Below are 53799 nucleotides of genomic sequence, written 5' to 3'. Positions count from 1 at the left end.
CATGAGCCATGGCATTAAGGGGTAGGCTGGGTCACCAAGGATAACTATAGACATTTCAACATCCCAATGATTATTTTCTGGTCCGGGAAGAAAGTCCCTTCCTCCAGCTTTTGAAACAGACCAGAGTTCCTGAAGACGCGAGCATCATGTACCTTCCCCGGCCATCCCACGTTGATGTTAGTGAAACGTCCAGTGTGATCCACCAGGGCTTGCAGCAGCACTGAAAAGTACCCTTTTCGGTTTATGTACTCGATGGCTTGGTGCTCCGGTGACAAGATAGGGATACGGGTTCCGTCTATCGCCCCACCACAGTTAGGGAATCCCATTGCAGCAAAGCCATCCACTATGACCTGCACGTTTCCCAGAGTCACTACCCTTGATATCAGCAGGTCTTTGATTGCATTGGCTACTTGGATCACAGCAGCCCCCACAGTAGATTTGCCCATTCCAAATTGATTCCTGACTGACCGGTAGTTGTCTGGCGTTGTAAGCTTCCACAGGGCTATCATCACTCGCTTCTCAACTGTGAGGGCTGCTCTCATCCTGGTATTCTGGCGCTTCAGGGCAGGGGAAAGCAAGTCACAAAGTTCCATGAAAGTGCCCTTACGCATGCGAAAGTTTTGCAGCCACTGGGAATCATCCCACACCTGCAACACGATGCAGTCCCACCAGTCTGTGCTTGTTTTCCGGGCTCAGAATCGGTGTTCCACAGCATGAATCTGCCCCAGTAACACCATGATTTGCACATTGCTGGGGCCCGTACTTTGGGAGAGGTCTATGTCCATGTAAATTTCTTCATCACTCTCGTCGCCACGTTGCAATCACCTCCTCGCCTGTTTTTGCTTTGGCATGTTCTGGCTCTGCATGTACTCCAGGACAATGCGCGTGGTGTTCACAGTGCTCATAATTGCTGCGGTCATCTGAGTGGGCTCCATGATCCCAGTGCTATGGGGTCTGGGCTGAAAAAAGGCGCGAAACTATTGTCTGATGGAGGGAGGGAGGGGCAAGTGACGATATGGCTTACAGGGAATTAAAATCAACAAAGGTGGCTGTGCATCAGGGAGAAACACAAACACTGTCACAGAGAATGCCCCCCCCCCACCAAAGATTGAACTCAAAACCCTGGGTTTAGCAGGCCGTTGATTTCACGGAGGGAGGGGGGAAGCAAATGAATACAGAACAAATCTGGTCCATCTATCTTTTACATCTTAGGCTGGCAGCAGACGGTCCAGCATGACTGATAGCCATCAGCATCTTCTGGGTGCTTGGCAGAAAATGGTGCATTACGACTGCTAGCCATCATCGTCAAGATGGTGCAATAGGACTGCCGGCAGGACTGAGTCTCCAGGAGACAAAATATGTCTGCCCAGGCGTCTCTGACCGAACTTACTGAGGAGTACGACGATGATGAATACCAGTCGTAATACAGCATCTGCTGCTAAAAGGCAAGGAGCTGCTGCTGTATAGCAATGCAGTCCCACGTCTGCCAGCACCCAGATAGCCGATGATGGCTACCAGTCATACTGCACCGTCTACTGCCAAAAGGCAATTAGCTGCTGCTGTGTAACAATGCGTCTGCCGGAACCCAGATGACATATGGTGACGGTGAGCTGAGCGGGCTCCATGCTTGGCGTGGTATGTCGTCTGCACAGGTAACCCAGGAAAAAAGGTGCGAAATGATTGTCTGCTGATGCTCTATTGGGGGGTGGGGGGGGACAGGGGCCTGACGACATGTACCCAGAATCCCCCGCGACACTGTTTTTGCCTCATCAGGCATTGGGATCTCAACCCAGAATTCCAATGGGTGGCGGAGACTGCGGGAGCTGTGGGATAGCTATCCACAGTGCAAAGCTCCAGAAGTCGACGCTAGCCTCAGTACCGTGGACGCGGTCCGCCGACTTAATGCACTTAGAGCATTTTATGGTGGGGGGACACACAATTGACTGTATAAAAACGATTTCTATAAAACCGGCTTCTATAAATTTGACCTAATTTCGTAGTGTAGACATACCCCCAGAGACAAAGGGTAAGCTGATGCCTCAGCCAGGTGTAAACAAGGCTGATGGTACATTACCTGCAAAGTGGCCATCCTTTGGGTAGGTCTTTTCTTACCTCCGGGTCCGGCGGTAAGCAATCTATCTTCTGGGATCGATTTATCGCGTCTTGTCTAGACGCGATAAATCGATCCCAGTTCGATCCCGGAAGTGCTCGCTGTCGTCGCTGGTACTCCTGCTCCGCGAGAGGAATACGCGGAGTCGACGGGGGAGCCTGCCTACCACGTCTGGACCCGCGGTAAGTTCGAACTAAGGTACTTCGACTTCAGCTACGTTATTCACGTAGCTGAAGTTGCGTATCTTAGTTCGAAGTGGGGGGTTAGTGTGGACCAGGCCTCTGGCAGGAAAAAGGGCAGAGGCAAAAATTTTATTGAGATGTTTAAAAAAAAAAAAGTGAATGGTACAGAGCTTAAGCGTAGAAGTTTCTGAATCTACAGCTTAGAAAAGAAACAGAATGCAGTTCTCTTTCACATAGACTGTCTGTCATCTTGCTCTCAGCTAGAAATGCAGTGGCCCTGGAGCTCCCAGACCCAGAGTTCCCAGCCACCATGGGGCTCGGGCTCTCTCATCTCCCCCATCCCTCCCAACCCCGGCTCAGGCAACAGTCGTCCTTCTGTCAGCCCTCTTCCTCCTACCCCCCATTATTTTTAGTAAAAGTCACAGATAAGTTAAGGGCTTCAGTGAATTTTTGTTTATTGCCCGTGACCTGTCCCTTAGCCTTAAGTATAACCAAGGCTGGTGAAAGCCAGAGTGTAACCCAAGTATGGCTGGGCTGGCAGGCTGCATTACACATGGACACTCCGGGTGTGGCTTGCATGCTGGAAAGCTGTTTGAGCAGCCCAGGTGGGAGCTACTTCAGCAAGGCATTGTGAGACACCCAAGGCTGCAGGGCAGGGGTGACACAGCTGTTTATTGGATTCTAGTCTGGTATGTCACAGGCCCAGGCCTGCAGAGAGCTAAACAATTAATAACTTGACTCACATGAACAGAGTCATTGAAGTCAATAGTAGATAATGTTTTCACCCCTCAGCTCCCAGAGAGCCAGAAGTAAAGCGAATGCAAAGAAAGCAGTGGGGCCTCGAGTTCAGTGAAACTCAGCAGGACTTGGGTTCTGTTCCCAGCTCTGCCACTAGTCTGTTGAGTGACCTTGGGCAAGTCACTTCATCTCTCTCTGCCTATGTCACCAACTGTAAAATGGTACTCAGCTCCTTTGTAAAACACTTTGAGATCCATGGATGATGATATTCTCACTGAATTTACTTAAGTGTTTGCAAAATTATGGCCTAAAAGCAAAGCTAACTAGTCAAATTTTCAATGTGCTAGGTGAAAGAACGGCAAAACTCAGCAAACAGCAAATTAGAATTTGGATCCTGTAAACAATTAATACTGAGTGTAGTAGTTGCTCCAGTGAACACCATTAAAGTCCTAAAGTTTGCACAATCAAGCCATAGACCTTTTAATTCTTTCAGTTTTGATAAGTTAAATAATTATCAGACATTTTAAACCAGGGGTAAGCAACCTATGGCAGGTATGCCGAAGGCGGCACACAAGCTGATTTTCAGTGGCACTCACACTGCTCGGGTCTGGCCACTGGTCCAGGGGGCTCTGCATTTTAATTTAATTTTAAATGAAGCTTCTTAAACATTTTAAAAACCTTATTTACTTTACATACAACAATAGTTTAGTTATATATTATGGACTTATAGAAAGAGATCTTCTAAAAACGTTAAAATGTATTACTGGCACGCGAAACCTTAAATTAGAGTGATAAATGAAGACTTGGCACACCACTTCTGAAAGGTTGCCAACCCCTGTTTTAAACCATTATTTTAATTCAGATGTATATGCTAGCTTTCCTCAGTTTGACGCTTTAAGCAAATTTATCACCATTCAATCAATTTATCAACAGGGGTAAATGCATGAACTTACTTTCTCCCTAAATTGTCCTTATTAATGGCTTTTTAAATGTTGTGACCTTATAGGACTTTTATGTCCCCTCAATCTATATGCATAGCACCTACTGCTGAGGATGTTGCACACAAAATGCAGTATAAGATGCTAATTATGTACACAGGAGTCTGCTACCTATAGATAATTGTTGTTGTGCAAAAGGCACCAGTTTCCACACTATGGGTCACTGATTGCTCCCTGTCTATGTAACTCCAAGTGCTGTTCTTCTCCATAAAATGATTGGGTTATGACTTTTCAGACAATTTTTTAAAAACTGACCGTCTGATATATCTCTAAGGTCTTTACAATAATTGATGTAAGAGTTATTGCATTTCATTTTTCCCTTTTATATTTGTAATATCAACACAGCTATATGTTTATTATGTGGCTGACATGGTCATACACGGGGATCCAGAAATCCATCTGCTCTGCCTGATCACAGACAGGGAAAATAAAAGACCTTGTCCAGACTAGGAAAAAAAGTTAGCTATATGGCCTAGGCTAAAATGGAGTAAAAGGAGTTAAACTGTGTTTAGATTTGTGGTAAGTGGGGTTTTCAGTCCAATTAAACTAGCTTGACTGAGATAACTCAATTGAAAAAAGCATCTCTTTTCTTACATTACACAAGACCAAAGAGACATCACAAAAGGGCATGGATATCAACAAATACACTAGACAACTCTACTCCTGGGGGAATTTTTGTGTGTGTCTGTATTGTTCCAGGTATTGTATTTCACTTGCTGACAGGTATTTTGAAATAAATTACCAAAATAATTGAAACTAGCGTGATTATGTAGTGTTATTTTGACATATAAAATTTGCAGAATTTTAGAATATTGTGTGCAGAATTTTTAATTTTTGGCACCGAATTTTTAAATTTTTGGTGCAGAATGCTGCCAGGAGTAATTCCACTGAGGGTGATTAACAAGCAGTACCTACGTCAGAGGAGGGTGCGAGGATGAAGATGAAATGGTCATGCAGAGAACTGCTACACCAAAAGAGGCACCTTTTTTTGCTAAGTCTTATGCTAAGGCGTAGTGCATTGCAAAGGTGTGTACAGAACTCCACGTGGCTGCTCTACATCTGTCCAGGAGCAGCACATACTGAAGGGAGGCCGTGGTTGAAGCCTGGGCCTGGAGTCTCAGTAGGGGAGGCAGGCCTGATAGTTGATAGCAAAGTTTAATGCAAACCGAAGTCCATTTATAGATTCTCTTGGTGGAGATGGCCTGTCCCCCAAATCTTTCTGCTACTGCAACAAACAGTCTGGGGGACTTTCTGATGGGTCGCATTCGCTGCAGGTACAAGGCTAAAGCTCGTCAGACATGTAGGGAGTGGAGTCGGTGTTCCTCTGCAGATGCATGTGGTTTTGGGAAGAAAACAGGTAACTGAATGGATTGATGTGAAAATGGGAGATTACCCTTGGTAAGAATTTGAGATGCAGGCACAGGGAAACTCTGTCTTTGTGGAAAATTGTAAAAGGCAGGTCTGCCATCATAGCTCCAAGTTCACTAATCCTTCTCGTGGAAGTGATAACAAGGACGGTGACTTTCATGGAAAGGAGGGAAGAGAGCGCGATGCCAGCAGTTCAAAGGGTGGTTTTGTTAGCATGGATAGAACTAGGTTCAGTCCCATTGGGGAGCGATGTGTTGGATGGGTAGGAAGATTCTGATAACACCCTTCCAAAACCTAGCAGTTAGTGGGTGTATAAAAAAACAGAGTGACCTTCCATGGAAGGGAAGGGGAATGTACCAATTGCCACCAGGTAGACTTTCAGAGAGTTGATGGTGAGACCCGATAACTTCAAGGACAAAAGGTAGTCTGGGGGGGAAGGGAGGGTGAATCCCTGCTGATTCTGGTGAAACTCCCTTTTGTTGGACCCAGGAAGCGAAGCATTTCCACTTTTCCTGGTAACAGTGTCTAGTCGATTCTTTCCTGCTGCTGGAGAAGATGTCTTGTACGGCTGAAGAATAGGTCCATTCCAAAGCAGATGCCCATCCTAATACCATGCTCTGAGATGGAGCACCTGTGGATTGGGATGTCTGATGTCGCAGTTGCACTGTGTCAGCAGATCGGGGAAGGTGGTGATAGGAATTGGTGGGCAGGTTGTCATACAAAGGAGATTGGGAAACCAGAATTGTCTGGGTCAGCAGGGGGTGATCAGAATGACTGTCACTCTGTCCCATCGGATCTTGTGGAGTACCCAAAGCAGGAATGATAGAATAGGGAAAGCGTAGTTGATTTGGTCTGACCAGGAGAGAGGGAGAGTGTCACTCTGAGAGTGGTAGCTGAGACCTTCCCTGGAGCAGTATGTGGTGCATTTGCTGTTTATATGGGAGGTGACTGGTCAGAATCCCCCATCAGGTGAAGATGTCATGAACTGCTGAATTATCGACAATTATATCCTGGTTGATCACAAAATGTCTGCTGAGCGGAAGATAGGCTGTGGACAAGAAGATCCAGTGAGTGATGCACCAATTCCAGAGACTGACTGCTTCTGAACATAAAGCGGTCGATCTCGTGCCCCTCTGTTTGTTAATGTAGAAGACAGTGGTGGTGTTGTCCAACATGATGGGAACGGATGAAGGGGAGAAAGGATTGACATATTTTCCTTACAGCTCGAAGATTCAGGATATTGATGTGCATCCTGGATTCTCGAGGAGACCACATTCCCTGTGTCACATAATTGTGCATGTGCGCTCCCCAGCCAACGAGGGATGCATCGGTGATGATCCTCTTGTCCAGAGAGGAGAGGAGGAAGGGAACCTCTCCACATACGTGACATGGGTCTATCCACCACTGCAGGTAGAATTGGGGGGCGCTATAGCATTGTGTGGGTCATGGGCAGTGGAACTTACACTTTGGACTATAGACAACTTGTGCCTCTCCGTCCTGGGGGGCACAATATAAAAGGGAGCATATATGACCGCCCCACGTGTCTCCTCTGCCCAGTGACCTCCCATCTGTGCCCAGCCGGGAGCTGCCGTGCTCTCCCCGCCCCACATTACCTGCACAGGGGCGGGGGGCTCTGTCCTTATCCCAACGCACCACACCCCGCAACATTCAGCCACTCTCCCTGGCAGTTGGGCGGGGAGCAGGAGGGAGCTGCTTCTCATGCGGCTAAGCTGGCCCCCCTGGGTCGCTACTCTGTGCAGTGCAACAGCTGCATGAGAGAGCCTGGCCGGGGAGTGGTGGTGGTGGCAGCGGGCCGCCCCCATCTGGGCCCGCCTGCTGGAGACCGTGGCCGGGCGAGCTGGAAACATACCCGGGGGAAAAGAGAGGAGGCTCCAGAGCCTGGCCAGGGGGCCAGGGCAGGGGATGGCCACCCACCGCCACCTCCCCAGCCAGGTTCTGCACAGAGCAGCGACCCAGAGTGGCTGGTGTGAGAGTGAGAAGTGGCTGGTCCTGCCCTCTCCACTCCCTGCCCAGGCATGGCTGCCAGGGACAGGGGCTGAGCGTGCTGGGGGACAGATGCAGTGGGAGGACAGAGCCCCTCTCCCTCCCCACCCACAACAGGCCAATCTAGGGGGAGGGCACTTGACCCCACATGTCCCCCCTATGATTCGGGGAAGTGAGTAAAGGGTGGCTCTAAAGTTCTTGAGGGTATGCAGGGAATCATCCATCTTTTGATTAAAAAGATGGGATTCATCGAAGGGGAGGTCTTCAATAGCATTTTTCACCCCCTGAGGGAAACCGAAAGAGTGGAGCCAACATTCCCTATGTGTAACTATGGCCGTAGCCGTAGCCCTGGAAGAGGTGTCTACTGTGTCCACCGCTGATTGGAGTGCTGTTCTGGCTATCAGCTTCCCTCCGCAATGAGCATCTAAAAATGAGTCCAGTCCCGCGATGGGAGTCTATCAGCAAATTCCTCACATGTGCTGTAATTCAGGAAGTCGTATTTGGCTAGTAATGCCTGATCATTCAAAATCCTGAATTGGAGACTGGCTGAGGAAAAGACCCAAAAGGTTCAAACGCTTGCTCTTCTTGCCAGATGGGTTGGAGTGAGGGTGCTGTTGTCTGACTCGTTCAGTCATTGCTTGGACAACCAGGAAGTTCGGGGGAGGGGGTATGAAAAGAGAAACTCAGACCTCTTAGCCGGAATGTAGTAGCATTTTTCTGCCCATTTGGGGGTAAGCATGCATGTGGCTGGGGTGTGCCATACTACCCTGGCAGGCTCAAGAATGGCATCATTAAATTAGCCAGTGCAACTCTAGTTGGTGCTTGAGGAGTAGAGGATAACCAGGAGTTTATGCTGGGCATCATGGTTTTCCTCTAGGGGAATGTGTTGTTCCCCCACAACTCTGCACAGTTGCTCTTGGAACTGCCTAAAATCATCCGGAGGTGAAGGGGACACTGTAGTTGCTGCCTCATCAGGGGAAAAGGAGGGAAATCTGCCTGTCCGGCAGCACTGTCAGAGCTAAGGGGTTCCCTCCTCCATCAACGGATCCGAGTGCTGGCTAGAAGAAGCCCTTAATGGGGAGGTAGGTGAAGGTTCCCTCATGGATCAGGGCTGGTTCTGAGGGAGGGTATTGGGACCACGGTCCCCAGTACAGCCAATAGTTTGGATCTGGAGAATGTTGAGGCAGTTCCCATGGCATGGGGTACCAGAGGGTCCATGGTGGTTGGAGCAGAGGATGTTGCCGAGACTGGGATGGTCTCCGTGAGGGCACATACAGGTGGTACAACATCAATGGACCCTCTCTGGCATCCAATTCGTTGAAGGATAAGAAAACGGACTCCAGTTCCATTGGTTGTACTGTCGGGGCTGGAGGAAGGGTATAGACAGCTGGAATGGGAGGCAAGAGGTCCCACAGTGGTGGCAGATCACAAGGGGGAGAAATAGCCTCCCTAGAGATAGAAAGGCCCTGACAGATGGAGTGATCCTGGCTCTGTTAAGGCGAATACATCCTGGGCTCAAACATAGTTCTGGATCTCCCTGGTGTCAGCGGTACCTTCTCTTTACTTGGTGTCAGTGGTGGTGCCAAGGTGAACTTCCCCGGAGTCAGTGGATCCTGCATCTTATGGGGCACCAATGTTGACAGTATCAGTGGGTCGGCGCTTGGAACCACTGGCTCCCCCTGCTTGTGGGACTTTTTGTGTCTGAGATTTTGTGCATGCCCCATTTCCATGGTTCGAATGCATGGAAGGGGCGTGCACTTCTTCGCTTTTGAGGAAGACTTATTTCCATGCTTATGGGTATACTTCCTTACCTCCCGACTAGGCCCTGGCATGGGGTCCATAGTAGTGATACTGCCAGTGCTGGATTTGGACTCAGTAGCAGGAAGTGTACTCCTTGCCATTTATGGCCGATGTACAAGGGGGTCCTCTGGTCTGGGTCCGAGTGAGGCCTCATGGCGACTTCCATGAGGTGCTTCTGGAGGCAGAGAGCCTGGACTTCTCGGGTAGGGCTGGGGAAGGACTGGCAGATACTGTAGTGCACCTGGATGCAATGTGAGCTTCCCCCAAGCAGTAGAGGCAGCATTGGAGTTCATCGCTGGCCGAGAAGGAGCATGGGCAGGAGGAGACACAGAGTTTAAAGCCCAGGTCCTGAGCATAGTCCGGTACCTGCACGTGGATACGAGGACTGGGGGGGGAGGAACCCCCAATCTATCTACACTAATCACTAAAAACTACGATAATCTACAACAAAACTCTAATATTCTAAATATTAGAAACATATATGTTTACATTACATATATTAAATACATACATGTTTAGAAGTATGTATTTAAAGGTGCATCAGAAACAAGGACACTGGAAGTTCCGATCCGGACCATGTGGCGGTAAGAAAGAACTGGAGACGTAGTCAGTCTACCCCGACCTTTATCACCTTGGATGGAAGCAAGAGGTGAACCAGGGCACGTATGCAAGCCGAAGGACACTACTTTTAAATTTTCTAACTCCAGATGCCTGGTGCGCATGCATAAGCCCTCAGTGGAATACAATAGGGACCATCACTGGAAGAAGTAGAAATAACCCCAATCAATGTGGTCCTCTGTCTCCCTCTAGTGGTAACTGGGCCACATCTAGAAGTTGATGAGCCTCCTACAGGCTTGGCTAACAGAGATGAATCTCTTAGTTCAGATTAGTACTGGCTCATGCTTTAAAATCCAGAAGTTCCAGGTTTGATTACTGGAAACCTACCCAGGGGAGCAATATTACATGCATAGTACAGAACTCCACAGGATTATTCAGGGGAGAAAGGACTACTTTTGTGATGAAGGGACAGGATCAGACCCCTCATTTTTTGGTAGGTACAATACAAGGCATGCATTAAAATGTATCCCAGCTCAGGTAATGGAGTATCTTATTGCAATTATAAAACATTGGTTTTAAAGAATATTAAAATAGTCAAAATAGAGTTTCCTACATTCTGATCTGTTTGTAATAACCAGAACAATTCAAAATTCAAGGCAGTAGATGGATTTTATTGATGACAATAATAGTTCAGAATTCTTACACTCCATCAGATCACTCAGTTCCTCTGTCTGTTTTATAATTAAGCAATCCAATACTCCATGGTGTATTTTCTGGGGCCATTAATGCACATTTCACACACTGTCTGAGGTTTAGGCCACAGGCTAAGTTCATTCAAAGGCCCGAGGTGTGTATTAATTGACTCTGTCATGTCTTGGTGGGGGATGTATTGTATTTGGGGAAACTGGCATAAACATGCTCATATTCAAGGATATTAAACAAGGGTAAGTGTGGTGATTGTATCAGGTCAGTAAACATGCCACCCCCCAGAAAGTCCTATTGTGTCCAACAGGCCAGAAACATTAACTATTATAGCATAGTTGATGTGTCTAGACTGCCCAGATATCAAAGGGCAATAAAATAATCTTAAATTCAGACAACCAAATACACAGTGGAGACACATCAGTTGGTGTTACCCCCATCTAAACTTGTCTAGGATGCACTTTTCAAATAACCAATAAGGATCTAGCCAGAAGGTCAATTAAACTTTATCTTTTTGCTATAAAGGGGATGGATCAGAAAGTAGCCAGATTTTTTAAATTGTTAAAGAGGTTTATGATTAAAAACTTCCCATCAGAGGAGAGAGAAAGAAAAAAAAGAGGGCAGAGCAGAGGGGCCTTCTAAGCATGAAGGATAAGCTTGAGATGAATTATCTGTGCTTTTCTTATTGCCTCAGATCGGCTCTTTATTTCACATTTCAAAATATTACTAAAACTAATGATGCCATATATCTTTCCACCATGTAACACAGTTGTTTATGGAAGGCCAAGAGAGAAAGATAGAAAACTTATGTTCGGGATGAGGCTGTCGATTTGTGTGCTGTGGATGGGGGAACCAAAGCAGTGGAGGCAGAGAAAGAGAACTAAATAGTATGGTTTAGATCGGAGATTATTTCATTTCTTTTTAGGATTTGTGTTGGTGAGTTATACAGTCTAGCAACTTTAACTCACAGTTAAGCTAATTTACTGCTTCTTGAAGTTCTCTATCCAGCCTCAGACCAGCTTTAGCAAAAGGGAGGAGTGCAAGCTCCCCTGCTACCTCATCTTAAACCTGGTCTAGTAGGACCACTGGTAGGGATGAGAGAGCAGGTTAATCTCTGCTTATTCAAACCTTGGCCTCTCTCCTGCCAGTGTCAGTTCTAATAGTGATTTCTGTGATGTTGAAGGCTATTCACTAGGAACTGAACTGAGACCATCGGTTCATTTCATCTAAACTGCTAAAGAGTCAATAAATGGTAATGACTTTCAATCCCTACCTCAGGTAGATATGCCCTACAGACATAAGGCTCTCAATACAGTACTATTACCAATCCTTGAAATTATCCAGTTTCACAGACTTTTGGCTACCATACACCTGTCTACAGGGCCAGCTCTAGCTTTTTTGCCACCTCAAGCGGCGAAGAGGGGAAAAAAAAATCTGTGATCGGCGGCACTTCAGCGGCTGCTCTCCCGCGCTGCTTCAGTCTTCAGCGGCAATTCGGCGGTCAGTCCTTCCCTCCGAGAGGGACTGAGGGATCCGCCGCTGAATTGCTGCCGATTACCCAGACATGCCACACCCTTCCATGGGCCGCCCCAAGCACCAGCTTGCTGTGCTGGTGCCTGGAGCCGGCCCTGCCTGTCTAAGTATTCTGTTTTCTTTCCTTAATCAATAATTATACAGTAGACTCTCTCTCAGCGATACAGAGGTCATACTCCCATGTTTTTAAGCTTCCCAGATCTTCCCTTAATCCCTTTTTAAACAGGAGCGTCAAAGATAACTTCTCTGAAATCCCAAGATATACCTCTTCGCTCTGCTCTCTAATGAGAACTGAAAACTATCTCCTTCTGCTCCTCCTTTTGTGTTTGCTGTCTCTTTCAGAATTCTGGCATTTCTCAAACCTCCAGTCCTGCAGCATCTATTTTCAATTGCTCTGTTGGTTTTTTAACATGGTGAGATCTAGAGCTGGCAGAAACTCAGAATGTCTGTTCCACAGGAAATTCTGATGTTTTGAATTTTGTTTTCATATCAAATTGGAAGAAAATCAACAAATTTCAAAATGTTCCATGAAATGAAATTTTCTGAAATGTTGTGTTTGGGGTCTGCTGGAAAATTTTTGACCAGCTTTAGTGAAATTCTTTGTTGCAGCAAGACTTGATTTATACCAAGATTTTGTGTGGTAGAACTATGTCAGGTAGGGTGGTGATTTGTACCAAAATAGTTATACTGGTACAACCCCTAGCATAGGATGCAGTTATACCAATATAAATATGTTTATACTGGAGTAGCTTTTCCCCCTTTTGTGAATAGCTGTATATAAGCATTTTCATATGGATATAACTGTCCACACCAGGGGAGTTGTATTTCTTTAACTATACTACTATAGTTAAACCACAATTTCTTTTGTGTGTAGTTGAAGCCAAAGTTTTACTTCCTCTAGAAACCTTTCAGTAGCATGTTCCCCCCACTGCCTCACAGAAGTCCTTCAGGTTTCCGTAATAACTACTTGTACTGTCACCATTTGCCTCACCATCCCCTCAGGGAGCCATACCCTCCCTGTTGCTTCTTGCTCTATATATTTGTAAAATCTTTATTGCTTGTCATCACTTCTTAAGCAATCTGCCTTTCATTGTAAATTAGAGATGGTCACAAATTGTCCATCAAAATGTTTTGATTTTTTCCCAAAGAAAAACAGGCTTTTGACAAAAATTAAAGAACAAGTAATTGTGTTTGTTAAAAAATGTCACAGGAAAAAAATTCATTTCCTGCCTATCTGTATTGTATATCTTGGTATAAATCAAGTCTTGCTGCAACAAAGAATTTCACTAAAGCTGGTCAAAAATTTTCCAGCAGACCATTTTTCCATTGGAAAGTGCCATTCCATTCAAATTGAAACAATGTCACTTTAGTTGTAGTTCTCTCATAACAACACAGAACTTTTTAATAGCCCAGGTACCTGATGGAATGAAGGGCACATCAAATAGACTTCTACCCTGCCCCATTTTGCCATACCAGGGATATTCTCATGCCTCAATGTCATGTTGTTCAAAAGAAGTTCAATCCGTTATTAGAACAGTCAAAGCAGCCTATAAAACTCCAGCAAGTAAATGCTAGGAAATGTGATAGTTCCATTCTGTTCCTGTTGCAGATACTCAAAAAGCTAATTCCCATTATTTACTAATTACGTAACTAGGATTTCATTAACAAAGGAAAAAATTGGCAGGATGAGTTCATAAAGCTTCTTCCTAACAATGGACATAATCCCTACAGCTGTAAATCATCCCTGCCAAAGATTATAGTATTTTGCAACTGCTTAGCTGCATTATGGGTTAGAGCAGAGAGTTGTCTTTCATTGAAGTATCCAGTAGAATCTAAATGCCACTGCTACAGGCAGAATATTAGAATAGATGGCCTAGTGGCCTGTTCTGGTACGGATATTGCTATATTCCTATATAACAGTTATTGTCAATCCCAAGTGTTCAAAATGCATGGAGTGGCTTAAAAATCACAATATTTTTTTTAAAAACTGGGTTCTTTTTAGCCGCCTTGTGGTTTCGAGGCTTTAGGTTACATTGGGTCACATTTTCAAACTTTTCTTTGCAGCCAAAAAAGCTAAACACGTACTAAAAAAATAAAAATAAAGCTGATATGCTCTTGTATTTACATGGCTTCAGGAGCTGGGGCCTTAAGGAAAACACCAAAGCCACGAGACTGAAACAGAATCATGAGAGAGTTGGTGACTGATAATGGGGCATAATCAGATGTTGAGTTAGTGTCCAGTCCTTCATTGTTATTTCATGCAACCAGCCCCATTGTCTCCAAAGGGATTTCTTGCATAATGGCTACTCATGTGAGAAAGTGTTGCCAGATTGGGCCCCTATTTTGTGAGCCAGGAAACTCCTCTTTTCACAAACATTCTAGGCTTACTCCTGCAGTCTTTTACTCACTGGAGTAGTCCTTATTCACATGAATTCTGTCATTGAGTTTAGTACATTACTCATTGGAGGCGAGGTTTGCCGCATCAGGCCCTCGTTCTAGAGGAGAGGCTCGCTGAATCTCTTAATTCCTGTTTATTTTTGAGTGCCTACTTTATAATTACTACTTTTATTGGAACAGCTGTTCCTTTGTAATGTTTAACAAAAGCCTACCAGGTATTCTTTAGATGGTTTTAAAATCTCCAGCAGTCACCCTCCTGTCTTACATGTGAGAGCGATGCAATACAGCAGTTATGTAGACAGACAACTGGGAGAAAAAAATGTTGTGTGTGTTAGTCCTCTGTCACATTTCACATGGCTAACTATTTAACACACTTCAGAGATATAAATATGAATCAAGAATGCAGATTCTAGGTCATACTGTATTTAGGTCATTTTAATAATTTCACTGGGAAATAATTCATGTTTTGATAGGGTAACTGAGGTCCAAATAGGTTTCTCTTTTACTTAGCTTTCTTATGTACACAAAAATGAATTCGAGTATGATTGGTAAATTCATAGATGTAATAAGCCGAATTCTTCTTGATTGCCACAAGGTAAATGCAGCTTGTCTCCAGGCAGAGGAAAGCTAAGTGACTTGCCTTACGTCACGCTGCAAATGAATGAACCACACTGCAAAGCTGCGAACAGAACCCTAGTTACCTCACTCCAGGTACAATTCCCTATCAAATAGACTATGCTGCCTCATTCTGGACACATAAAGGATGCTCTAAAGGGACACGGTCAACTTAAAATAACAACAGGTTTCAGAGTAGCAGCCGTGTTAGTCTGTATCCGCAAAAAGAACAGGAGTACTTGTGGCACCTTAGAGACTAACAAATTTATTAGAGCATAAGCTTTCGTGGACTACAGCCCACTTCTTCGGATGTACAGTACAGTACTCTCACACTTCTTATCACACTGTCTGTACTGGGCTATCTTGATTATCACTTCAAAAGTTTTTTTTCTCTTAATTAATTGGCCTCTCAGAGGTGGTAAGACAACTCCCACCTGTTCATGCTCTCTGTATGTGTGTATATATATCTCCTCAATATATGTTCCAATCTATGCATCCGAAGAAGTGGGCTGTAGCCCACGAAAGCTTATGCTCAAATAAATGTGTTAGTCTCTAAGGTGCCACAAGTACTCCTGTTCTTTTTAAAATAAATAACTTACATGTAGTTTTGGATACTAGACCTGCCTGTTAGTCCCTTCGCTAATTTTTGTGGATTTTCAACTACATTTTGCTCTCCCTGCTGCTATGTGAAAAATCCACACAAACAGAATAAAGTGACTGATTAGACAAGGGAAACAGTGAAATGAACTATATACATAGTAAACAACATGAAAAAAACAGAAAAATATCTTATTCTGCTGTCAGTCATAGTAACCTTAAGTGATACTTGTAACAACCGCTTAAAAAGAAGTCTGATTTTTAAGTTGACTGTGCCCCTTTAATTCCCCAAGAGGCATTGGAGGTTCTACTCTCCTTTACGTAAAGGGAAAAGTTGGAAGGCTGAGTTGCAAAAGTAGGTTCTCTCGTGACAGCTCTTGTTTAGAAATGTTATCTGAGTACATGTCCTTGTTATATACACTAATAAGGAGGAATAAGGGTTAATTTGGGTACAAAAGCAATACCTGTGCATTTTCCATTTATTTACATGACAAAGTGTTTCTCTGAATTTTGCCCTTTCTAGTCTATGTAGGTTCTTTTACTGTCCTCACAGCATAGCAGCTGAGCACCTTTCTGTAGTGCACTAAGCAACGCTTTGCACCATGATCGTTTTCATTAAGCTATTCTTTACATTGCCATGATGAAATCACAGCCCAGTACTTTGTATTTACTTAAGGAAAGCAGGGGGGTGGGGAGGAGATATTTGAGAATGCAAACGAGGAACAAAAAATCGGAGATCATCAGAAAGCAATAATCTGTGTGCATTCACATAACCAGGGAATTCAGGGTGGGGAGTGGCAAGGGAGACTTTACCTGAGGTTGGGAGGCTTAATTAGTAGATAGTGCTCCAGCTTGGCGCAAATGGGACTGCATATCTGCTATCAGCCTGTAGTCCTAAATAAAATTAATCTTGATTTTAGCTCAATGCTCCGGGAATAAAATCTGAATCGTTATTTGCCATGATTGGCACTTCTGTGCTCTGCAGACTGAAATCCTCTCTAGTGGATAGAAAGAATACTCTTTTCAACGCATAAAATTTGCCATTGACAGGGCACTGTAGGGAAGCTTTGCATTGAGGCTGCACACTGTACAGTTGAATACACACTGTTTATTGGATACATTATTTATGATGAGATTCCCTTCACACACAGAGAGGAACAAAGTCCCTCTGCTGGGTAGCAGAAACCCACATCTAGATTTATGACCTCTAGCACCTCTGCATACCGTTACAGGCCTGGTTGTACTTTTACATTGTATTCATGTCATAATATTTTTTGTACATGCACTATATTAACCAGAGGTGGCATGGTTTAGTGGATAGGACACTGAACTGGATGGCAGGATACACGGATTCTATGTCTACCACTGATTTGCAGGGTAACCTTTCTGTGACTCTATTTCCCCTACACTCTTTTCCTGTCTTGTCTATTTAGAGTGTAAACTTTTTTCGGGCAATGACTAGCTCTCACTAGGTGTATGTACAGCATTTAGCACAATGAAGCTATGATCTCATCCGGGGCCACTAGGCATTGCCATAATGTATATATAATAATAAGGCCGCGCACCAAACTAGACCTACATTTTGCAGCAAGGTCTCTGAATTCGACACCACACTTGTGCGGCTGAGTGAAAATTCCCTGACAGCTTCATTTCTTTGTTGAAGTGTGGTGTTTTAAATTAATTTAAAAAGAAAATGAACATGATCAGTACAGCAAACCCTGTTTAGTTTATCTAACCTCGAGACAAAACAAATTATTTATTTATCTAATAGATGCTCTAAAAACAATTCACTTATTTGTCTCTCCTTGTTTGGGAGAACTATAGCCATCAGATACCTTAGAACTAATCAGGGAACTTTACCAACTTTTCTTTTAGAGACGCTGAACATGCATTTCTTGCTTTCATTTTTGTTTTTAGATTTACTTGTCTTTTAGCACCGTGGTTCTCAACCAGGGGTATGTGTACCCCGGGATGTATGCAGAGGTCTGCTGGGGGTACATCAACTCCTCTACATATTTGCGTAGTTTTACAACAGGCTACATAAAGCACTATTGAAGTCAGTACAAACTAAAATTTATAGAGACAATGACTTGTTTATATTGCTCTATATACTATACACTGAAATGTAAGTACAATATTTATATTCCAATTGATTTATTGTATCATGATATGGTATAAATGAGAACGTAAGCAATTTTTCAGTAATAGTGTGCTGTGACACTTGTATTTTTATGTCTGATTTTGTAAGCAAGTAGTTTTTAAGTGAGATGTAACTTGGGGATACTGAAAGGGGTACAGTAGTCTGGAAAGGTTGAGAGCTATTGGACTAGTGGGTAAAGGAGTGTTTGTACATCAGAGAGAGCTACCATACAAAGGCCTGCAATGCAGATGTAAGGAGCACTAGTGGAATCCCTAGAGGCTGATTCAATGAGAATCCTTTGAGGTAGATGGAATGAGCCACCCATCTGGTCAAACCTCATGGAGAATGCTGTGTATTCTCATAGTCTGACTGTGTGGAGTAAAGGTGGGAAGGCGGGGGGTGGGAAGAGGCACAAGATGGGGGCGGGAAGAGGTACAAGATGGGGGCAGACCCTTGGGGGTAAGGAGCAGGGCCTCAGGAGGAAGAGGAGGTTCTGGCACTTCTGCTAGTGTGTCCAGTTTTTAAATATTACAAACTTGGCAACCCTCTCTCCAGCTGCACCCTGCCAGGGGACTTCTCACAGGGAAGGAAACGCTGGGATGTGCTGAGCCCTGACACCCCCGGAGCATGCAAGAAGCAACATGCAGCTCTGTGGGCCCAGTACCCATTCCCCATGAAAAGCCCCAGTATCTGCTGCCCTCCATGCAGGCTGGTTTGCAGGGCTGCAGCCAGGGAAGGCATGTCCCAGTGCTTCTGTCCCTGGTTGCTGCCTCTGCAAACATGCCTTTGGCTTATTAGTACAGCTGTCAATTAATCACAGTTAACTCACTCAATTAATGCCAAAAAATTAATTGTGATTTAAAAAATTAATCACACTTAATCACAGTTTTAATCACACTGTTATAGAATATTGATTGACATTTATTAAAGATTTTTGGATGTTTTTCTACATTTTCATATATATTAATTTCAATTACAATACAGAATACAGTGTACAGTGCTCACTTTATATTTTTATTACAAATATTTGCACTATAAAAATGAGAAACAAAAGAAATAGTATTTTGCAATTCACCTCATCCAAGTACTGTAGTGCAATCTCTTTATCCAGAAGTGCAACTTAGAAATGTAGATTTTTTTTGTTACATAACTGCACTCAAAACCAAAACAATGTAAACCTGTAGAGAATACAAGTCCACTCAGTCCTACTTCTTGATTAGCCAATTGCTCAAACAAGTTTGTTTACATTTGCAGGAGATAATGCTACCCGCTTCTTGTTTACAATGTCATCTGAAAGTGAGAACAGGCATTCGCATGGAACTGTTGTAGCTGGCGTTGCAAGATATTTACATGCCAGATGCACTAAAGATTTATATGTCCCTTCATGCTTCAATCACCATTCCAGAGGACATACGTCCATGCTGATGACTGTTCTACTTGATAATGATCCAAAGCAGTACAGAATAATGCATGTTCATTTTCATCATCTGAGTCAGATGCCACCAGCAGAAGGTTGATTTTATTTTTTTGGTGGTTCAGGTTCTATAGTTTCTCTTTTAAGATTTCTGAAAGCATACTCCACACCTCGTCCCTCTCAGATTTTGGAAGGCCTTCAGATTCTTTAACCTTGGGTCGAGTGCTATAGCTATTTTTAGAAATCTCACATTGGTACCCTCTGTGTTTTGTGAAATCTGCAGTGAAAGCGTTCTTAAAACGAACAACATGTGCTGGGTCATTATCCAAGACTGCTATAACATGAAATATATGGTAGAATTCAGGTAAAACAGAGCAGGGAACATACAATTCTCCCCCAAGGAGTTTAGTCAGAAATTTAATTAATGCATTATTTTTTTAACGAGTGTCATCAGCATGGAAACATGTCCTCTGGATTGGTGGCCGAAGCATGAAGGGGTATACGAAGGTTTAGCATATCTGGCACGTAAATACCTTGCAATGCCGGCTACAAAAGTGCCATGCAAACGCCAGTTCTCACTTTCAAGTGACATTGTAAACAAGAAGCGGGCAGCATTATCTCCTGCAAATGTAAACCAACTTGTTTGTCTGAGCAATTAGCTGAACAAGAAGTAGGACTGAGTGGACTTGTATACTCTAAAGTTTTACATTGTGTTTTATTTTTGAATGCAGTTCTCTTTTGTACATAATTCTACATTTGTAAGTTGCACTTTCAGGATAAAGAGATTGCACTACAGTACTTGTATTAGGTGAATTGAAAAATACTATTTCTTTTGGTTTTTTTACAGTGCAAATATTTGTAATAAAAATAAATATAAAGTGAGCACTCTACACTTTGTATTCTGTGTTGTAATTGAAATAGATACATTTGAAAATGTAGAAAACATCCAAAAATATTTAAATAGTATTCTATTATTGTTTAACAGCACAATTAACCACACACTTTTTTTTAAAATCATGTGATTAATAGTGATCAATTTTTTAAATCACTTGACAGCCCTACTTATTAGTAACTGCTGGGATAATAGCAACTTTTTGCTAGCAACTGAGGGGTTGCTAATAAGCAGAGTCTACTGTATTTAAACCAAGTCAAATAGCTTGAACAGTAGAGATTGAGAGAAACCCACATCAGAATGTCCCATAGTCAAAGGGCTAGGGGGGAACTGAATATCCGGGGTGAGCGTTCTAACCGCTGGGTAAAGGCTATAAGGGAGTCCACTTGTGCCGAGTTGGCATGCACCACTGCTGCTCTTGGAAGAAAAACTTAGGTGCCTGATGCAGGGAGAGGGTTCCTGGCTATTAATCGCAAACAGAGATAGGCATCTCCTTGAAGCCCAGAGGTAGGTGCCTAACTCCCTGAGAGGGAGGGGGCTTAGGACACACCCCTTTCACTGGCATCTGCTGTTGGCTAGCTTAGGTGGCTCCCCCCTCAGGGTGCTGGCATTTGTGGATCCCATTTTCAGGTGTCTCTCTCTCCATTCATTGTACAGGGAGCCTAGGTGCCTAACCCAAGGTTTTCAGATTCCAATGGGTGGCTCGCTGCCTAAAAGTTAGTTGCAATGCCTATGTGGAGCCGGGCTATGGTCTCTTGTAAAAAAACAAAAACATGTTATTATAAATTGTCTCTCAGTGCTGAGTTTGTTACATTCTTGAGTGCTTTTATATATAGTTTAGTCTTGGTCTGCAGATTTCAAAATAGCTGTGTTCAGACCTCCCTCCCCCCACATAAATTATAAATTAGATTCTTAGCTCATGTTTAATGATACATTCAGATGCTTGGCACAATAGTTTAGCTCATCATGTTAGCATCACTGAGTTTATCTGACAGTAAGGACTACAGAGATTAAAAGGAGAAGCAATTGTCTTCAAGGCATGGAAACAAATTTCTACCAAGCTTACATCCCAGCACTTGTGGCCATGTTTGCTCTTAATGACTGAACAATCCTAAAGATCTCTTCCATCACTTGACATAAAGAGCATTTAATGTGATTGTGCTAGAACAGGGGCTCTCAACCTTTCCAGACTACTGTACCCGTTTCAGGAGTCTGATTTGTCTTGTGTACCCCCAAGTTACACCTCACTTAAAAACTACTTGCTTACAAAATCAGACAAAAATACAAAATGTCACAGCACACTATTACTGAAAAATTGTTGACGGTCTCATTTTTACCATGTCATTATAAAACAAATCAATTGTAATATAAATATTGTACTTACATTTCAGTGTATAGTATATAGAGCAGTATAAAGCCCACTGTCTATGAAATTTTAGTTTGTACTGACTTCACTAGTGCTTTTTATGTAGCCTGTTGTAAAACTAGGCAAATATGTAGAGGAGTCTATATACCCCCTGGAAAACCTCTGCGTACCCCTGGTTGAGAACCACGGTGCTAGTCTATCAGTCCTGATTTTAAACATTAGAAAGCTAGACAAAGAAGGAAAGATGTATAAGAGAAAATATCACAACGCCACTACATATATCCAGGCTCCACCCACACCTTGAATAGTGTGCGCTGTTCTAATCACCCCATCTCAGAAACAATATATTAGAATTGGAAAAGGTACAGAAAAGGGCAATAAAAATGATTAACGGTATAGAACAGCTTCCAGATGAGGCGAGATTAACAAGACTGGGACTTTTCAGCTTGGAAAAGAGATAACTAAGGGGGGTTAGGATAGAGGTTTATAAAAATCACAAACCGTGTGAAGAAAGGGAATAAGGATGCATTATTTACTCCTTCACATAACACAAGAACCAGGGTAACCCAATGAAATAAACAGGAAGCAGGTTTAAAACAAACAAAGGCGTTCCTTTACACAACTCACAGTCATGTGGAACTCATTGCCACGAATGTTGTGAAGGCCAAAACTATAACAAGGTTCAAAAAAGAACTACATAAATTCATGGAGGATAGGTCCATCAATGACTATTAGCCAAGATGATGAGGGATGCAACAGTATGCTCTGGATGTACCTAGCCCTGGGATGGTCAAACTTTTTGGCCTGAGGGCCACATCTGGGTGGGGAAATTGTATGCAGCGCCATGAATGTAGGGCTAGGAGAGGGGGTTGGGGTGCGGGAGGGGGTACAATTTGCAGGAAGGGGCTCAGGGCAAGGGGTTGGGGTGCAAAATGGGATGCAGGGTGCAGCAGGGGGCTCAAGGCAGAGGGTTAGGGGCTCAGGGCAGGAGGTTGGGGTGCGGGCTCTGGCCCAGCGCTGCTCACCTTACTGCTGACCTGACTGCTCTGGCCCTGCGCCGCTCCCGGAAGTGGCCAGCATGTCCGGCAGTGGCTCCTGGGGGTGGGGCCGTCGCGCGTTGCCCTCGCCTGTGGGTACCATCAAAGCTCCCATTGGCTGTGGTTCCCCTTCCCGGCCAATGGGAGCTGTGGGGGGCGGTGTCTGCAGGCAAGGGCAGCTCATGGAGCCCTCTGCCCCTCCACCCCCACCCCCCAGGGCCACACAGAGATGGTAATCCCGTGGGTCAGATTGAAAGCCCTGATGGGCCGGATATGGCCCGCGGGGCTAGTTTGCCCTCCGGGAATGGGATTATATTTTTCCAGTTTTTAGTTAATATAAAGATAATCTGAATTTTATATAATTTAGAATGTCAAGCACAGAGATTTTGAAAGGAGGTTGCTACTGATGGTATATTAAAACGAGACAACTAATGTTGATTTTTTTCTTTTATGTCCCCTGCATCGGATTTTATATAAATTCAGGATAAAATACCTCAAAACCCTGGGAAGTCTATTATTGTTGTTAAATATTTATATAGCATTACAACTTTGCCTGGACTTTTACACAGATTAAAATACCAACCACCTTGTTCTGAAGAGTTTTGTAACCTCAAGCAGACAAAAAAATGCAGGAAGAACCTGGAAAAAGAATAGATGAAGGAAACAAAACTAATGGTAGTTATTGTATAGTGAGCGAGTCTCGTAAGGTCTGGTATTTTTCCATACAGGCTGCGGAAGGCCCAGAAGAAAGGAATAGGCCACAAAGGAGTGGAAGTTAATAGTGGATAATAAGGGGGAAGAAGTGAGGTCAAAGGAGGATTTGGAGAAGAAAAAAAAACTTCATCCTAATCAGCTACCTGAGCGATCATCATTTCTTGGAGCAACATTAACTCATCGGTAGCTTTTAAACCCCCTCCTCAGAAGGGGCACTACTCAAACGATGCAGTTGGCTTTCAATGGCAGCATGGCTCTGAACAGGAACAGTGGGAATTTCATGGGATGTCTGCAATTCCTGGAGCACCTAAGCCTCAATCAGGGACTCTTCTCTCCCTCCTGCCAATACAAACCCAGCACAGATAATGCCTTGGCCACTTGACATTATCCACCATGTGGAATTTTCCCACATAAAAATATGATGCAGTACCCCTCTTCTCTTTGGGCATGTCTACACAGAGACTCTTAGGAAAGTTAAGGCAAATAACTAAAATGTATGAATTTAAAGTACAGTAGTTAAAGCACATTAAATGCCGGTGTGGACACACTCATTCGGAAGTAACCTTAGTTCATTTTAGCCTTAAACGCCTTCAAAGGGTCCATCTACATGGGGATAAAGGCCCTGCAGCACAGCCGCAGCTGTCCCAGGTCAGCTGGCTCAGACTCGCGGGGCTCAGAGTTTGACAGGAGCCCAAGCTCTGGGACCCCGGTGAGAGTCCAGGATCCCAAAGCTCGGACTCCAACCCAAACTCAAACGTCTACACAGCCATTTTTCAGCCCCAGAGCTTGTGGGCCGTGAGCCCGAGTCAGCTGACCTGGGCTAGCTGCCGATTTTTTATCCCCATGTAACCATACCCAAAGGAGATTAAGCTAAAGCAATAATGCCGTTTTACTTCTGAGTGAGAGCAGGAGGTTTAATGCACTTTATTTAATTAATGTGCTTTAAAGTTCACACCTTTAGTTAATTCAGTTAAACTTTCCTGAATCTTCCCGTGTAGACATGTCCTTTGACGGGGTGGAGTATGTTAAGGAAGTAACATACCAGTGGAAAACAAAAGGACAAATACAGAAAGGGGACAGTCCAAAAGTTATTACCCTGAACACATATTTGTATGTTATGTTAAATTTATTGACTGGCAGATTGGACTGATTTGTGTGTGCAACATGCAAAATTCTAAAAGGAAAAACAAAGTTTTGCTACATAAATGTGAAGTTTAACAGTTTACAAACACAGCGTAGATGAAAAGTCCAGACTAGGTCCCAAGGCAAGTATCCAAGTAGGTCTCAAATAACCCACCTACTATTTGTTCCAGTAAGATTTAATCTAATTTATGACTAAAATGCATTCTGACAGCTCAAAACACTTAATAATTAAGTAACAGTTGATTACAATCATTGAGGGAACCCACAGAGGAGAAGCAGAAACAGTACACTGAGCCCATTACCCAAACTTTAGTCAGTACAGAGCCACCTGGGAGACAAGACATTACTGACCTATGAAAATATGCTCCTTAGATTAAAATACTCTTAAAGAGGACACTAATTCAACTTATCATAGAATGCTGAAATTAAACTATTTCAGTTAAAAAAGTTACCAAATTGTATCAGTGTCTTTAAAATTCAGTTTTCTTCCTATGTGTCAAGCAACAGTGACCAACTGATAAAGGGAGCTCAAACATGCAGGTGTACAGGAGAAGCTAGACACAACATTCTAAGAACACATCCACCTCGCTCTATTTCAGCATGTAGGCTGTAAAAGGGCTGGTCCTGTTAAGGGGCCCAGTTCTGCAAGGTGTAGCCTGCTGATCTCTGGCAGACATCAAAAGCAGCAGAGGGTGCTCTGCACCTTGCAAAACTGAAGCCATCATTTCCAAATGAATGAACTCTGACAAAAGAAAGCAGATCTTTTTGTATTAGGAGAATGTGCTCAATTCTACACTCCTTCTGACTGCAGAGAGAGTTTTGCTTGGGTAAGTGAAGGCCCAAATGTTCTAACATTGTATTTTTAACAGTTTACATGATTCCATCTTTATTAACTTGTGTTGAACACTCTCATATTAATACACAACAGTATTTGTAACTTTAAATGATCTGCCTTTAAATTTAACCAAAACAACCCCCAAGCCACAGATAGAACATAAACCAAATTACCTTTAAAAGAAAATCAAGTGCCCCAATGTTTTAAGATACATACAGATTAAATGTTAAAGTCAGAGGAGAAATAAATGTCACATGTTAAGTATTGTACACACAGCAAGTTTCAAATATCAATCTAATATGAAAACTTTGCTATGAGCTAAAAGCTGCAATGCCCCAACCAGATGGTGTTTTTAAAATGACAAAACAGCAATTTTTCTGTAGATTTTTAGAAGTGATTTTACCTTCCAAATAAGCAAAATTTCACCTTTTCAGCTGCTACATTAGATAGTTGTTTTAGTAAAATTGTATTACTTTATGGCTCAAGCAACAAGGAGCAATAGCTCTTGCCTTTAGATGGACTGTAGGATGACATAGTGCACTGATCCCCCCCTCACATGTAGGATTTTAGAAGTTGCTTTGATTTTCTGTTGAATTTCTCCCGAGGAAGTGGTTAAGGTTTGCAGCGTTGGATGAAGCGTGGGTACAGACATACGTCACGGATGTGATGCCTGTTCAGAATCCATGTTAAGAAGCGTTCTAAACCCAAGCCGTACCCACCATGAGGGCATGTGCCATATTTACGCTATGGAACAAAATGCAAAGAGGAAATATTTTTAAAACTCATCAGCCTGTTACTCATCTACACTGGGATAAATATCACACTTGGGGGCTCATATCCTGAATGATAAATGGGGAAACTAAAATGGGCTCATCCCACTGAATGAGTGTGTGTCCATCTGATTCCTGATATTTATTATCCAGGAAAGAGAGGAGTGGGAAAGAGGGAGCAGGAAGGAAAGAGGACTTACACTACACTCTTTTCTTTCCCCCTTTTGTCCTTCTCCACCCCATTCCCCTCCCCCTGCAACCACTGCTGATGGACTGTTAATTTTCCAACAGACTAAGTTACTCTTTTGTCCACTAACAGCAAAAATATTTTATACTTGGAAGTTGCCAAAAGGAACTACTGCCTTTCAAACAGGCAGAGCAGGGACAGAAGACTTTCCGAGGGACTTGCACTCACATGCCCAGCCATTTCCAGGCTGCACTGGAGCCTCTAAGCAGGGAGCTCTAATAGAGGATGTATGCACCGCAGCAAGCAAAAGCAATTTCAATAGCCTAAAAACTACCTTGCCACAGGTAGCAACCAATTGCAAGATACAATGGGTCAAGTGGCCAAAAGACAGACAAGTCCTGATCTCTCTAAAATAAACTGCCCAGATTAATTTTTACTATCATTTTAGCATGATCTGAAAAAGCCACACCCTCTGTATTTGCCATGCAGGGAGTAAAGTCTATTCACGTACCTGATCTGTATACCAGTAGTAAGGTGTGGAGTCAATACCTTCCCGCTTATAACCCTCTAGTAGCTCATCACTGTCCCAGATACGCATTGAGCCTCCAACAATCTCACCAACATTTGGCATCAATACATCAACCTAAAACAGACAAGACAGGAGGTCACAAACTATTACATATAAGCTACTTACAACAGGAAAAAAAAAGCCAACCCAAAACCAATCATAGGCTTAAAAGGTTAGCATGGTAGCACTTCTAAGGCACACTCTAAGGAGGATGGCATGTCCTATTAGCCCCATTTTACAGGAGGGGAATTTGAGCAGAGAGGCTGATTGACTTATCCAAGTACATAAGAATGGCCCTACTGGGTCAGATCAACTGTCCATCTAGCGCACTATCCTGTCTCAGACAGTGGCCAGTGCAAGATGCTTCAGAGGGAATGAACACAACCCGGCAATTTTGAGTGACCATCCCCTGTCATCCCGTCCCAGCTTCTGACAGTTGGAAGTTTAGGGACACCCGAAGCATGGGGTTGCGTCCCTGACCATCTTGGCAAATAGCCATTGTTGGACCTATCCTCCATGAAGCTATCGAATTCTTTTCTTAACCCAGTTATGCTTTTGGCCTCCACAACATCCCCTGGCAACACATTCCAGAGGATGACTGTGTATTGTGTAAAGAAGCACCTCCTTTTCTTTATTTTAAACCTGCTGCCTATTATTTTCATCAGGTGACTCCTAGTTCCCGTGTTATGTGAAGGGATAAATAACACTCCCCTATTCACTTTCTCCACACCATTCATGATTTTATAGACCTCTATCATATCCCCCCTTAGTCGTCTCTTTTCCAAGCTGAGTAGTCCCTGTCTTTTTAATCTTTCCTCATACACATAAAATGTAGCACAGCTAAGAATAGCACCCAGTTCTCCTGACTTCTGGTCCTGTGCTTTAATGGTAAGACTGTTCTTTTCCTCCCACTACTAGACTGAATACTATCTTTATATAGCATTTGTGTGTGATCAGACTAAACGAAAGCCCTAGTAAAGTGCTGACATTTATTCTTTTCAGGGCAGATATACATTTACTTCAATATTTCTTTTTTTAAAGCAAACAGGCCATGCACAGACATGTGAAAAAATATTATTTCAGTGAAAGCTATCCCACTTGACTCTCCCACCCAGTCATTTATTACATTTTTCTGTGCATTCACACACCATCCCCCTCCCAGAAAGAAACTACGAATACTCTGTGACACAAACTGACAGATTCAGTAAGCCGGGAATCCTCAGGACAACGCTGCATGTAGAAGGACTTTATCTCTGCAGGAAATCGACACAGCAAAATTGGTTCATTAATGGTGTCTGTCATCTTTCTCTCGGGAGCTTCTGGGATATCCTGAGGTTAAACAAGATTTTAACAACATTTATGGCCAGACACACTGCTTGAGTTCAGCACTAGGCTTTTCGCCTATAGATGTCAAGCAAAAAGAACACACAGTATAACAACAAAGATATGAGGAAAGCTTTTGGCAGGGGTGGAGGAGAAGCAAATTTTAATCAAATTCCAGGAAGTTAAATCTGGAAAAAATTATTTTGCATCAGAATATTCACTACATATCAGAGGGTAACAGCTAGGAATAGCTAAGGCTAGGTCTACACTACCCGCCTGAATCGGCAGGTAGAAATCGATCTCTCGGGGATCGAATTATCGCGTCTCATCGGGACGCGACAATCGATCCCCGAATCGACGCTCTTACTCCACCGGCGGAGGCGGGAGTCTGCAGAGCGCCGTCGACGGGGAGCCGCGGAGGTCGATTTTGCCGCCATCCTCACAGCGGGGTAAGTCGGCTCCGATAGGTCGAATTCAGGTGCGCTATTCGCGTAGCTGAATTTGCGTCTCTTAAATCAACCCTCCCCCCGTAGTGAAGGCCTGCCCTAAGACACTAGAAAAAACTAAGCCAGTCCCAGACTGGAAGCTGAGAAGAGAGTGGAGTTCTTTCAGATGATCAGTTACTGTTACACAGAGGTTAGTTTTATCTGGCCCTGAAACCCAGGTATGCTATACATTCCATGGGCATTAGGTCTCACTGCTGAGAACTGTTTAAGCACTTCCTTTAATCTACATATTGCATATATGAATATCTTGAATGACCAGTTAAAGACCAATTATATGTACCACTGCATCAAAACCTTCCTAACTTTGAAGTTACTAAGGAATGTTGAAGGACACCTAGCAATACACACTCCAGAAGTTTGGGGTTTTTTTTTTTTTTAAATCAATTCAGCAGTTTTACTATTAATTAAAAAACAGGCACAGTTTAATACCCTTATTAGATTGCTAATATTTTCTGCCTATGCTATAAGTAACTATTTAATAATCATTAAGTATCATACAGTCAAATCTATCTGTTGGAATTACAGCTGCGGTGTTTCATGTCCACACTGCCCTCCTTCAGCGGTGCACATCTTCACCAGCAGTGCTTCCACCAACTTAAGAGGGGTAACCTGGCTGGGAGCTGGGAGCCCAATTGTCCTGAGGTGACAGCCCAAGCTGTGTGCCAGGCACAGGGTTCACAGCAGGAAGCCTAACAGCCTTTCTTGTCAATTTCCAGCACTGCATCACCCTAACTAACTGACATAAGCCCTATGCCTCTCATGGAAGCAGAGTTGTTATGTCCGTGTAGTAGGGCTCTTACATCAGTGGGAGCAAGGCCGTAGTGTAGACTGACATAATTAGGTCAACGTAAGCTACCTTATGTTCACCTAACTCTGTAGCGTAGACCAGGCCTAAGTCTAATTCCAACAGATACATTTGTCATTAATTGAAGAAGCATTGCTTGTAACAACCATTTGTGTTGGTCAATGTTCACTTCCATTGTTGCCTGTGATTTAAATACATGTAGAAATTATATTAGAAATCTAAAATATAACATGATTTCCCTCTCAATTCTGGGTTCAGGCAGGCATTGACAGCACCAAAGACATGACAATTCAAACCAGAGGCAGCTTCAGTCTTATTTGCGATGAATAAAGAATGCCACATTGTGTGGCAAAACTTAGAAAGATAAACCAGACACTAGAAACTCAGGGCCAGGTGCTGAGAAGGGATGGAGCACCTTGGGCTTTCATTGATTGCGCCAGGAGCTGCAGAGGCACAGCCCCTCTGAGGATTTGGACTATGTCAAGGTCACAAAAGTGTAATTTTGTCTTCTTTACTGTGCACAGAAAAGGGTGCAAAGGACCCCAAATACAGGGAGGAGTCGGGCAGAGGGGGGGAAAAAACCCACAGTTTGGAGGTTAAAAGAGAATGAGAAGGAGGTCGGACCTTTTCACCAAAAGTTTTGACCCAAATTTCTGTACTTTTCAATCAAAAGCTTTTGGGGCCAAAATAATAAAATTTTCCTGATCCAAATTTCTTGGTTTTTTGACTGAAATACAACTTTGGCCATTTTTTTTTTAAGCAAAATACAATTTGTCCAAATTTTTTAACCTACATTTTAAAAACAATTTCTCAGTGTACCCTAAATACAATTTTTTGACCAAAACATTTTATTAAAATTTCTCAATTTTCTGAAACATTTTTGACCAAAAGTTTTAATCCAAATTTTGATCTTAAACTGTGTTTTTGCCATTTTTATTTTATTTTTATTTTTTTTGCCCACAAGGGAGGCTTCTTTCCAAACCCAGTGGCATCAGTTCTTTCCACTTATCCTGCGCTACCTCGACTGTAGTACACAGTAATGGGAGGAAATGTTAGCACAACACACGAGGGAATGCCATGCAGAGGGGATGTGTCTGCATTAGGTTTCCTCTTCCATTCATGTGGATTTCCCTATGGATCCTCAGGCTCAGAGCATCTTAAAAGCCATATTCCCTCCACATGTCTGCAAACTAGAGAACAGATTCTGAAACCCAGTATTCAGGAGGACAAAGACATTGATTTAAAGAAATCCTGGCCCCACTGATCAACATTACCCTTTAGACAGCTAGAAGACCAGGCCATACCCAAAAAATAGTCAGTAGGTGCTTTATAAAACCACTGTTTGCATTTACTGCATTATGATTCAGTCACAAAATTAGGAAAGAAACCACAAGGATGGTACACTTTCAGAGTTGAGCTCCAACCTCTTAAGATATCAAAAAAATAGAAGGCAAAAGGGTCTTACTTCTCCGAATTCATAGTAAGTGCCATCTTCCTTCTTCACACCGTGTTCCCTTAGCCATGTAATGGCATCCGTATAGTTCATTCGTTTGAAAGGTCGTTTGGGGGGCTGGAAGTCCTGCAATGTAAGATTAGACATACACGAAAACATTAGTGCTGTTTGAAAGGTCAATTCCTTTTAGCTGTGCAGTTAGAGTTAGGAAAGTAGCCAGGCTTAAAAAAAAAAAAAAAAAAGCACGTTTCTACTCAGGAGATCTATTCCTTGTGTTTTCACAGTCCTATCTGCTCACTTTGGTGAACACCACAGGCTTTCCTGTTAGCAGTGCATAGCCAGGGCTTAGAAAGAACAAGCCAGATGCTTTTCTAGCTCATGCTTTAACAAATTAGTTATAAAGATTCTTCCCCTGAAACAAACTAGAAAAGATGCTGTAGCCAGAATGAATACAGCTTGGCTTTCAGATCCCAGGAAGCGTTTGTGATGCTTAGAAAGAACTTAAGAGACAGAGCAAATTTGACAAAGAATCCTTTGATAGAACCATGCTTTAAATTGTCTGAATGAGAGAGGCAACAAACTAATTCTGGGTTAATATATAGCAAGTGTATGATTTCTCCATTAATTGTTTGTAACAACTCAAACCATGGAGGAATTGCTTTTTCTAACTTACTTTTGCTGTTGATTTAATAGAGTGGATTGTTTCAAATTGTGTAATTTTTAAAATAATTGATTCAAGCCTCCACTGGTCTCCCTTATACCTCCCAGCCAGAAGAGCTGTGCCAATGAGGCTCCCTCTAGAGGTCTTGGACCTTACCTGCATGGTGTGTGCACTAATGCAATGCAGTTGCCTCTATGGGAGCCTTAGGTAAATACCTGGTGGTGTCTGGGGTGCTGAGTGAGTGTGTGCACACAAAGCATCTATCCCTCTCCACATGCAGCTTTCTGAACCCACAGAAGGCTCTCTGCAGGAACCGGGATACAATACGATACCACTCAGGCCACTGACCCCCTCTGTGCATGGATGCATTGGGTACATCAGCACCAGTTCCACAGCATACCGCAGATAGCACTACAGGACACTATGCCAAGAGAGTTTCCATCTGCTGGGACACGGGGCTGAGTACTTGCAGCAAGTTCAGACTTGCTACATTCACCTCTTTAAGGAAAGACCTCACTCTCTGGCCTGTATCTCATCTCCCCCAATCCCAGGTCCTGAGCAGAGACTAAACAGGTAGGAGAAAGGCAGTGCTTATCAGAACAAGCCAAGGAAACTGGAGATGCTCTGGTCTCTGTGCAACATGAAGGAGTTGGCTAGTGACAGAGGAGACTGGCTGTCTGTAGGAGGCTGTTGGCTGGCTTTGGGGGGAAATTAATGAGACAGTGAAGTAAGGTGGGTCATTGCAGACAGGATGAGGAGGAGGAACCAGTTTTACTGAGCACTGTGTCTCAGCTTAGAAACCACACAAGTAACTGGCTAATATTGTCTGTTTCCTCAGGCTCCCTGTCTGTCTGTATTCCACTTTTGTCTCTTGTCAGATACCTAGATTAGGGCAGAGACAAGCTTTTTGTTCTGTTTGTACAGTACCTAGCACAGTGGGGTTTTGGCTGTAACCAATTAGTTCAGGTTATCATCCATTTGTCAGTGTATAATGTGATGTTATGGTCAATTTATATGCCATTTCATATTTAAATAGATTTAAATTGTAGGATTATAGAAGTATAGGATTGATAAATATTTAGGAGTGATGAGTGTGTATTAGGTATATAAGTAAAGCATGGCTGGAAGGCAAGGTCTATAGGCAGAGACCTATAAGATTTTAGCTTAGCCATACTAGACCATAGCCTTAAGAACACTTGACATGAGTGGATGACATAGGAATAACCCTGTGCCAGCAAGGTCACAAGGTTACTTCATAAGATGTGCCAATAGGTGATATTACGAAAAAATGGATTGCAATAGACCGCAATGTTCAAGATTGTTCAAGACCGCGAAACACCTGACTGGAACATCTTTCAATGACTGTCTTGACCACAGAGTACATGGCATGCATAGATGCTAATGAGAATGAGAGGAACTAAGAACAACCTATGAAAAACAGGACATACTTATGGGGTGTGGAGGTACAGATAAGGAAAAGAGTTTGACACCTTCATGCATAAGTATAAGGTGTTAGGTGTGGTAAGAATTACTCTATAAAAGAGGGTTCCATTATTGGGTAAAAGTGGGAAGTCCCAAGGGGTGAGCCCACAGGAAGCCCCAGCAAGAACCATCCCTCTAGCGATGATCATCTATTGAGAGGTCCATTCGACCCTAGAATATCTTTGAGGCTGTGCGTGTGACTACAGTTATAATTACTGCATAGGTTTTTGTCAGCTTTCTATATGCATGGGTAATTGTAACTTATTGCTTAATAAAACTCATAGTACAGGTAAGACTTTGTACTTGTGATTGTGTCTGTGGTCATTGTCCTTCAACTTTGTGTGTTCCTAGAGTCTCCAAATTTGAGAAAAGCACCAGATGCAATTTCACTCTGGTGAGTTTGAAACTGTAGCAACCAGAGCTGAATGCATGGTGGTGTAAAACATCATCAAATTCACTCTAAGCAAAATAAAGGGCTACATGATCCATGAATGGGGCTCCCTAAGCACTTCTGGAATTCGAACAGCAGCAGCTTGTCCTGAGACTTTAAGATATAAACCACCACCCCTATCCGTGCATGACGTAGGTATCAGCCTTGCAGAGGCTGGACTCCTTTTGAGGTCATTGAGTGTCTTACAAATGATCAGAGCTCACTGCTGTGCTCTGTTCGCCCCGTGTGAATATGCTGCCAAAAGGAGGCTAGGCTGAGGTTCTGAGGGACATTAAGTCATATTTCTCACCAAACAGAGGTGAATATTCAGGACTGCTTGCCACACCACCACATACCGGGTTTAGGTCATATAGGAAGGTTGCTACAGACGATTTCAAGACTCTGTCCACTACATCACACACCAAATTCTCCAGACGGGTCAACAAGTCTTCAAATGTCATGAAAGGACATTCAGCTTCAATGTGAGTATATCTGAAGAACAAGGTCACATCACCATTAGTCATCAGAATGAAGACACTTCCCCTCCTTTCATCAGCCATGCACAAGCAAGAGGACTTGAGTAATGAAGACAATCTCCCTCTGAGAGGGGAGGATTTCATCCCAATTGCCATTTTGCCCCCTCCCTCCCTACACTCTTATCCTATAACTAGGGCTGTCGATTAATCGCAGTTAACTCACGCAATTAACTCAAAAAAATTAATCACGATTAAAACTTGATTTATCGCGATTCATTTTTTTTTTAATCGCACTGATAAGCAATAGAATACCAATTTGACATTTAATATTTTGGATGTTTTTCTACATTTTCAAATACACCTCTACCCCAATATAACGCGACCCGATATAACATGAATTCGGATATAACGCGGTAAAGCAGTGCTCCGGGGGGGAGCGGGGCTGCACACTCTGGCGGATCAAAGCAAGTTCAATATAACGCGGTAAGATTTTTTGGCTCCTGAGGACAGCGTTATATCGAGGTAGAGGTGTATATTGATTTCAGTTACAACGCAGAATACAAAAACTGTACAGTGTTCAGTTTATATTTATTTTTTATTACAAATATTTGCACTCTAAAAATGATAGAAGAAATAGCATTTTTCAATTCACCTCATACAAAGTACTGTAATGCAATCTTTATCGTGAAAGTGCATCTTACAAATGTAGGGTTTTTTTGTTAGGTAACAAAACAATGTAAAATTTTAGAGCCTACAAATCCACTCAGTCTTACTTCTTGTTCAGCCAATCGCAAAGAAACAAGTTTGTTCACATTTATGAGACATAACGCTACCCGCTTCTTATTTACATCACCAGAAAGTGAGAACAGGCATTCGCGTGGCACTTTTGTAGCTGGCATTGCAAAGTATTTACATGCCAACAGTGTTCCCTGTAGTTTTTCCCACCCACGTGCAGAATGAATTTTGTTATGTGCACCAATATGGAGGTGATGTGTACATAACAAATAAAATTCATGTGGCAGGGCGGGGCCGAGAGATTCGGCATGTGGGAGGGAGCTCAGAGCTGGAGCAGAGCGTTGGGTGCGGGGGGTTAGGGCTCCAGCTGGGGGTGAAGGCTCTCGGGGGGGAGCTGGGGAAGAGGTGCTCAGGCCTGGGGCAGAGGGTTGGGGTGCAGGCTCTGGGGTGGGGCCAGGTATGAGAGGCTCAAGGCTGGGGCAGAGGGTTGGGGAGAGGGGTGCAGGCTCTGGGGTGGGGCTGGGGATGAGGGATTTGGGGTGCAGTGTTAATTAAATTTATGACTGAACTCCTTTGGGGAGAATTGTATGTCTCCTGTTGTGTTTTACCCGCATTCTGCCATATATTTCATGTTATAGAAGTCTCAGATGATGACCCAGCACATGTTCATTTTAAGAACATTTTCATTGCAGATTTGACAAAACGCAAAGAAGGTACCAATGTCAGATTTCTAAAGATAGCTACAGCACTCGATCCAAGGTTTAAGAATCTGAAGTGCTGTCCAAAATTTGAGAGGGACGAGGTGTGGAGCATGCTTTCAGAAGTCTTAAAAGAGCAACTCTCTGACGTGGAAATTATAGAACCTGAACCACCAAAAAAGAAAATCAACCTTCTGCTGGTGGCATCTGGTCAGATGATGAAAACGAACATATACTGGTCTGCACTGCTTTGGCTTGTTATCGAGCAGAACCCGTCATTGGCATGGACGCATGTCCTCTGGAATGGTGGTTGAAGCATGAAGGGACATATAAATCTTTAGGGCATTTGGCACATAAATATTTTGTGACGCTGGCTACAACACTGCCATGTTAACGCCTGTTCTCACTTTCAGGTGACATTGTAAACAGGAAGCAGGCAGCATTATCTCCTGCAAAATGTAACCAAACTTGTTTGTCAAGTGATTGGCTGAACAAGAAGTAGGACTGAGTAGACTTCTAGGCTCTAAAATTTTACATTGTTTTGTTTTTGAATGCAGGGTTTTTGTTTTTTTACATAATTCTACATTTGTAAATTCAACTTTCATGATAAAGAGATTCATAGAATAATAGAACATAAGGGTTGGAAGGGACCTCAGGAGGTCATCTAGTCCAACCCCCTGCTCAAAGCAGGACCAATCCCCAACTACAGTACTTGCAATGGGGAAATTGAAAAATACTATCTCTTGTTTTTTACAATGCAAATATTTGTAATCAAAAATAAATATAAGCTGAGCACTGTACACTTTGTATTCTGTGTTGTAATTGAAATTGATATATCTGAAAATGTAGAAAACATCCAAAAATATTTAAATAAATGATGGACTATTATCGTTTAACAGCGCAATTAATCGCGATCAATTTGTTTAACCGCTTGACAGCCCTACTTATAACCTTATTCCCTTCACAAGTTACACAATGGCATCCACTGCACATTCCAACAACAGAAGCTCAATAAAAGACATTCTCCACCTGGACAAATTACAGAAGAGGAGTCAAAGTCTCCTCTAATGCTCTGCCTCCCACCCACTGACCTTGGGAACAAGATATTTCCAAAGAAGCTTTGGTCAGTCCCTTGCATGTTAGCATAACACTCTACCTTCCTTTTTATAGAGTCCTATTGTTCCTGACAGACTGCTGCTCCCTTGCCCTCTAAACACATGCATACTTATACTACAATGATTCCCATACTCTGACAGGTGTCTGCGCGTCCTGGACTGCTCAGCTCTGTATGACTGGGCGATACAAAAGGTGTCTCCTAACGCAGGGATGCAGGTCTCCAGGTACAGCTGGGAGGACTGTGTCAAGTATGCCTCTTCGCCAAAATAATCCAGTTTGAATAGCGTGGAGCCTCCTTCAACCTGCGTTTGGACTAGCGTCGGTGGAGTGATCTGTTAAACAAAACCTCATTATTAAGATAAGAATTCCGTCTATAAAAACAGTCAGAAAGTGGTCTCCTAATTGACAAGTAATTTTTGTCTAATTCAATTAAATATCAAAGTCTATACAGTATATCTAGAAGCATCACTGAGGCTCTGAAGAAGGAAAGAAAGCTATACTTACTTCGTAATATCCATTGTCAAAAAAGTGATCCCTGAAGCACTGTATGACCACGGAGCGCACCTTGAGGATTTTGGACATGTTCTCTCCTCGGATCATCATATACCTGTTGTTAAGCTGCACATCAACATCCGATTCCTCATTGATCAGGTTATCAGCCCCTCCAGCTGGAGCCAGACCAATCAGCTCCCAATAGTCACAACTCAACTCATGGCCCCCTGGAGCCTATGGGTTTTAGAAGAAACAACATACACATTAGAAGTTTGGTACTGTCACCTAAAAATGGTAACTTGATATCCTAACTTAACTCTATTGCTAATAACTCTGTTTTAGCCCTAGATGTTCAAGACCTACTGAGAAAGGCAATGCTTTTAAAATGCCATTTTTTGTAATTCAACAATGCCACCTTTAGACGAATGATTTGCAACCCAAGACTGGGTTGGGATCCACTGATTTAAGTACAGTGGCATTATGTGCTACTTCTGATTAATAAAAAGTTACTCAGTGTGAAAAATGTTCATCTTCAGAACTTGCATGGTCTGAGGCAGCTTGTCAATGTTTCCAAATGACTGCTACTCTTGTGAAAACAGTGAAAAATCCTTCCTTCTCTCCCCACTCCCATAAAAATACACACATTTGGGACGCTGTGTACAAGATAACCCTTGATAGGAATCTAAGGCATTCTGACCTTTTTATATTTTTGTCCCGTCTCCTCCTGCTGAAGGATACATGTAACTCTCACTAAAGTCAATGGGAGTTGCTCATATGATGGTGGAAGGATCACCATATATAGACTATGTAGGAATTTCATCCTAGCACTTGCATGGGACGTTGGTGCTTTTCTGAGTTTTCTGCATTGCACTGAATTTCACCCCAATATGAAAGCAGAAAATCCTCCCCTTATTAATTTTAGCTAACTGCTGAACAAGGAAACAACAAATTGTCCATTTTGGAGTTCAAGTAGCGTATGCTGTAGTGTCATAATCCCAAACATTATACCATTTGCTAAGGCAAAAGTTTCATTTTCTGATTCTATCTGGCTTTCGCTGTCCGAAATGAGAGAGACAATATGTAATAATGAGCTAATGAATATAAATAGTAAACAAAAAGCACAAAATAGTTAGAAGTTAGAGTTTAATATCCTCAGGTATTATTACTAACAAAGGGAAGGCTATTACTGTGCTTTTAAAATAAGTTATTTCTGACCTGATAATATCATTTTAACTTGATACTAGCAGCTATAAGTTCCAATACAATTGGGGCTGGGTTCTTTAGATAAGTTCTTTTATGGATGCAGTAAGTCTCCTCAAAGTGATAGTGAGGATTTCAACCTGCTTTAAACACACGGTTCCAGCTAACAGGTTTCTAGCTCCGTTTTGCCCACCAGTGTGGATACTGCCAGATAGCATGTTGTAGCCCAGGTTTTTAAAAACACAACTCTAACACTGTTGGGACCTGTTCATACACTGGCTGGCAAGTGCATTTTGGAAACAGGTTTGCTGAACTGTATTCAAACATGGCTCCTAAATTCTGTGAAAGAGACTAGATAGGGCCAAACAAGTCACAATCTGGACTATTTCTTTTCCCCCCTTTTTCAAACTTTCTAGACTCAATAAAACGTACAGAAGTGTTTGTGTAGAAATAAATACATTTTCACTGCATGATGAAATTTCTGAATAAATTAACACCTTTCTAACAAAACTCATACTTAAAACTATTGTCCAGGAAGGGCCTACAACATAACGAAGTCTCACCGCAGATTGTGCCATAGTTAATGGGAACTCAGTAAATCAGATACTGGGCAGAACCCAGTATACTGAATATCAATGGGGGTACTGGGAGTGTAAATTAGGCAGAATTTGTCCCATTCTGTCCTACCATCAGTGGCTAGCTGAACAGCCCAATCTTCTTCAAAATTGGCTCTTTAGTAGCTATTTAGAACACTATCAGAATAGCTTCTCTCTTGTTGTTCATTCTCTGAATTTTTCCCCCCCAGGAAAATCCAACAGACATCAAGAAACTATATTCAAGCATCAGTTTTACAATATGGATTTATATTTATTCTGCAGAAGAGATTTTATAACTGAATTAATTAGACAAAGAGCAACTGAGAAGATATTAGAAAACAAATGTCCTACTATTAGTTTTTTGGGAGTTATATTTACTGTACATTACTATATTTTAAAGGATATCCTGAAACTTTGGACCATCCACATCTAGTTTCTCTCCCCATATGAATTCCTGGAAAATTCTCCAGCCCTACCTTCAGTCTGAACTCTTTTTATGGGCATCCTTTATGAAACTACTTATTGTAGAACTGACCCTAGCTCCAGATGTGAAAGACTTCATAAGTATTAACAATCTGAAATTTACATGACTAATTACAAGGCAGCAAAGTATAAACACTATTTGGTTTTTGATCTACAACCTTATTGTATTTTTATACATTTCCAGCAGTTATAAATGATGCTGAAATCATCATTAAAGAACATAAACAGCATTAAAGGCCAGTTTTCAGGCTGTGTGTCCTTCTCAAATTAAAAAAGGCCAAATTAAGGTCTCTATGCTCCCACAGGTTATCCTGCATAGAGGGGAGCCTACAAGCACAATCTCAGCTAGAAAGGAGAGTTGAGAATCACCACATTACCACTAAAACAGTTATTTAAAAAAAAAAAAATTAATCTCACTTTTTAGGAAAACTAAAGCCGTGTCTATATTTAAAAGACAATACTCTTCCATACTAGTACCCTAAGGAAATGCAACTTCAGCTAAAAGATAAACTAGAAATATTACCCAGTTAGAACGAATGAACACAAGCACAAACCCATGTGCGCGCGCGCACACACACGCGCGCACACACGCACACACTCAACCATATCATGCCATCAATTTTTGAACAGCAATCCCCATTGAAATCAATGATGGAGTTCTCTCCCCCGTTCCCTCCACGTTCCCTGCCCCTCCCCAAAAGGGCCATATTTTGCCATCTAACTGAGTGATAGGTGGGTGGGGGGGAACCCCAAACTCACAGCCGCAACTAACTCCCTCACCTGCTTGCCTTCAGGAACAAGGTTTAGTGTACCATACACTGCCACACTGCTCTCCGTAGAGAGGATCACTCCATTGTAACACTGACACTAGAAAAAGAGACAAAGATATTTTAAATGTACAGCTAGAATACAAACTCTACAAGGGTCCAGAGACAAAGAAAGAAGGTTCATAATCTCGTTAACTCATTCTGTGAACAAGAAAAACTCCGGTGGTATGAGTGAGAAAAAGAGACCACCTTAAACTTTTCATAAAAGTTTAATGAATTAAACCTTAATATCGTTAAGTCAAACTTTCAAGTGGGGCATATAAAAGAAACAACACTGGGTATTAATAGTTTCTCTTTTGCATTGCAGAAATAAAACCCCGCAACTCACCAGTTCATCTGACAGGACACACTGCAGAAATCCTGTGCCATCCCTTAACACAAGGAACATCAAATTTTTTCCTAGTTAACAAAAACAAAAACCCAGACTCGTCAGACAAAACTATTACTTTATTCAGTTCAGTAGGCCCACACCCAGCAAATGTTATCACGGCAGTTTGTTTTCAGGGTTTGTCTGTTAAGGGTTGCTCAAGATCACTAATAAATACCAGAACTACACATTAAATCATTTGTTGGATGATAAAATCCTTTCCACACAACGGTGTTTTTTACGCCAAAAGATAATGAAAGATGAAGTCATATGTAGAGCCTAATCCTAGGTGTTAGGCGTCCAAATCCCCCAGGGCAAAATCCTGGCTCCACTGAAGTTAATGGCAAAGCTCCAATTGATCTCAATAGGGTCAGGATTTTACCCCCAATAATTAGACAAGGAGTGTTGGATGTTCTCAGGGCCAGGCCCTTTGGACCGGCCGCACACAGGTGCTGACTATATAGGCCCAAGTTACAGCTATTGTGTGGAAAACGATGTAGCCCCTCCCATTCATCCCCTCTTGTTCAAGTTTTTCCTTCTGGGAAGAAGCAGATTGCACAGCATGCCGTGCAATAGGAATCACTGTTAAGGCAGGACAGCCAGCATCATACCCCGATCCCCAGGTCACACCAAGTTCAATCCTTCTAGGATACCTGGCAGAGGACATCTATGAAGCATCAGTGGATTAGGATGGACAGCTTTACCAGGTGCTACAGAAGCTGTTCATTTTCCACGCATCTCCCAGCTTTTCTAGCCTGAGCAAGGTGAGCCAGAATATGTCCTGTTATACTCTACCCCTTGTTCCCCCTCTCTGCATTGACTCAATTACTTTTAACGGCTAGCTATTTACTTTGTCTACATTAAGGACTGTTTACCTTGTCTACGTAACCTGTGGACCCAGCCAAAAACCTTCACTCGTTGGCCTCTGTGTGCCTCTAGAGCACGAATCTTCACCTGTAAAGCATGGATTAAAAATCAATGAAACAGAGATAAATCATAACAAACCGACATTTAGACAGTGCCTTTCATTTCCACAGATTCATGGGACATAGGCATATAGGATATGCACCCAGAAACAGCTTCTAACCAGTGAAATGCACAGACATCTGGGGTAGAACACAACAGGGATTGAACAGCACCCATCAATTCTGAATGACAGTTTAGGGCACCGAGGGAAGAATATCCTATCAAGTTAAAAATAGAAAGGGTTGTGTTTAAGCACCTCTGATGTCCTAACCAAATTTCATGTTGGGTTATTACATTCTGCTTAACAGTCCTACTTTGTCAGATAGCAACGTGGGAACTTTAATGACCACAAGTGATCAGAAATTTGGTTTTACATCTGAGCTGAATACAACAAGAGTCAGCACGTGTAAAAGTTCACTTGAGAACCATGCCTCTCAGATATTACTTATACTTCAATATATACCAAATTGCCACCCCATTCTGGGCAAGAGACCTTGAACACACAGCTTTCCTTCACCCAGAGGTCTGAACAGCCTTTTCTGCACTAATTTTTAAAACTACTAAGTAAGATAGGAGTTCGGTTAGAAGCCAAAATATGAGAGAGGATAATGAATTAGAATTGTAGATAACTGGCACTTTTTGATGCATTTTGGTACTGACTGAATCCCATCGCAAAGTCACTGTTGAGGCACTGACATGGTCAGACTGACTCTCCAATTGGCAGGCTGGTGTTGCTCTTCAGACTTATCTAGTTATCGGTTAATAGATTTTAAAGGCCCAGCCATCTGCAAGTTGGAATTACTACAGTGCATTGGCCAGGGAAAGACAGAGATTGACTTCTGTGCAACGGAGTACACTGTCCATTTGCTTATGTTGGAGTGAAAATCTCAAATCAAAATTCTTTCACACATGCTGTAAGAAGTGTCTTCAAGATTGTGATCTTTCAGAACGTTTATTTTTTGCTTCCCAATTCCTCTGATTTAGACTTGCCAAACCTCACTGACTTCAGTGTGGCTGCACGAATGTAATTCAGTAGAACTTGGGCCCATACATATTGGATATTAATTCAGTATGTATGTTTTTCAAATCAGCAGTATTTCCTCCATCCCCCACCATGGCAAAAGCCCTTCTGTTGAGGGCAGATTTTAAACAAGGATCTTTATAGCAATTAAAAAAAACAACAACAAAAACTCATCAGGCTGTTTCAAGCAGAAGTACAGCTTGGCTCTTTTCCTCTGGTGCATGTGTACTGGAAGAATCCAAAATTAAAGTCAAGCAGGCTCAGTGAACTGTGAGGTGAATGAGGGAGATGAAACATATGAGGATATGCTAATGACCAGAGAGAATAAAATCTCAAGGAAGGAAAAGCATAGTAGTCTTCAACAGCTGGTGATGATGCAGAGCACACCTCAGAAAGGGATTGTTACAGGGGCTTCTTATCCAGTGCATTAGATTTCACTCACGCATTTAGGCTCTGGAAGACTGGGATCATTCTTGATGGTAATTTTCTTAGCTTCCTCCAGGTTCTTCTCTCGTCGCAAACTGTCTTCTGCCTAATTTTAAGAAGTTTTTCCATAAATTATGTCTTAGTCATGTAGTGGTGTTAACGATAACTACAATCAGGTTATTTATACCAGTATCACTCCCCACAGATAGCAGTACGAAACTGTTATGTACATCTCTAAAGATGAATGTTTACATAGAATCTCAGCCCTGCTACAATATGTCAAAAATCTGGCCTAAGATACATGGGTGCGATCCCCAGAACATGAAACACATCCTAGAAGTGCTCTTAACCTGGTTTAGAGAAGGTTGGAGGAGTTTAGAGACATCCACATTCAAAATTTGTAGAAACTCATCCCATCCTGATGCAGACCATTTGCTTGTCTTGATGAAGTGAAAACAACTAACATACATATACACTGAAGTCAACGGGAGTCAAACCATATATCCAAGAACAGAATAGGACCAGGTACATTTAACTTTCTCTGCCCTTCTCTGGCAAAATTAAACTATCTGGGTACACAAGCAGTGGGCTTAAAGGTTGTAATGCTGACTAGTGCACTACAGATCACTTTGCCTGCTACGGCCTTCATCCACCACTATAACAGCACACTCAGGATTTGCATATGCCATTTTCAGGGGAGCTAAAATGGATTTTTTCTATTTTTAAATTTCTAAATGAGCTGACTTGGCAGTATTCATAACCCACCTCTTTCTTCTCCCTAGCTTCATGCTTCATTTGTTCTCTTTGCCATGTTTTTTTTACATTCTTCATTTGTGTCTTAGAAATAACATCCCATCTCTAGATGGATCCGGTGAGATATGGAGGGAAGAGGGGAAGAGAAAAGTTATTTGTGTCTTGAAAAATAGGAACCTTAATACCTCATTTAATTAAAAATATCCATTTAAATTACATCACCTCATTTTCTTTTTGCGAGTCCACATAAATAGTAGGAAATGGTTCTTTTCCTGCTGTCATCAAAGCCTTAAAGGGAAAAAAAAAGTGCAAAAGTCAGTTTCATCATAAGAGTACTGAAGCCAGACTGTCAATGAGATAATATGGTGGACATCCTACATTTACAAAACACATCAATGAGGACCTGATGTTAAGATACATAAGATTTACATTTAAAGAGAACAGCAGCTTAAAAAGCTATTTTCAGATCAAATCTGGCCCACCACTAGTTTACAGTATTTCCGTAAATAACTGTCTGTTTGTCCTGAAGGGAAACGACATGACTTGAAATAGATTTTGTGTGTTTTCTGCAGATACCTTCAGAGCTGTTTTGAAAGGCTTCTTCTCTGTTCCATCGCCAGTAGAATCGCAGCCCTCGCGTTCAGAAACATACATCTCTCCTGTAATATAGAACAAGCATATACAGGTATTTTAAAGCAAGCACAAAACTTGGCAAGATTTTAAGAGGGATTGGATACGTATATGGCTATCAAGAATATTCAGCATCATCATAATTAATGAAGACATGTTTTTGAAGAGACATTAAGCCTCATGCTTCAGGTCTCAAGAGAATCTCTAACTGTCAGGGCATGTCTACACTGCAATGTAAGCCCAGGGTTAGCAGAACTCAAGTTCCCAGACCCTGGGTTTGTTAACCTAGAGCTCGAGTGTCAACACTCATTTGTGACCCCAGGTTAGGAACTGGTGAACCCTGGTTCCTACCTGGGGCTCTGGAGTCTTCACTGCATTAGGCAGGCCTGAGTCCAACTACCCACATCCTCAGACTTCCTAGCACCCTCCCAAAATGTGGCAGCAATGGCTCTTTGTTTGTGATGCAGTGTGGGAAAACTTGACTGTCCACCAAACCACTGACAGAGGACAAAGAAAGTCAGCCCGTAGAATACTTTTGGAACTGCATCTACACTGCAAAGCAATAGGGCTTGAATCAACTCAACACCTGTGGGGTCCTGGGACCAAGCCAAGGGTTAGTGCAATTTGTGTGTAGACGGAAGTGGGGGTTAAAGCTTGAGCTGGAGTTCAAACCCCAGGTTTACTCTGCAGTGTAGACATAGACTAGGATCCCACATCCACCTATTGAGGTTTTTTACATCTTCCTCTGAAGCTTCTGGTGCAGACCACTGTCAGAGACAGGATACTAGGCCAGACAGAGCTTAGATCTGATCCAGCATTGCAATTCCTATGTTCTTATTAACTCAATAGTGGTGTCTTTGCACACTACAACTAACTTAACACAAGATGGCAAATAACTACTAGAGACCTTGTGTATAACTGTAAAAAGTGCCTAAGGGAGATAAGCGCCTATGGATTATCAACAGGAGCTGGGCATCCACTTCCTTTGGCACGTTTAAGAATACCACCCCTAAGAGTTCATTTTAAAAGTCTGTTCCTCTTCTCCTCGAAGTGATACATGTACCTTCTTTGATACCAACCAATCGTGACTGCACACTAGTTTTTTGTGCTTTTCAAGGTGATGGGTGTGTATGTTGCAACTCCCAATTTTTGCAAAATTTTGGTCTAACTTCTCAGTGCACATTTTTCCCACAACAGGAAAATAAGGATATTTAGTTTAATATAACTTTTTGAAATGTAGGTTATCGGAGAGCATAATGCTTTTTTAGCTTTATGCACTTTTCTTTTTGTTCTGATTCCTATAGGATACAGTCTCACCTCATTAGCTGTTCTCAATGTCTGTTGTGCCACTTCCTCTTTTACTGTGTTTTTTCTCCCATACCATCCTCCCTGATGTTGCCCCTTTTATTCTACACATCCATGTCTCTTCTCTCTAACTAGCAAGACATGCACAATAACTCAGTTATATAGGATTTGCCACATTGAAGCTCATTGAATCGGATATCCAGGACTGCATACTTCAGAGGAAAGCAACAAAAACAAACCCATAATGCACATAGCTAATTGTACAATTATTGGTGGAAGAGGAGAGCTTTTGGGGTGAAAAGAAGAAGGAAAGGAACCAAGAAACATGCACTGATACATAACTGCTGACTACCTTTATAACTGCAAAAGCAATGAACAACCATTAACAGCCCTTAAAAATATCTTGCTATAATCCCTTGATTTGGTGGTTACCTGCACCACAAAATTCCTCTGGCCTATTATGTGGAGTATCTCCTTTATTTGTTCCAATTTTACCACTTACTAATTGTATCAGGTGGCCCCTTTTTCTTATTGCCTGGAATACAAAAAAGGACTGATCCATTTTCACTATTCTGGTCTAATACAAAAGCCGGCAATTAGGTAACATGACAGATGAAATTCAGTGCAGACAAGCACAAGGTGAAGCATGTTGGAAGGAAGTTTTAGATACTCCTACATGCTGATGGGGTCCAAATTAACTCACTCAAGAGAGAGACCTGGTCATCACAGAGGATGGTTCAATAAAAGTACTTGCCCAACATGCAGCGGTGGTCAATTAACCAAACACCGTGCATTTGTTGTATTCAAAAAGGAATAGGGAGCAACACTATGACATTCTATAAATTGATGGCACACCCTCACTTCGAAGGCCATCATCAGTTCTATTCACTCCAGACAAAAGAGCAATGAAAAATATTGGAAGCATGGAAAAGCTTCCATACAACAAGAGACTAAAAAAAGATTAGGACTGTGTAGTTTAGGGAGAAGACAGAGAGGTGAGATAAGGGTATATAAAACCAGGAGCCACACAGAGAAGGTATGCCACACACTTATAACAACAACAGTTAAGGAAATTACACATGGGGAAATTAACAAGCAACACAATTGAAGTAAGGAACAAGAAAAGGTATTTTGTTGGGTTTTTTTAGTAGCTATATTTCATAGTTAAGATGTGGACCTACTTATCACATACTATTACTTTACACACAGATTAGGAAGAATAAAAAAGGGCATATTAATACCAATGTTAAGAATATCCAGTTACGCTATCCAGGATAATGTACAAGGGATATTGACCCTCATGCTTCAGGAAATAAGCCAGGTACTACATGGAGTCAGACATCTCCCCGTCACTCCCTGGGCATGTAATTGCAGAATTGTCCATTATAGGGCTTTCAGACCTTCCTCTGAAACATCCAGTGCTGGCTAATGCCAGAGAGAGAGAATACCAACCTCAATGGATCACTGATCTGACCTGCAACAGCAATTCTTAGGTTCCTAAATTCAAGCGCGTGTGTATACATCTGTGTCTATATCTAGAGACAGATATACATACAGAGAGAGAGACACACACAGAATCATAGAAATGTAGGGCTGGAAGGAACCTCGAGGGGTCAGTAAGTCAAGCACCCCACACTCAGGCAGGACCAAGTCAACCTAGACCATTCCTGACAGATGTTTGTCCAGCCTGTTCCTCCCTTGGAAGGCTATTCCAAAGCTTAATTACCTTTATCATTAGAAAGCTTTTTCTAACATTTTACCTAAATGGCCTTGCTGCAGTTTAAGCATATTACTTCTTGTCCTACCTTCAGACTTATCAGGTCCCCTTTCAGTCTTCTTTTCTCAAGACTAAACATACCCAGTTTTTTTAACCTTTCCTCATATGTCATGTTTTCTAAACTTTTTATCAACTTTGTTGCGCTCCTCAAGACTCTCTCCAATTTGTCCACATTTTACATGAAGTATGGCACCTAGAACTAGACACAGTACTCCAGCCAATACCTCACCAGTGAGGAGTAGAGCAGAACAATTACCTCTCATATCTTACATACAAAACCCCAGAATGATATTAGTCTTTTTCGCAACTGCATCACATTTTTGGCTCAGATTTGTGATGCACTATAAACCCCAGATCCTTTTCAGCAGTATATCACCTAGTTATTCCCCCCATTTTAGAGCTTTGTATCTGATTTCTCCTGCCTAAGTGAAGCACTCTTTTGTAAAAGGAGGATAAACAGTGAGATGGCAAAATCTGCAGATGATACAAAACTTCTCAAGATAGTTAAGTCCAAAGCAGACTGCAAAGTTACAAAGGGATCTCACAAAACTGGGTGACTGGGCAACAAAATGGCAGATAAAATTCAATGTTGATAAATGCAAAGTAATGCACATCGGAAAACATAATCCCAACTATACGTATAAAATGATAGGGGTCTAAATTAGCTGTTGCCACTCAAGAAAGGGATCTTGGTGTCATTGTGGATAGTTCTTTGAAAACATCCACTCAATGTGCAGGGTCAGTCAAAAAAGCGAACAGAATGATGGAAATTAGGAAAGGGATAGATAATAAGACATAAAATATCATATTGCCTCTATATAAATCCATGTATGGCCACATCTTGAATTTTGCATGCAGATGTGGCTGCCCCATCTCAAAAAAGATGTATTGGAATTGGAAAAGGTTCAGAAAAGGAAAGATAAATAATTATGGGTATGGGACCGGTTCCATATAGGGAGAGATTAACATGATTGAGACTTTTCAGCTCAGAAAAGAGATGACTAAGTGGGGATATGATAGAGGTTTATAAAATCATGACTGGTGTGGAGAATATAAATAAGGAAGTGTTATTTACTTCTTCTCATAATACAAGAACTAGGGGTCACCAAATGAAATTAATAGGCAGCAGGTTTCAAACAAACAAAAGGAAGTATTTCTGCACACAACGCACAGTCAACCCGTGGAACTCTTTGCCAGAGGATGTTTTGAAGGCCAAGATTATAACAGGGTTCAAAAAAGAACTAGATAAATTAATGGAGGATACGTCCGTCAATGGCTATTAGTAAGGATGGGCAGAAACGGTGCCCCTAGCCTCTGTCTGCCAGAAGCTGGGAAGGGGCGACAGGGGATGGATCATTTGATGATTACCTGTTCTGTTCATTCCCTCTGAAGCATCTGGCACTGGCCACTGTTGGAAGACAGGATACTGGGCTAGATCGCCTTTGGTCTGACCCAGTATGGCCGTTCTTATGTCCAAATAAAAAACAAATATTTAACACTTCTGTCTTTTTGGTGTTATTACTGATAATTCCGGCTAGCAATGGACCAATACCATTGTCAGGATTCTTTTTGTTCATAATATATTTTTAAAAACTCCTCCTTGACATAAATTTCTCCTTGTGTCCCTTGGCTTCCCTTATCAATTTTCTACAATTCCTAACTGCTGATTTATAGTCATTACTATTAACTTCCCCTTTATTCCACTTTATTTATCTTATTTATTTTACAGCTGCCTTCTCTTCCACTTTAAACCAGGTTGTTTTTTTTAATCAACACAACCTTCTTCCTCAGCTGTGGAATTGTGGCTTTTTAGGGCATCTACAAAGGTGTTCTGAAATGATTCCCAATTATCATTCACATTTTTCAATTAAATTATTCCTCCCAGCTGATTTAGCTCACAAGTGCTTTCAGCTTTGTGAAATTGGCCCTATGAAAGCACCAAGTATATTATATATATTACTAGTCTGGACTTTATTCTGCTTGCACATTATAAATGTGATCAAGTCATGATCACTTGTACCTAAGCTACCATTAACTTTTAGTTCTGTGATCAGTTCCTCTTTATCTATTGGAACAAGATCTAATACAGAATCCCCCGGAGTTGGCTTTGAGTTAGGAAATTGTCATCTATAACACTGAGAAATTCCAGGGATGTTTTAGTATAAGACACGTCACTCAAATCTAAGTCCCCTTTTTGTTTGTTTTAAAAGGGATGAATGTTTAGTTTTTATTACAATAAAGCATTTGGGATACAGTGTGTCTAAAAATATTGTAAAAAATTAACTGAGCATATTTGGAGGACAAACTTTTTAGTTGCAATGATACAACAGTGACTCATACTGTACTTCCATGGGGTAGTAACCGATCAGATAAAAAAAAACAGCACTGAACTGCCTCATGGCATCCAAGGAAAAACGCTGTCTATGCTGCCTATTGGAATGGATTTAATCCCTACACATCACATACTGCCTTTCTGATGGTGGCTAGCAAAGCTTCTTTCCTGCATCAGAACGCTGATGGAGTTAGTGGCCAGATACACTAGGAAATGGGTAAAAAGAACAGGAGTACTTGTGGCACCTTAGAGACTAACAAATTTATTAGAGCATAAGCTTTCGTGGACTACAGCCCACTTCTTCAGATGCATACGAAATGGGTACAGCTCTCTCAACCCAGCACTGGTCAGCGCCCAGCTCTTTAGCATACACAAGCCTCCAGTAGTAGTGCCTCTCGCCCAGCAGCAGGCTATGATGGGACCTTTCAGCCACTTCATAAGGACTGTCACAGTAGGTCAGTCCAATGGTCCGTCTAACTCATTATCCTGTCTTCTAACAGTTAGCAGTGCCAGATGCTACAGAAGGAATCAAGAGTTTTGAGTGATCCATCCCCTGTCATCCAAGCCCAGCTTCTGGCTGTCAGAGGTTTAGGGACACCCGCAGTACGGGGTTACATCCATGACCATCTTAGCTAATAGCTATTGATGTACCCATCCTCCTCTTTTTTTTTTAAACTGATTTATACTTTTGGCCTTCACAACATTCCCTGACAATGAGTTCCTCATGTCGACTGTGCATTAAGTGAAGACACACTTCCTTGTTTTAAACCCATTGACTTTGGACTTAACGACCCTGAATAATTTTATAGTATCTACAAACGTTGCCCTCTCACCAGTTTTTCGTTATTTAAGGGATATGTTGATTAGGTCGCACGGGTCCCTGGCCGGGGGAACCTCGCTACTTACCTCGCTCCACGATGAATACTGACCATTGACTCCTACTTTTTGTTTCCTGTGTTTTAACCCCTTACTGACCCGCGAGGGGACCTGCCCTCTTGCAGGCCAAGCACCTCCCCACGCGAGGGACCGGAGAGCCACTGGGAGTAACACCGATCGCTAGAGCAACGTGTCCTTCCCGGAGCGGGGCTGCTCGGCCAGGCCTCAGAGCCACCCCAGGCCGGGCTCTCCCCGCGCTGCCCCGCTCCGGGGGCGATGTGGGGCCCGAAAGGCACCTGCCCGCGCCCCGCCGGGACTCACCCAGGGCCAGCTCGCCCGTCTCCTGGATGAGCAGCGCAGACATGGCGGCAGCGCAGCCTCCTCGTGCGCCCGGCCCGGCAGCGGGTTCTGCAGCAAGCGGCTCCCCAGCGCTCCGGCAGCGGGATTGCATCAGTCTGCGGCCGGGCCGAGCCGCAGCCCCGCCCCGGCGCGGGGAGCTCATTGGCCCGGCGGCGGGGCCGGGGCCGGGGCCGGCCCCGGTAGGGTCAGGGTGCGCCGCGGCGGGATTGGTCGCTCGCAAGCGGCCAGCAGGGAGCGGGGAAGCCCCACCCCCGATCCCGGCAGAGTCTGCTCCTTGCCGCTGAGCCGGGGCCGGCCTCAGCCGTGCAGGGACCCGTTGGGTTCCGGGAGGCGCGTTGCTTAAGCTGCTGGAAATCTGGCTAAGTGCAAAACCGGACACGGCTGGGCCCACGGGTGGGAGTGTGGGGCAGCCCAGGGGGTTTCAGCCGGGCTGGGGGGCGCGCTGAATGTGAACCCTAACAGCGCCCAGACACCGGCTTGTTACAGGAGCTGGGGCCGGGCCGGATCAGGCTTAGCTCCTGTGAGGAGCAGGCCCGGGCCCTGTTCCCACCAGCCGCGCTTGTCGGGGAGAGAGCGCACCTTGGCACGGGGGAGTCCCAGCCCCCGCTGCTGAAAGGGGTGAGGAAAGGAGATGGGTGACTCTGAAAGTAATCCAGACCCATCTCCTCCCCTAAGGGTTGTGAATAGCACTGATTGCTGGGTTGTTCTACAAATACAGATGGTGTATAGTATTAGCATCCTACACGGAATAAATAATTACACATGAGAAAATAGCTTAATGAGGAAATAATAAAAATCATCTTGTTTCCCGAGAGGTTGATAGACGTTTAAATAATCACAGAAGCCTTTGTACATTCACCTCTGCGGGTACTGTCCTGTTTCCGATTATATTTTAATTGTTTTAATCTTAATATTGCAACCCTGCTTGTGGTTTTTAATTTTATTCTGAGCTGTAACTTCTCATTTTTGCCATGAAATGTTTATTACAGTCAGGCTGCATAAGAAGCCCATCGGCCCATGCTGGCTGCATGTAAGCCAGACACTGCACTGCAGAGTAACTGAAGGGCTGCATTGCTGACCACTTGTATGGTATTGAAAAGTTATTACAAACTGAGGTACATGCTGCAGCAGAGAAAACAGAAGTCATTATATATTATACTGTTCTTATTACATTTCCCATCTCAAAATGATCAAGTGGTACAACACAAAACATTTCCCATCCCTGACTAGAGTTTACACATTTGGTCAGAGATGCACACTGCATATGCCAAATACCACCCTCCTTATTCAGATAGTGAATAGTACTGATGCATTCAAATAGTCAGGGCATAGGGGAAGAAGTGAGGCTGCAGGAGGGATTTAAATAGTAAGTGTTTACAGGATCAAACACAAATTAATTCCCATGACTATGGAACTTAGAATATATTAAAAAACTGGTGCACATTATGGAGCCATTTTGAGTTGTGCTCACAACCATACATTCTATTTAATAAAGCATTCTTCACCAGTTTCAGTTTCTGAATGGATTTAGAGTGACTTCAATAAGATCAGGATCAGGCACTGACCTTGCATCATCCCGTGCACCAATACATACTAAGATACAAGAAGTCAAATGAACAGGTTGCAGATGTTGGAGGTAAATCAGAGTACTACTCCATAATAGACATTATCATAGAATATCAGGGTTAGAAGGGACCTCAGGAGGTCATCTAGTCCAACCCCCTGCTCAAAGCAGGACCAATCCCCAACTAAATTATCCCAACCAGGGCTTCGTCAAGCCTGACCTTAAAAACTTCTAAGGAAGGAGAGTCCACCACCTCCCTAGGTAACCCATTCCAGTGCTTCACCACCCTCCTAGTGAAAAAGTTTTTCCTAATATCCAACCTAAACCTCCCCCACTGCAACTTGAGATCATTACTCCTTGTTCTGTCATCTGGTACCACTGAGAACAGTCTAAATCCATCCCCTTTGGAACCCCCTTTGAAAGCAACTGTCAAATCCCCCCTCATTCTTCTCTTCTCTTCTGCAGACTAAACAATCCCAGTTCCCTCAGCCTCTCCTCGTAAGTCATGTGCCCCAGCCCCCTAATCATTTTTGTTGCCCTCCCCTGGACTCTTTCCAAAATTTTTCCACATCCTCCTTGTAGCGTGGGGCCCAAAACTGGACACAGTATTCCAGATGAGGCTTCACCAATGCTGAATAGAGGGGAATGATCATGTCCCTCGATCTGCTGGCAATGCCCCTACTTATACAGCCCAAAATGCCGTTAGCCTTCTTGGCAACAAGGGCACACTGTTGACACACATCTAGCTTCTCATCCACTGTAACCCCTAGGTCCTTTTCTGCAGAACTGCTGCCTAGCCACTCGGTCCCTCGTTTATAGCAGTGCATGGGATTCTTCCGTACTAAGTGCAGGACTCTTCACTTGTCCTTGTTGAACCTAATCAGATTTCTTTTGGCTCAATCCTCTAATTTGTCTAGGTCCCTCTGTAGCCTATCCCTACCCTCCAGCGTATCTACCACTCCTCCCAGTTTAGTGTCATCTGCAAACTTGCTGAGGGTGCAGTCCACACCATCCTCCAGATCATTAATGAAGATATTAAACAAAACCGGCCCCCAGACCAACCCTTGGGGCACTCCGCTTGATACCAGCTGCCAACTAGACATGGAGCCATTGATCACTACCCATTGAGCCCGACGATCTAGCCGGCTTTCTGTCCACCTTATAGTCCATTCATCCATACCATATTTCTTTAACTTGCTGGCAAGAATACTGTGGGAGACCGTATCAAAAGTCAAGGAATAACACGTCCACTACGTTCCCCTCATCCACAGAGCCAATTATCTCATCATAGAAGGCAATTAGGTTAGTCAGGTATGATTTGCCTTTGGTGAATCCATGCTGACTGTTCCTGATCACTTTCCTCTCCTCTAAGTGCATCAGAATAGATTCCTTGAGGACCTGCTCCATGATTTTTCCAGGGACTGAGGTGAGGTTGACTGGTCTGTAGTTCCCCGGATCCTCCTCCTTCCCT

The 53799-nt window shown here is 42.8% G+C and overlaps 1 protein-coding gene across 1 annotated transcript; it reads right to left on the bottom strand.

Annotated features, from left to right (window-relative positions):
• Positions 1-24272: 24272 nt before the first annotated feature.
• Positions 24273-50876, bottom strand: NARS1 (asparaginyl-tRNA synthetase 1). Its single transcript, XM_054031633.1, has 15 exons — positions 50726-50876; positions 44061-44143; positions 43707-43772; positions 43497-43589; positions 42748-42837; positions 41194-41272; positions 40280-40350; positions 39905-39991; positions 36858-37079; positions 36486-36685; positions 33685-33820; positions 30768-30881; positions 27866-27997; positions 26612-26743; positions 24273-25887 (listed from the first exon to the last, which is right to left on the bottom strand). Exons 1-15 carry the CDS (start codon positions 50853-50855, stop codon positions 25756-25758), a joined length of 1767 nt encoding a protein of 588 aa, XP_053887608.1. The 5' UTR covers positions 50856-50876; the 3' UTR covers positions 24273-25755.
• Between the last annotated feature and the right edge of the window lie 2923 nt (positions 50877-53799).

The sequence above is a fragment of the Malaclemys terrapin genome, chromosome 6 (genome assembly GCF_027887155.1).
Source record: "Malaclemys terrapin pileata isolate rMalTer1 chromosome 6, rMalTer1.hap1, whole genome shotgun sequence".
Taxonomy (NCBI): Eukaryota; Metazoa; Chordata; order Testudines; family Emydidae; genus Malaclemys; species Malaclemys terrapin.
The sequence above is the reverse complement of the archived record's forward strand: the minus strand, read 5'-3'. Positions and strand labels throughout refer to the sequence as shown.

What these genes read in the sequence shown, in the direction of transcription:
- NARS1 (XM_054031633.1), bottom strand. Translation starts at nt 50,855, where the DNA reads ATGCAATCCCGCTGCCGGAGCGCTGGGGAGCCGCTTGCTGCAGAACCC. An exon ending in ACTCGCAAAAAGAAAATGAG is followed by an intron (nt 43,590 to 43,706) that starts GTGATGTAATTT and finishes GGATCCATCTAG; the next exon opens with AGATGGGATGTTATTTCTAA. An exon ending in GTGTCCTGTCAGATGAACTG is followed by an intron (nt 39,992 to 40,279) that starts GTGAGTTGCGGG and finishes CTCTTTTTCTAG; the next exon opens with TGTCAGTGTTACAATGGAGT.